Source organism: Labrus mixtus, chromosome 2 (assembly GCF_963584025.1).
Source record: "Labrus mixtus chromosome 2, fLabMix1.1, whole genome shotgun sequence".
Taxonomy (NCBI): domain Eukaryota; kingdom Metazoa; phylum Chordata; class Actinopteri; order Labriformes; family Labridae; genus Labrus; species Labrus mixtus.
The window spans coordinates 25,985,986-26,057,632 of NC_083613.1; the positions used below are offsets into that span (position 1 = coordinate 25,985,986).

The 71,647-nt window shown below is 37.6% G+C and overlaps 5 protein-coding genes across 10 annotated transcripts; 3 read left to right on the top strand and 2 right to left on the bottom strand.

Annotated features, from left to right (window-relative positions):
* Positions 1-769: 769 nt before the first annotated feature.
* On the top strand, positions 770-7,072 carry tacr3l (tachykinin receptor 3-like). Its single transcript, XM_061058769.1, has 5 exons — positions 770-1,186; positions 2,088-2,276; positions 2,478-2,628; positions 5,580-5,776; positions 5,879-7,072. Exons 1-5 carry the CDS (start codon positions 819-821, stop codon positions 6,099-6,101), a joined length of 1,128 nt encoding a protein of 375 aa, XP_060914752.1. The 5' UTR covers positions 770-818; the 3' UTR covers positions 6,102-7,072.
* A 2,008-nt stretch (positions 7,073-9,080) lies between these two features.
* On the bottom strand, positions 9,081-12,838 carry si:ch211-145b13.6 (ecto-ADP-ribosyltransferase 4). 2 transcript variants are annotated; one of them, XM_061058807.1, is made up of 4 exons: positions 12,705-12,838; positions 12,383-12,482; positions 11,537-12,267; positions 9,081-9,558 (listed from the first exon to the last, which is right to left on the bottom strand). In XM_061058807.1, the coding sequence occupies exons 2-4, from the start codon at positions 12,440-12,442 to the stop codon at positions 9,492-9,494; spliced, it is 858 nt and encodes a 285-aa protein (XP_060914790.1). In that variant the 5' UTR covers positions 12,443-12,482; positions 12,705-12,838; the 3' UTR covers positions 9,081-9,491. The 2 variants fall into 2 exon arrangements, with proteins under 2 accessions (XP_060914790.1, XP_060914780.1); XM_061058797.1 differs by lacking the exon at positions 12,705-12,838 and having other exon boundaries at positions 12,383-12,574.
* Positions 12,839-24,170: 11,332 nt separating this feature from the next.
* primpol (primase and polymerase (DNA-directed)) lies at positions 24,171-28,999 on the top strand. Its single transcript, XM_061058866.1, has 13 exons — positions 24,171-24,468; positions 24,575-24,669; positions 24,752-24,890; positions 25,588-25,735; positions 25,919-26,021; positions 26,106-26,251; positions 26,428-26,590; positions 26,670-26,767; positions 26,881-26,967; positions 27,985-28,093; positions 28,178-28,254; positions 28,388-28,434; positions 28,563-28,999. The coding sequence occupies exons 1-13, from the start codon at positions 24,295-24,297 to the stop codon at positions 28,794-28,796; spliced, it is 1,620 nt and encodes a 539-aa protein (XP_060914849.1). The 5' UTR covers positions 24,171-24,294; the 3' UTR covers positions 28,797-28,999.
* Positions 29,000-29,984: 985 nt separating this feature from the next.
* Positions 29,985-50,088, bottom strand: acsl1a (acyl-CoA synthetase long chain family member 1a). Of its 5 annotated transcripts, XM_061058835.1 has the most exons (22): positions 50,005-50,069; positions 43,797-43,915; positions 40,535-40,747; positions 39,142-39,256; positions 38,974-39,038; positions 38,785-38,886; positions 37,768-37,867; positions 37,472-37,647; positions 37,064-37,096; positions 36,861-36,912; positions 36,703-36,776; positions 35,492-35,710; positions 34,224-34,358; positions 33,737-33,871; positions 33,303-33,398; positions 33,141-33,213; positions 32,931-33,019; positions 32,459-32,575; positions 32,222-32,365; positions 31,963-32,064; positions 31,811-31,882; positions 29,985-31,264 (listed from the first exon to the last, which is right to left on the bottom strand). In XM_061058835.1, exons 3-22 carry the CDS (start codon positions 40,727-40,729, stop codon positions 31,124-31,126), a joined length of 2,235 nt encoding a protein of 744 aa, XP_060914818.1. In that variant the 5' UTR covers positions 40,730-40,747; positions 43,797-43,915; positions 50,005-50,069; the 3' UTR covers positions 29,985-31,123. The 5 variants fall into 5 exon arrangements, with proteins under 5 accessions (XP_060914818.1, XP_060914810.1, XP_060914826.1 ...); XM_061058827.1 differs by lacking the exon at positions 43,797-43,915 and having other exon boundaries at positions 50,005-50,088; XM_061058843.1 differs by lacking the exons at positions 43,797-43,915; positions 50,005-50,069 and adding an exon at positions 43,585-43,720 and having other exon boundaries at positions 35,492-35,569.
* A 9,526-nt stretch (positions 50,089-59,614) lies between these two features.
* Positions 59,615-61,561, top strand: helt (helt bHLH transcription factor). The gene is made up of 4 exons (XM_061027298.1): positions 59,615-59,756; positions 60,345-60,449; positions 60,599-60,695; positions 60,968-61,561. The coding sequence occupies exons 1-4, from the start codon at positions 59,730-59,732 to the stop codon at positions 61,441-61,443; spliced, it is 705 nt and encodes a 234-aa protein (XP_060883281.1). The 5' UTR covers positions 59,615-59,729; the 3' UTR covers positions 61,444-61,561.
* The last annotated feature ends 10,086 nt before the right edge of the window (positions 61,562-71,647 follow it).

Here is a 71,647-nt window from a genome sequence, read left to right on the forward strand (position 1 = left end):
AGACACGTTGTTTTTGGTTCATTATTTGACTTTCAGACACACAACTGTGATATACAACCAGCAGAAAGAGTGTAACACGTTTCTGTTGGGGTTGTTTCAGTCTCTTCAAGTTATTCTCTTTTAGGCTTTCAAATGTAATTTCAATGTTACAAAAACTTTTGATTGGATCCTAAGTTACTATGATTTGCTTTTTGTGTTGCTCATTTCAGTATTTAGTCTAATTGACTGGAAACAACCAGAATAAACACCTGTTGATAAAATCTGCATCAGCTTCAATACCAACGTTTTTAAATAGTGTGGAACTTTGAATTTCTGAATCTCAATGGATGTCATGCATTCATTTTTTTTTACCAAATCTTATCTTTTAAAGTTTAGCAGGACTATGTTGTTTTATTTTATTATCATATTTTGAATACATTTTCTTATTCTTAGACTACTTCAAATGTAGCAACATTTCATTCTTGTAACACATTTACTTTAACAAAGGGACCTGAGTATTGTATTAATCTCTACACATTTTTTTTATTAAGTGTTAAAAAGATAATATATATAGCCTAAATCTATGTAGGCTATACATTTTGCTTTAAATGACCTTTATGGTCACGTGTGCTCATGATAGGCCTATCTGACCAAGAAGGATATGTGCCATATAAAAAGAGAGCGAAGCTGATGAACTGATCTTTACGCAGCATCAGGACCTCTCTCTCTCTCTCTCTCTCTCTCTGTCTCTCTCTCTCTCTTGTCGCCCATCCGAAGTGCCACACTGATTTGTGCCGTGTGCCATCAGGATCAGCTCTCAGTGTTAGGACACTTGAGGAATGGCCTCTGAACGGGATGAAACCAACACCACCAGTAACCACACAAACCAGTTCGTGCAGCCCGCGTGGCGCATCGCCCTGTGGTCGGTGCTGTACAGCACTGTGCTCGCTGTGGCGGTTTTCGGAAACTTGATCGTGATTTGGATCATCCTGGCTCACAAGCGGATGAGAACTGTCACAAACTATTTCTTGCTGAACTTGGCTTTCTCCGATGCGTCCATGGCGGCGTTCAACACCCTCATCAACTTCATCTACGCTGCGCACGGAGAGTGGTACTTTGGAGAAATCTACTGCAGGTTTCACAACTTCTTCCCAGTCACCGCGGTGTTCGCAAGCATCTACTGCATGGCAGCGATAGCTATGGACAGGTATGAAGAGGAATATATAAAATCAATGTGTTTTATTGATGCTTATCTGTCTCCGTAAGTGTCTGCTGCTATGAGACTATTTGCCAACGAGAAATATCAAAGTTTATGTTCAATATACCTTTAATTCATTATCTTTTTAATTTGGCTGACTAAACATTTAGGTTATAGGCCTATACACACAAAACCTCCTGCAAATGTTGCAGGGGTCAGCATAAAAAGGATTTGTGATTTCAAGATCGCATACATTAAGTCGGTGTGATTCAAATCTTTATTGTCATTTTAGAAAACAACGAAGCATCTGCATTACCAGTGCAGGACAAGACTCAAGCAGCAGCTGAGGAATAGGACAGATAAGACAAGAACATTCAGGTAGAATACAATATGTAGGCTATCAGAAGAAGAAAAGAGGTATCGAACAATAAATTGTTGATACACTTTAACATACTGCAATGCAATCAATTATTTTTTGTGTTATTTTACTGTAAATCTTGGATTCAGATGTAAAATAGAATATTTGAAGCAAACACGTTTTTCTAAAGAATCTTATTGCCCGACTTGTTTTTGCTACTTTTTTCGACTAGGTTTGCAGGTCTTTAGTGTCAAGTTACCTCTGTAACAGCTCATAGCATTATGACTATTACAATAATCTCTCTTTAATGTACTCATCATTGTTACTCATGACTTAATAGGTCTCTTGAGTGCTTTCAGGAGGTGTGACACTTAAACCGTTGACTCATTCTTCTAACAGCTTTGAACTTCTTTACTTGATGATCATCTGAGAGTGAGATCTATTCTGCAAAATCCAGCTGAGATAAAAGCAACGTTTTGTATCGAGTTTGTTAGATTTTTCCGGCAAAGTAAAGCAATCGTTCAGGCTCATGGTGTGATGGCTGACCTGCAGGTACATGGCCATCATCCATCCCCTGAAGCCTCGTCTGTCGGCGAAGGCCACCACGGGAGTCATCGTGTGTATCTGGAGTCTGGCCGTGGTTCTGGCCTTCCCTCTCTGCTACTTCTCCACCATCCGAACGCTGCCCCGCAGGACCCTCTGCTACGTGGCCTGGCCCCGCATGGCAGACGATTCCTTCATGTGAGAACCAAGTCCCCCCCCCCCCCTTATGTCAAGCTTTATGATCATTGTCATGGCAACGCTAGGCTTTAATCTTTTTTTATGTGTGCATATTTCTCAGTTCATCTTCTAGTTGTTTAACTCCAGACGTGTCATTGTTGCTCATCCTCTCTTCATGCTACTTGTCATAGAAACAATTCAGTCCTGTGATGTGTTTTGCAGGTATCATATTATTGTGACCGTTCTGGTCTACGTGCTGCCCCTAGTGGTGATGGGCATCACTTACACCATCGTGGGAGTGACTCTGTGGGGAGGGGAGATCCCAGGAGACTCGTCTGAAAACTATCACGGACAGCTCCGGGCTAAACGGAAGGTAAACAGCACATTTCACTTCAGCACTGTTACGACCACTTTTTTACTCAAGTTTGATTTAAGGAGAAGTACACAAGCATAGTCTTTCAAATCCTAAATGAGTCAGTATGATCATTCGTTTCTACTTACCTGGTGATCTACTAAGACAAGTTTGACTTTTCAAAGGACAGCATTTGAGTCTAAGTGTAATAAAACCACTCTCTGAGTCTTACAAACGTAATTTTATGGGTTCAGACTTTAAAATAAAAATAAGAAAAATTGGAGATATTTTTTTGTCATGGTGACTTTTTTAGTTTCCATTGAAGTTCTACATTGTATTTTGTTGTTTCATTTTAAGAGTTATTTCACTTGTGGTATGATATTTTAATTTGACATGTTTGACCTCTTCTTGTGGTATTGATTCATTTTGTGTGGACCTTAGGGGAACTACTAACCACTTCATCAGTGAGTGAAAAAAAAAGATTTACCGAAAGAGATACTAAATGTTGAATCTTTGTCGGCAGATTAAGAACTCAGGGTCAACATTGGAAAGTGTCTGCACGTTGAGAGCCTGTAAAAAAAAAAAAAAAGAAACAGCACCAATTCTACAGAAAAGATCAGCCTCAATTTTTTAAAATGTTACAAAAGCTTTAAGATCCAAAGAGCGTCTGTGGTGTTGCAGAAAATGAAGACATTGTAGCCAGATTATCAAACACATTCTTACCGTGTTAATACAAAGAAACTTCTGATATCCTCTTATTAGGGAATAATCTCCTTGGAACAGTTGCACATCAGTCCACATGGTTAGTGTGATCTGTGCCAGCCGGGGAGGAAACACAACACAATACAATCAGCTTTGCAGTGTGACAGAATACTTTGGACCACTTACACTGGAAACCTGTGAAAGGTATCATGCAGAGCTGTTCAGTCCATTAGTGCTCCCTCTACGAGCTGAAACACAGAACAGATAAAGGACTGTAGTTTGTACAGGTTCTGGTAATATCTCCTTTTGTAACGTGTTATCTAATCGCAGACTGCAGCCTCAGAAGAGTAAAGTGTCCACAGAGACTTGTTCCTCTTATGTTCCATGTCATCGCTCAGACTGCTCAGTGAGCCCCACAGCAGCGACTGCGAGGGTCTCCGCGGTTAAACTGGGATTAAGGTCATCACAGATGTAATGACGAGAGTCTATCACGAACGCCGTGGATCAACGCTAAAGAATTCAGTTTATTGATAAAACATCACAAATACGGCATGTTAACGTGTCGGATTAGTCAGAGAGAGTGAAGGGGTTGAAGGTTGGAGGTATTCGGTGATAAAAAAAAAGATGTTTGGAATTAAATTTTAAAAACACATTTGGCAAATCATTTCCTAAAAAGTGATTCAATGGTCTAAATCAACAGACAGAATAATGTTTGATGCAAAATAAAAAAACTTTAAGGTTTGACTTAAATTTCCCGGTAGACTTAATATTTTTTGGTACCACAAACTCACTAATTCACACACAACGCTCACACGCTGTGCACAGAAATAGAGACTGATGCATAGGTGACAGGTGCAGGTCTGCCATATACAATCTTTTGGAGAGCTTTATTGAAAAGATTCATCAGACGCACAGATTGCTGGAAAAATTGAGCTGTGAGAGATGAAAGAGATTTCATAAATGTCAGGAAACAAAGCTACAAGACAATATCACGCTGACTAAATGCCATCTGGGCCTGAGATAAGAAGAAGTCGTTCTCATTTCCGTCCTCCAGATGAGCTTCTGTCGAGGCTTTAATACCCGGCAGCTCCTTTTAACCCCCCACAGCTCGGCATTGTGCTGATGGCTTCTGTGTCGCTCTCTCAGCCGCTTCACCTGGAACCTGCTGCGTCCGCTGCGTCCGCTGCGTCATCACTGACCTTTTCTTTCCTTCCCACGGCAGCCATTCTGGACCTGTTTAATGGAAAAACCAAAGTGAACAGAATGGGGGAAACAGGGACACGCGCTACTTCAACACAATGTGGATAAAAAGAGCTATTAGTGCTTTTAACATTCAAAATCACAGTAAAATCAAAGTAAAATATGTTTCGCCTCCCTTACTGGATGTTTGTACAGGTGAGGAGACGTCACACCGTTCAGTGAATCGTTTTGTAAAACTATTAAAACGACCAGACTTTATTTCATTTCAGTTTTTATTTGTTCCGCATAGTCAAAACACACAACATTCACAGAAAATGATCCACCATTTTATCCCAAACGTGTTTCATTGTCCACAATTGTATCCCATCCGTGTTCGAAAAAGGAGCAGGGAGAAGAATAAGTCTTATTTCGCCTGCCCCTCACTCAAAGAGAAAACAAGACAAATCCAGATGGTCTGTCCTGTTACAATCACTCGGCAACCAACATCACGGCAACATAAACAAATCTGACAATTCAAAGTCTTTGACTTCACTTCCACATAAATGACGTGGAAAAAACACATTGCTTCCAATTTCATAAATGTCCAACAATTCTCTATTTGTTCATTTTCTTAAACTAAAATATGTTCACACAGCTCTTCAAATCATTTTTTAAAGAATTTCACAGTTTGATCCCAACAACGGAAAAAGGCTACACATCTGTTTAAAGTTGTCCGTACAAACTGATGCTTAAACTTAAATATTCTCCTTTGTTCTTCATCTTCTTAACTTAAAATCATCTTTTGCAGACCTTTTGGTAAAACTCTGCTTTTTGCTCTGAACATAACCACTAGTGTCTGTAAATCAACTAAATCCAGATATCAGATATCACAATGAACCATGTCCAAACTGTGCAGTGCAAACCTATGATGTGTTTCAGAACCTCTCAGCACATTGTTCGCTCTTATAGCCTGAAAGTTGTTTACACTGTAGTCCATACCAACGTGTTCACTACATACAACATTTTCTTTAATGTGTAGTTGCACTCACACGGTCCTGTAATAATATGAGCACTTCTACTTTCTCTTGCAGGTGGTGAAGATGATGATCATCGTGGTGGTGACCTTTGCCCTCTGCTGGCTGCCCTATCACGTCTACTTCATCGTGACGGGTCTCAACAAGAGTCTGAGCAAGTGGAAGTACATCCAGCAGGTTTACCTGTCAGTGCTGTGGCTGGCCATGAGCTCCACCATGTACAACCCCATCATCTACTGCTGCCTCAACAGCAGGTGAGTACAAGCAAGCTTCCTGAACAACACAAAACATTTATGTATATTCAGGTTACACTCAGAATCAAACTCACCTTCAGAGAGGTTGATTTGTGGCTGCAGGTTCCGTGCTGGATTTAAGCGTGCGTTCCGCTGGTGTCCCTTTGTGCATGTCTCTTCCTACGATGAGCTTGAGCTTCAAAACACGAGACTTCGACCCGGGAACCAGAGCAGCATGTGCACCCTCTCCCGAGTCGACACCAGCATCCTCAGCAAAGACAAGAGTCTCTGTTCCCGTGGAAACAGGTCAAGACTCAACTCTGAGCCTAACAATAAAAACAGTTAGCTCTCAGTCCACACAACACTTTTAAAGTTTTTTTTTTTAACCATTATGAGAAATGCTGACAGGATTGTTTTTATGTACTTTAAAAAGCAGATAAATGGGTGTGGTTCAAATGTTTGAATTTGTCATATTGCCACAGAGATAATCAGACCAGGAGGGGGAGCTGGAGAGTCGGCTCGATCTTGCCCTGGGTTTTAAAAAGACGTTGATGCGTTTGTTTCAACAGGATTATTGTATTGTTTTTGCAGCTTGGCCTGTTGATGGGAGTCATGCATCAACAAATGTGACACACAGCCTACACAGGAAATACGGTGCGCTAACTCCAGCCTGAACACAAAGACATAACATGTTTTTAGAGTCTGTGATATAACTGCTTTTGACCAGCTAAACACCTGCCGAGAAATGTAAGAAAACAACGTTGCAACTGCCAAACCCACAAGATATATCTGTACATCCAATTACAACTTTTAGTCCAGCAACTCCTGAAGACTGTTTGTGGTCCAAATGTTCCTTAATGTGAAATAATAGGCTGAGTAATGAGTCCTTTTCCAATTTAGCAAAAATAGAAAAAACATATTGAAACGTAATCCAATTTGCTAAATAATAAAAGCGTTTGTCTCCCTGTTCTGTTATTAGTGACAAATGATCTGATATCTTTAGACTTTGATGCCTTTCATTTATTTATAGGGTTTATTTCAAGGTGCCATTTTTTTAAAGGAAAGACTCCTGCACAAACATACACGGCATGACCAATTTACAAAAAAAAATATCAAATGAACGTGAGAACATTTTGGTCCCTCTGAACATACTCGACAAAGGTTCAGAGAGACCGAAACGTTGTGATTCTTTCCAATAAATTGGTGATGCCGAGCAAGAAAAGTGTGCAGGAATTTCTCTTTTCAAAGTGATAGTTTGATGTAATTCGCACCTACTTCCTAGGCTAGTTGGCTGAGTTTAATGTTTTAAATGCTGTTTTTCACTTTTTGTGTCTTTAGCTGCATCCTCAGGAGGTTCGTTAGTTTCTTTAAATAGGCCGAGTTTGAGGCTAGATGTTTTTTCAAAATTCACAGAAAAGTAATTTCAGCTAATGAGACAGGTATTTGAATGATGATTGTTTTTGTATTGTAGTTTCACAGAAGAGTGTTTAGTGTTTCTTGAATGAATCGGTCATTCAAAACACAATAACTGCTTTAATGGATGTTACACGTGTGCGTGTTCTTTGCTTTCTTGGATTTGTTTCATTTTGACTGTGACGAAGTTAAAACTTGACGCTTTGGTTTTATATATAATACATTCAAGCATTTTAAATGACCTAACTATCAAATAAAATCGCTCTTCAATATATTTCTGATTTATATTAATCTAGATATTTTTGTGTCAACAGAAAAAAAAAACACAAATACTCCATGTCTGACTGAGCTCATTGTGAATCAACCACTCTTATTTATATATTTATTTATATTTTGGGACATTTCCACATGATACATGGTGGGCTAAACTAAAGACTTTAAGCTGCTTTTGACATTTTTGTTGAATATTACGTGTTGTAGTTATATAACATGATACTGTGGTCATATATTTAATGCTAGTATGATTCTCCTTATCCAGCTTTAACGTTCTTAAATCTCTTTATAGGATAGTGATAATATATTATTCTGTCTGCTGAATTTATGAGAGAATGTAATTTCACAAGTGCTTACAGTAGCTAGTTAGGGACACAAAGTGCCATGTATAACTGTCTGTTTATAAGAGTTACTGTTTACTGCTCAGTATGATCCTTTACATGTACACAGGTGAGGAAAAGTCCACACAGAGGCGCCAATCTTAAGAAATTTGAAGTCAGTAAATGTTTTATCGTTGTTTTATGATGTGAAAATACAATAAAAACTCTCTTTGTGTGATCATCCACTGTGGGATCTGTAATCTATCAGAAGACATTTACATGTGTTGCTGTGCAGGATGGCCATCAACAACACTGTTTTCAGTCCTTCTCAGAATCTGACGGGATTTATTCTTTTTCTAAATCTCGATAGGCCTGTACTCAGAAATTCAATTTTTTTATATTTTACATTTGATGCTAGATAGTGTAGAATTGACAGGATTTATAAGTGTTTTATATGCCGAGCAGCAGCACCTAAACTCATGATCTGTTGTTGCAGTGGACAGGCATCTGTAGCATTCCTGTAACCCTGTTTAAGTTTAAAAAAAAATATATATGTATATATATATATATATATATATAACTTAAACAGTTGATTCAAGAAGTGCTGGTGATCATTAATTTCCTTTTAACTCATTAATCTGCAATCTTAATTCAATCTGCACTGGTAGAGTTACAGTACAGTTTATAGTACATGCTAGAGTTCAGCTTTGGGTCTCTCCAAGCCAGCCTGCTTTTAAATGTTACCAAACTCACTGTCATCAATGGAAACATTTAAACCTAAGCCGTGGAATAATTAGAAAGCTGTTTTAAGCAGAGTGGGTGTTGACAGACATGTTTTGCACAGATGAGGCTCTTATATAAATATATATAAATATCTTATATAAATATAAATAAATATATAATCATATTTAGGATTTTGGTGTTTGCACCTTGTTAAATTCAAGGCTGTCCCCTCTCGCTAACTCATACATGCTGATGATTACTTTTTCTAATGTGCTGTCTTCACACCGTGTAGACAGGAAGCTTAACACCCACTGCCAAAAAGGTTGACTCCCAGAAATGTACTTAACACAGCAAAACAAGAAACACAGAGGGCAGACACATTTTCAATTTCCAAGGGGACTCTAGATGTTCTCGATGTTCTAGATGTGAATTTCATGTGTAAAATGATTCCAATTTACTGACATATCTCGGGGTCAGCATCTAAAAGTTAGCTGACTGGGATCAATCTTAATAGTTTGTTTGGACTTCACAGGTAGAAAACTGATAGAGTAATTAGTAATGGAGGGGGTTTAAAAGTCATGAAGCAAGAGATACAGTTACAGTTCAAGCAGTTTATTTCTTCATATATTCTTAAAGCTCAGCTCATGTGAGCTGATATGATCAGCTGAAAGTCTCATATTTCTGCAGTTAAAATACAGACAACCTTATTTAGTTACACTCATTTTCTGTCATTCTTCTGAGGTAAACTATAAGAAGAGCATACAATACCCCTTTAAGTAACCAGATTTAAAAAATGGCTGTTTTTCATATAGGACTATGTTGATATATTTTGCGTCAGCCTGTATTGAATATTGTAAAAAGTAGTTTGATTACATATGTATGCAGGAGAGAAGAGCAGGCAGCACGTTGATCTGCAGTTGTTCATTGTTGAAATGTACTAACACAGCAGTGCTTTTTATTGTAATAAGACTCAGAGCAGCCCAAGATCCTGATTGAACGGTTCTAGGCTAAAAAAGAGGAATCAAAACCACAAGCACCAACACGAGCCACTGAGCGGAAACATCAGCCGGAGACCTGGAGAGATGGACACGGAGACAGAGAGAGATTAGAGATTGAGGAAGACAGGGGGGGCGAGAGAGAGAGAGAGAGAGAGAGAGAGACATGAATATCTTAATGAATTATATAAAATCATTACACCTTGAAGTTCTTCATTCGTAACTTGCCTACAAGAAGATGATTTTTTTCTTCTTATGCTAGAAAAGTTTTATTTCACACTAGAGATTTCTGTATTTCTGGCCTCTTCTTACTAAGTGGGCGGGGCTAAACTGGAAACAGGTAGTGTCATCTACTTGGTAGCACCTTTTAGGAGTTGGCAACATGTCAATCAAAAATGTTGCAGCTGTTTGCCGTCTGATCAAACCATACTCATAATTTACACGTGTCTGCCTACAGACTACTAGGCCTACTGTACTTTGGCATTTTAAGTTTGATTCATTCCCTGAAGTGAGAGAAGGTGAACCGATCTGCATTCGTCAGCGCAGCACCTGTATGTATTTTTCTGCCTGGTCCTGGTCAACAACATCATATCCCATAGAAAGTTTCTGTTATATTTGAACTTGATGTCAAATTAACTGGACTTCTTTCCACAGATAAATAGTATAACACTTATGTTGCCTTCATACTCTATGAGGTTGTGTTTCCTGTGGTCTAGAGAAGAGACAACACCCCGCTCTTTTGGTGTTCACAACAACGTGAGTTTCATTTTTCTAAACTCTAAACTTTGTCGTCTTGTCTCTTGTTCCTCCATGTTGGGGTTTAAATACAAAGAACCAATCAAATGTTCGAAAGCCAGGAAGAAAACAAGCAATCTTTTGGCATCTGTGTTGCCTTTGCCTAGCAACAGTGCTCCCACAAGAATACCACTTGAATGCCAAGCCTTCCCTTTAGGACTTCACAGCATGATTTCAAGACTTTACAAGTTCCAGTTGAAGGCCAAGATCTGCGTCCCTAGCAACAGTCTGCTCTTCTTAGTAACGGTCTGTTATTTTAACAGCGGCCTGCTATTAAGGGACAGCAGACACTTGCTATGTGTATTTTGCCAATCAGGCAAAATACACATATTCAACACAGTAAAATAGATAATAAAGCTGGGTATGCTGTAGAGCCTGGCTGCCAGTTATAGACATTTTGCTAGTTGTAGAGACGTATCATTATTGTCCATTTGATTCAAATATGTTTCTCCAGGATGGCCAAATTGTAAGTCTTAAAATAACTTCAAACAGGGAGTAATAAACCAACGGGTCGTTGTTAATTAACATAAAAGCTGCAAATGGAGCCAAAGTTTGTTTTCATTTATACAAATCTTTTGGATACGCATCATGTGACCCATAGAGCAAACCTAGTTGTGTTTTCTAAAGATGAACATTCATTATTCCTAAGAAAAAAAAACTTTTTTTTAAGGATTTTATTAATAAGTGCTTTTGAACAGTTCCATTAAAGGGAACTCTTTCCATTGTAATCAGATGCTGAAATAGTCTTTGGGACACAATAGACCCGGAAGTTGTAACTGCAGCTTGGAATTTATTTCAAATAGCCTCAAGAGATTGACACATTTCCTGTTGGCCATTTGCAGAAGAATGCAAACCACTTTTAAGGGCCGAAAAAATGCAACTATGCTGCATTTGTACACTGAAAAAACAAACACTCTTAGATAACTTTTTTACCCAAACAAAGAGTGTTTATTGTTGCTTATTTTGTCATTGCTTATATCAATGATCTGAGACCAGGTTTTCAGGGGTTTTCGTTATGTACTGCAGGCTTGGATCTAAAAGGGCTATTGTGAGTGAAGAGCATTTCGAATTTACATGTTAAAATGAATGAACTTTGTAATGATTTTAAACATCTGGTTGCAGAGATTTCTCCTGTGGTTAAAGAAATGCTATGTTTTCCACTCCATTTAAAAAATAAAAAAATATCAACTTTAAATTTCAAGCACATAACAGTTAGTAATCCTTAAAAATAGATAATGTTAATAAGATATTCTGAGTCTTACCGTGAGAACATGTAACAGTTGTGCGAGCTGTCCAGTTTTGGTTTTTCCAGAACGATCTCAGTGTATTCGTCCTCATTGACTGGGTCATTTACTTCAGTCACATTCTGCACAATGAACACTTCAGCTGGAGATAACAGTACCATATTTGAATCCTGACCGCAAACAGTCTTGTCCAGGTTAATAGAGAAGCAAGAGGTAATGTTAAAAATGACTTGCTCGTGCCAGTCTTCCAGTTTCTTTAGCTCACTGTAGCTCTTGAAAACTGTGGTGAACTCTCCAAATCTCACCTCAGAGCCGACTTGTGCTGAGATTTTTTGTTCTGTGATTAAGTACACAGTCCTACACTGCTTCTCGTTCAGATTTTGTACAAGCTTCAATGAATCCATGAGCAGGAAGTGAAGAGACTTGAAATGGAAGGAGTTTTCATACGTGCTAGCGTTTACACCCATCGTCTTCACAGCCTCATTAAAGGTCTTTTTAAAGTCTGAGTCTCCATTGGCCATAGCTGAAAGTGCAGTAGTGTGTTCTCTAGTTCCTCCAGAGATCAGCTTTTGACACTCGTTATTTCTACCCCATGCTTTCTTGAATCCCTCATCACGCTCCAGCTCTTGTGTTAACAGCTCTGAATTGATTAACTTCTTCATTGCCTCTTCTCGGCATCCTGTGTACAGGTCATCTACAGCATCAGGGGCCCGGTCCAGTAGGCCTACTTTTTTGCTCTCTGCTGTCCCCTTTGAAAATAAATAGAGTTTGAAACTTCATTTAAAAATTCAGAGGATGTGTGCCAATCAATCTTAACACAACAACAAGTCTTGGATGAGTCTTTGTGAGAGAAATAATACTCACTTTGAAGGAGAGAACTGTGAAAATGAACGCAGCAAGAAGCAGCTTTCTTGTAGCCCACATTTTAAAAGAGTCTTCTTGTCTCTTGTCTGCACACGAATGGCTGAAAAATAAATTAATACTATGAAAAAGTTTGCAGGATCAAACTTGATTAACAGCCTATGACTCTATAGTTGAGAAATGGGATGAGCTGGCTTGTTGCTCCAATACTTTGTTTAGACAAGCCCTCTACAGTTATCAGCATGCCGCCCTTCCACACAGATAAGCACATGAGATTTAGAGTTTAACTGAAAAGCAAATGTTGAAAAAGCTTATAGGAACCTACCTTCACCAGGGATAATTACTCTCTGGGAGCAACTGAAAAATGATAGCGATATACAAAACTGCAGGGTGTGATCTTTTGCTGTCAGTAGGAAGTGGAAAACCTTATCTCAGCAAGCAAGACATTTTTGCCTTTCCTGAGGAAGCAAATAGCACTCCATCAGGCGCTCTGGTTTGTTCTCTACAAGCTTCTGTGTTACTCTAGATCGCTTCTGATTTTTCACAAAACAGATCAACTAAACTGGTTCGCACCTGGTTCAAGCGTGCAACAAACATTAATCTTTAGTTAAAACGTTTGGCTTCAAACTATGTATTTATTTAATTAAGATTCTAACATACATAAGGATAAAATAGAATGCAAATCTGTTCCGAAAGGGCCAAAATGAGGATAATCTATTATAGGAAATTTAAAGCGGGCTATTATTTAGCTTTGATTGTTAAATGACAAGAGAAATACACTTAGGCCTATATCAAAATGTTTGATTTACCATTATTAATTTGCTAGGTTACTCCCTATAGTTGATTAGTTACTGCTATGAATTAACCAGCCAAGATTTAATTCACTATAAAATAAACGATTACTTTGAAGTTTCCTGTAATTGAGAAAAAATCTCTGGTGTTAAAGAATATTAAATTTAACATTGAAAGTGTTGAAGGCAAATATGTAACATTTTCTTTGATGCCCCTCCCTACTCAAGTGAAGGAAATTATTACAAGGGCTGTATGTGTCTTCTTCTTCCTGTGCCATGTTATCATTTATGTATACCTGTGTACCAACTGTGCAAAGCTGTGACAACAAATCTCCCCCTGACGGACAATAAATTATTGTATTGAATGTAAGGGCAGCTTCAGAGACCTTCACACTAAACCCAAGTATTAAACACTGTTATATTTTAATCCTTAGCTGGTCACTTAAAAAAAAATTGGCTAATTCAAGCACTACATGCATCAATGGAGCATGAATCAAGCTGAGGAAAACCCATTCCAATGCATCTTTCAATTCAACATTGCTTAGTCTTTTTGTCCAAAACTGTACCTAATTGTCACCATATCCCGAGGGGTCTCAGTCTCTTACCTTAGATGAGCAACAATGCAAAATGCTGTCAAGTATTGTAGAGAATGAAAACAATCAAAGCTCAACACTAGAAAGACCAAGGCAGTCATTTTGACTGTTTTTTAATTTTGCAATGTAATAACTTACTTAAAATAAAACCTATGTAACTACAGGAACATGACTTTTCCTAAATGTGTCTGTATTTTATTCTAGCATTTTTATTTTAATCAAAAACACAAAACACAAAAGAGTTTTGAGTATTTCTACCTTGAAAGTCCATAGCGGTCTTATTGACTGCATGCATTATAGCCAGTGTATCATTTCAGTATTCGCTACTTTTTCCCGCTCTTGAAGGTAGAGGTGGGCGATATGGGAAAAATATCATATCACAATTTTTTTTTGGCAAAATCACGATCACGATTTTATCACAATTTTTTTCATACTGTTCTTTAGACAAATTTGTAAGTTGCTGACCAGTTCAACCAAACTCATGTTTTTAAATGCACAAAAACTGCACTGACAAGTTTAATCTATTTGAAAAACATCTTTGTAGGAGGTCTGGAGGTCTCTCACCCAAAACATCTTTAGCAACAGAAATGTCTTTCCCTCGATTTGATCAATATTTATGCACAATTTGAAGGTTTTCCTCACCACTTAGAAATTATGATTTAGTTATGTGTCCTCTTTTTATGTTCATCAGGAACATTTTCACGCAGTGATGCATTCATTTAAAAACATGTAGACTTCGAGTTCTTGTGTTTCTGTTCTATTTTAGCCCTGCAGAGTTCCTACAGCTGTAGCTTCATACAGGCTCTGCAGCCTTTGTTGTTTTTTATGACATTATTGGACTAACTTTAGTTTTGTTTATATATAATCAAACACATTACAGAATATGTTCATTCTGTGACACATGATCAAAGTGAGTTTTACTGACAGAAGAGTTTAATTCATAGAGGGGGCGGGACATTGTTGATTGACAGACAGACAGTCACCATGGTTACTCACTCTCACCTGCCTGCTGCTTTGTAACGTCGTTTAGTGTAATCCCTATAAATTCAGTTATCACAACAGGTGAGCTTCAGGTGGAGAAGCTTGATAGTAACTTTTAAAAACCGAGAGAGAGCAGAAAACACCGACAGCAACATTTTAAACATCAGGGTTATATCTCCCCTGACTGTCTGAGTATAAAAAATATCAGAACAGTTGCATATAACCGAGATGGAGTTGTTTTTGCGGACTTTACTTTTAAGTTTCGTTTTCACCGCTGCGGAGCAAAAAAGGACTCATACACATTGTCTGTGTAGGAGCATAAACTGCAGCATGATAAAATAAACACATTAGCCCGGTTCTACGATTTCTCTGCTTTGGCAGATCGTCAGCAAGTTAAAATCCTTCACGATCTAAGATCGTTATATCGCCCACCACTACTTGAAGGTGCGCATCGCTGTTGCCTAGCAACTATTGTTTATGACGCTCGAGCCAAGGAGGAAAGAAAGCTTACACGCCTAAAACCATATAGAAAGAATAGGAGACATACATTTGAATTAATCAACATTGAAAAGGCAGAGTAGAGTAAATTAGGATCTGATTTAGAACAGAATAGAAATGTCAGGAAGGAGGAGGATTGCTGCCACAGAGGCTTTAGCCATGCTCCAGAGCCTTGATGAGGCAGAGTCTGATGGAGGCGCAGGTTCGGATACGGAAAGTGATGTCTCCTGGTCTCTCGAAACTTCATCTGACACGGGCTCTGAGATTGAACTTGAGAATGATACAGAGATCATTCCTATTCGCAACAAAACGCCGGCTGCTGTTCCCGTGGTTGTCGATAAACTATTCAAATTTCAAATTCATTAGCATTGAATGTTTGTGTCCTGAAGTTTATTATACCTTTCACAACATTACAGATCCATTTATTCTTATATTTCATATTGATTATTGAAATGATATGCAAATAATTCGTAAACAGTCAAAATGACCGCTATGGCCTTTGTAGTGATAGAATGCCGGTCTTTCTAGTGTTCCAAAAGACTTAAAAACCAAAAAGGTCCAAGCCAAAAAAAAAAACATAACCTAAAACTACAACATAATCTATGTTAAGGACGTACATTAATTAATGTCCATTTGGCTAAAGCTTGGTGTACAAATAAGGGATCAGATTTGGTTGCCAATGTCCATTAATCTATATCAGGAAGTAATGTTGAGGTCAGATTTAGGGTGCAATGGGGAGTCAACAGAAATCTCTGAGGTTTCATTGACCTTAAAATCAGCATATTTGTCTGATGACTGTATACTGTGTTGTTTTCATGGAGTCAGACTGAGGGTGTAATAGGAAGTCTACAGAAACATCTGAGGTTCATTGAAATCAAAATCAGCCTACATGTCTGATGACTGTTTATTATTAATTATGATGTCCAGTTTCCTGTTAGCAGCTTACGCCAGCAAAGTTATGTTCCACTTCCTGATACCCCTCACGTCCTTACTTCCAGGTACAATGTGAGCCAGATGGAGATTCGATTTGTTGATTTTCAATGCAAGTCCATGGTAGCTGCAATTTTTTTTATTCACTATTGTTTGAGAATATCCAATCCTCTGATAGGATATAGATTCAAACTGGATGAGGCTTTAGTATAAAGTCAGTTTATTGGTAGGAATAATTAGCTAAATTGTGACTTTAATGTCAGAATTCAGATTCCTTTTTTCTTTTCTTTTTTTGCGTGCATGTGTCCGTGAAACTATTTTCAAACCAAAGCGACTGTTATAACTATTTTCTATTTTACAACTCTTCAGCTCTTCAGTAGTTTATTTTTTTTATTGTTTAAAGACAAAGACAATTACAACACAAGACACACAAACTCTACATCTATATGTACAACTATATACATAGGGGTATCAACAAACTTAACTAAAACTAAAACAGAAAAGTAGGGATGCAGTAACAATTTTTCACAGAAATCCAGGGTTTGGTTTGCCTTTTTGTCTTTCAGTCCATGTAGTGTTATAGCTCTTCAGTATTTTTTTTTATTTAAAAAAAAAAAAAAATTCTTTATTTTCCAAACATGTTTTTTTTTCAAACAGAAACAATTACTCCTCACATGATATAAAATGTTACATTTAATTAGCTCTTCAGTATTTTTTATTTTATTTGACTTTTTTTACAACTTTATTGTAAACGCAGACAATGTTACAATGTTAGATTTAAGAACAAACAAACTTACCATGGGTTGACAAAGACTAAGACAAGTAAAAACATAGCGAAGGGTAGAAATGAAAGGGTCATCAGTTTACACAATTAAAATAAATACAATATTCAAGACTCTTCAGGGACTTGGGGTTCTCAGAGTGCTGGATGGTTTTTATGTAGGCTACCGCAGCTCATTAAAATAATGTTTGAAAATAGGTTTTCTGTTCACAAATTTACTTTTATGGATATAAAATTTTGCCAAAATGATAAAAAGATTAATAATATGGCACTGTTTTAGTTCCGAGTTGAAGAAATCATAAAAACCAAAAATATAAAGTATAATAAATTAATAAAATATATATATATAATAAAAAATATATATATATAGAATAAAATATAAAGTATAATAAATTAAAGTTTTTAAGAATTTTACTTCGAATATATCCAACCAAATTTTTCCAAAAAACAACAGTTGAGGGACAGCTCCAAAACAGGTGTCTTGGTGTTTCGCTAACAAGTCCACAAAAGGAGCAGGTAACATCAATGTGTTTTTTCATTCTTTGTAAATAATGTTTTGTGGGATAGCACCGATTAATCAATTTAAAACAGACATCACAAAGTTTGTTTGTGATCAAGTATCTGGAGGATAGGGTCGAACCTTTTTCCCACTGGATATTTGGGACAAATCTTCTCCAGTAGTGGATCACATATGGAACAGTGGTAATGTCTTTCTTGAACAGTGCTTCTGCTTTTGTTAATTAAGTTGTTACTCTTAAAGTCAGATCTCTCAGAAGCCACATATTGAATCTTTTTTTTAGCTTTATCGACGATGGGGTTAAAGTTCAAACTGCAACGATCATCTTCATTTTTAGTTATTGTAATACCTAAGTATGCTACTTGGGATTTTACAGGAATGTCAAAAAGCACTGTATGTTTACACAGAGACAAGGGTAGTAGCTCACATTTATTTATATTTAAACTCAGTCCTGATGCTGCAGAAAATGTTTGAACGAGTTTAGCTGCAAAAATTAATAGGGAGAAACAGGGCAACCTTGATGAACTCCTCGAGACAACATAAAGCGAGGTGAGAAGAACTAATCTGACATTATTAGCAATATGTCTGTTTGACATAAAACCAGACTGTGATTCGTCGATTATAGAGGATAAAGATTTTTTAATCCTTTTGGCAATAATAAGAGCCAGTATCTTGTAATCATTATTTAGCAAACAGACTTTGTGTTTGTGTAGGTGGTAATATTCCCTGTTCGATACTTTCTGAGAAGACATTAAAGATAAATGGTGCCAGTTCTTTTGAGAATTTCTTATAAAATTCAGCGCTGAGTCCGTCATTGCCCGGAGATTTATTGTTTTTAAGGTTCACAATGGCATCCAACACTTCCTCAGAAGTTATATTGCTGTCACAGAGTGTTTTTAATATACAGTCTAAGAGTTCAGAGGTCTTTTCTTCTGAGAAATGTGAAGTATAGAGTTTGCTGTAAAAGTCTGAACAAAAGGAGGCAATCATTTTGCTGTCAGTGACAAGCTTACACATTATAAATAGGAAGAGCATTGCTCGCCTTCTTCCATCCACTTCATTCTTGACCTCACAAAAGCCCCTCGGGATTTCCTTCTATAGATGTCATCTAATTTGTTCTGGTATTCACTGAGTTGTAGTAGTTCTTCCTCTCTAAGATTATCACTAGCTCTGCAGTAGTCTGGTACAAGGCTGCCACTGTATGACGTTTTCAGACCGGAAAAGGTTGTACTTCCGGTTCCAGACGCGCCAAATAAGAAAACAAGACGGAAGTTTCGGTGTTTACATTTATCATCCGATATACATTCCTCAAGTACAGTAGATACTAAACGTTAGTATCGCGGTTATTTCACCTGCTGGACTTCTTTCCCAACAAGTTTGAACACCGCTGGTGAGTACTGTCAAAGCTAGCTGGTGTAAAATGTTATCTAGTTTATGAAACGTTTCCGTAAACATGAACTCATTACAGTCTAACATTATAACATTACAGTCTAACATAACAACATTACAGTCTAACATTACAACATTACAGTCTAACATTACAACATTACATTATAACATAACAACATTACAGTCTAACATTACAGTCTAACATTACAACATTACAGTCTAACATTACAGTCTAACATTATAACATTACAGTCTAACATTACAACATTACAGTCTAACATAACAACATTACAGTCTAACATTATAACATTACAGTCTAACATAACAACATTACAGTCTAACATTACAACATTACAGTCTAACATAACAACATTACAGTCTAACATTACAGTCTAACATTACAGTCTAACATTACAACATTACAGTCTAACATTACAACATTACAGTCTAACATTACAACATTACAGTCTAACATAACAACATTACAGTCTAACATTATAACATTACAGTCTAACATTACAACATTACAGTCTAACATTACAACATTACAGTCTAACATAACAACATTACAGTCTAACATTACAGTCTAACATTACAGTCTAACATTACAACATTACAGTCTAACATTACAGTCTAACATTATAACATTACAGTCTAACATTACAACATTACAGTCTAACATAACAACATTACAGTCTAACATTACAGTCTAACATTACAACATTACAGTCTAACATTACAGTCTAACATTACAACATTACAGTCTAACATTACAGTCTAACATTACAGTCTAACATTACAACATTACAGTCTAACATTACAGTCTAACATTATAACATTACAGTCTAACATTACAACATTACAGTCTAACATAACAACATTACAGTCTAACATTACAGTCTAACATTACAACATTACAGTCTAACATTACAACATTACAGTCTAACATTACAGTCTAACATTACAGTCTAACATTACAACATTACAGTCTAACATTACAGTCTAACATTACAGTCTAACATTACAGTCTAACATAACAACATTACAGTCTAACATTACAGTCTAACATTACAGTCTAACATTACAGTCTAACATTACAACATTACAGTCTAACATTACAACATTACAGTCTAACATTACAGTCTAACATAACAACATTACAGTCTAACATTACAGTCTAACATTACAACATTACAGTCTAACATTACAACATTACAGTCTAACATTACAGTCTAACATTACAGTCTAACATTACAACATTACAGTCTAACATTACAGTCTAACATTATAACATTACAGTCTAACATTACAGTCTCACATTACAGTCTAACATTATAACATTACAGTCTAACATTACAACATTACAGTCTAACATTACAGTCTAACATTATAACATTACAGTCTAACATTATAACATTACAGTCTAACATTACAACATTACAGTCTAACATTACAGTCTAACATTATAACATTACAGTCTAACATTACAGTCTAACATTACAACTTTACAGTCTAACATTACAGTCTAACATTATAACATTACAGTCTAACATTACAGTCTAACATTACAACATTACAGTCTGACATTACAGTCTAACATTATAACATTACAGTCTAACATTACAGTCTAACATTATAACATTACAGTCTAACATTATAACATTACAGTCTAACATTACAGTCTAACATTACAACATTACAGTCTAACATTACAGTCTAACATTATAACATTACAGTCTAACATTACAGTCTAACATTACAACATTACAGTCTAACATTATAACATTACAGTCTAACATTACAGTCTAACATTACAACATTACAGTCTAACATTACAGTCTAACATTATAACATTACAGTCTAACATTACAACATTACAGTCTAACATTACAGTCTAACATTACAACATTACAGTCTAACATTATAACATTACAGTCTAACATTACAGTCTAACATTACAGTCTAACATTATAACATTACAGTCTAACATTATAACATTACAGTCTAACATTATAACATTACAGTCTAACATTACAACATTACAGTCTAACATTACAGTCTAACATTATAACATTACAGTCTAACATTACAACATTACAGTCTAACATTATAACATTACAGTCTAACATTATAACATTACAGTCTAACATTACAGTCTAACATTATAACATTACAGTCTAACATTATAACATTACAGTCTAACATTACAACATTACAGTCTAACATTACAGTCTAACATTATAACATTACAGTCTAACATTATAACATTACAGTCTAACATTACAGTCTAACATTATAACATTACAGTCTAACATTATAACATTACAGTCTAACATTACAGTCTAACATTATAACATTACAGTCTAACATTATAACATTACAGTCTAACATTACAGTCTAACATTATAACATTACAGTCTAACATTATAACATTACAGTCTAACATAACAACATTACATTATAACATAACAACATTACAGTCTAACATTACAGTCTAACATTATAACATTACAGTCTAACATAACAACATTACATTATAACATAACAACATTACAGTCTAACATTACAACATTACAGTCTAACATTACAGTCTAACATTACAGTCTAACATTATAACATTACAGTCTAACATTACAACATTACAGTCTAACATTACAGTCTAACATTATAACATTACAGTCTAACATTACAACATTACAGTCTAACATTACAGTCTAACATTACAACATTACAGTCTAACATTACAGTCTAACATTATAACATTACAGTCTAACATTACAACATTACAGTCTAACATTACAACATTACAGTCTAACATTACAGTCTAACATTATAACATTACAGTCTAACATTACAACATTACAGTCTAACATTACAGTCTAACATTATAACATTACAGTCTAACATTACAACATTACAGTCTAACATTACAGTCTAACATTACAACATTACAGTCTAACATTACAGTCTAACATTATAACATTACAGTCTAACATTACAACATTACAGTCTAACATTACAACATTACAGTCTAACATTACAGTCTAACATTATAACATTACAGTCTAACATTACAACATTACAGTCTAACATTACAGTCTAACATTATAACATTACAGTCTAACATTACAACATTACAGTCTAACATTACAACATTACAGTCTAACATTACAGTCTAACATTATAACATTACAGTCTAACATTACAACATTACAGTCTAACATTACAACATTACAGTCTAACATTACAGTCTAACATTATAACATTACAGTCTAACATTACAACATTACAGTCTAACATTACAGTCTAACATTATAACATTACAGTCTAACATTACAACATTACAGTCTAACATTACAGTCTAACATTACAACATTACAGTCTAACATTACAGTCTAACATTATAACATTACAGTCTAACATTACAACATTACAGTCTAACATTACAGTCTAACATTATAACATTACAGTCTAACATTACAACATTACAGTCTAACATTATAACATTACAGTCTAACATTATAACATTACAGTCTAACATTACAGTCTAACATTATAACATTACAGTCTAACATTATAACATTACAGTCTAACATTACAGTCTAACATTACAACATTACAGTCTAACATTATAACATTACAGTCTAACATTACAGTCTAACATTATAACATTACAGTCTAACATTATAACATTACAGTCTAACATTACAGTCTAACATTACAGTCTAACATTATAACATTACAGTCTAACATTACAACATTACAGTCTAACATTATAACATTACAGTCTAACATTATAACATTACAGTCTAACATTACAGTCTAACATTATAACATTACAGTCTAACATTATAACATTACAGTCTAACATTACAGTCTAACATTATAACATTACAGTCTAACATTATAACATTACAGTCTAACATAACAACATTACATTATAACATTACAGTCTAACATTACAACATTACAGTCTAACATTACAGTCTAACATTACAGTCTAACATTACAACATTACAGTCTAACATTACAGTCTAACATTATAACATTACAGTCTAACATTACAACATTACAGTCTAACATTACAGTCTAACATTACAACATTACAGTCTAACATTACAGTCTAACATTATAACATTACAGTCTAACATTACAACATTACAGTCTAACATTACAACATTACAGTCTAACATTACAACATTACAGTCTATGCCCATAACACAGTACTCATGCCATATTTTATATTGAGTTATCATTTACCTATAATAGTTACTCGATCTTTACTCTTTCTTTTGAAAGCTCATGTCATCATTCACATTAAAGTTATTGCTTGTATGCAATATAAAATAACTCATTACATTGTGTGTAATAAAAATAAAAATCACATTTTCAAAAACAAGGGTTTACAATGTGCTTTGACACATGCAGAGGCATACACAACAACAACAACACATAATAACACAAACATCAGAATTCAGGCAACAAAATCACCCATAATAACTAATATTAGATTGTATAAAAGCAGAAACTGATCGTGTTAATCATTTTCCATGCATTATCGTTTAATGTTTTCATTCATTGCCTCTCTAATGTAATGGCATCCTGCTCACTTTAAAAAAAAAAAAAAGAAAGCTAAATCATTTTAAATTCTGATCTTTTTGTTAACAAAATGATCTAACTCCATCCTTTGTCAAATAACTGATTAAAAATCAAATGAAGCTCCAAATCAGTAAAATACTCCATCGATAAAACACTATGACATTTTAATTATTCATTGTTTAATTACTTTGTCATGATTAAACTGACATATGTCCTCTCAATGCATGATCTGCACTTTTAATGGAGTATTTTTAAAGTGCAGTTTTAGTAGATGGACAAAGGTAAAATGTTTGAATAGTTACTCTACAAATAGAAAACATTTTAAAACTTTGGCTGCAGTATTATACTTCAATAACATGACGGAGGCAACAGCATTTAATTAACATTCATACTATTCTAATGTGTTTCTAAATAATCTAGTTATTTTATATGCTTACTTCAGGATTTGCAGGATTACACTCTTCACTGACCAAAAATTAAAGTTGACCCATGTACATGATGTAGGAGTCTTTTCATGTCAATTCATGTGCATTGTCCCTTATTTTATAAAAAGAAGAAGGTTTTGGAGGATATTGGTTGTGGTGCTGTTGGATTGTGGTGTCTTATCCCTAGAGATGTTTCTGTAATGTTTCTAACTCAGTTATATAAATGAGTGTGAGGTAACATCTCACAGTATAATGTTATGTTGTGTTTTTTTTTCATTTAAGGCCTGACAGGAGGACCAGCGTTCAAGAATCCATCTTCTTGAAGTGTTTGCGAGCAATGTTGAACACAATGCATTAAAGGTGTATTACATGTTCATATATAACACAAGAGGTTAAAATAGGGACCTAACGATGAGGAGGTGGGGGTACCGCATGAAGAAGGTTGAGCAGCTTGCTCAATCATTCCAGCTCAATCCTCTGGCTTCACGCTACAAACCTCGACTGTGGCCATGCCAGCCTTCCTCCGTCTGGAAGCTCTTTCCCCGTCAGAGCATGGCCATCGGCTTCGCTCAGACCTGCAAAGAGGTGACACAAGAGAGATTCTGGACTCCCTGAACGTCCTGTACTATCTTTATTTGAATTCCTGTGCACGAATTAAAGAAAGCTGACACTTGTGCCTTGCATTCTCTAGGCTGTGCATATGTTTGCACTTGAAAAGGAAAATACACCCCAGGGTCAAAGGATCTACCTGGTTACCAGTTACACTGAGCTCTGGCATTACTACAGGTAAATGTCTCAGTGCAAAATGAGATGCATCTTCTCTTTTTATGTTCAGAAAAGGGCAGTAATCTTTATTTTATTATTTCAGGACTTACACACAGTCCTTGATGCACTGCTATGAAGTGATACCAGAGGGTGCTGTCTGTAAGCTTTACTTTGACCTGGAGTTCCACAAGCCCTCAAACAAAGGAGCCGATGGGAAAGCTATGGTGTCTTCACTCATCAAGGTAGAGTACTCTTCACATCTTTAGTGGCATTGTGTTCTCCTGCAGGCAGCTCAAAACTATTAGTAAAGAGCAGCTTGCTTCAATTAAAAAACAACATATGGGCGCAGTAATGAAACATATAGACACAGTGGGGAAAAGTCCCATCGGTATTAGAGAGCTCGGTTTTTGAAGTGTATCATCTTTTCCAAATGTGAGGTATCAATGAAGTCTTTGGGCCACATTGAATGGATGGGACTGGAGTTATCTCTCGGTGTGTGAGCATATCTTTAAGACTGTGACTGACTAATAATGTTGAAATTCAAATGCTTTGAATTTCATTCCTTGTCCCCGCTTATTGCTGTCAGCCTTACACATCTCCACCCTCCAACATAAGTCTCATGTTTTATTATACTCAGTCTTATAATTAACCTGCTAGACTCCTCTTTAATGTCTGTCTCTGTCATCGGTGATTTGAAAATCTAACATTTCCACAAAGCCAGAGAAAGTAAACATGTGCCTCCTACTAATATCGTGTTGTAAAAGCCCACCAGTAAGTGTCTCTCCTGCCGGGCTGTGCACAGCCTGCTCCCTTGAAAAATCTAGTTCATCTCATTGCTTGTCCTTATTTTCTTGTGTTTACCAACCTCGAGTTACTGAACCTGTGTCCTGCGTGTTGTCCTTCAATCAAACCCCTAGTCAGTGTTTCGTGTGTTGACAGTACGTTTGTGACAAGCTAATGGAAGTCTATGGGATCGAATGCTCCACAAAAAATGTGCTCAATCTGGACTCCAGCACAGGAGACAAGTTCAGCCGCCATCTTATCTTCAATCTGGAAAATGCAGCCTTCAAAGACAACATACATGTGGGTATGTTCCATGTTGTTCACAGTAAACAAGCTGTTTTGTTCATGTGTTATTAAAGTCCTATGGACGCATAAAGCTGTCATTATTATTAATAAATAGTTAAATAGATGAAATAATAAGAAATAAATATGCTATATGCTATGCTATATCTTATAGTTATATATATTCTGTCTGCTCTTTTTCTAGGTTGGTTTATTCATGCAATTCTGCAGCCAATCCTGTGCACACCTAAGAGTGGTTGTTTCATGAATGTTGGAATGAATTCAGAAGCCCCCAGCAGCAAAACTCGGTTTGTTTTTCAGACCTGAAAAAATCAATCTTATTATATTTGTTCATTGAGCATTTTAAATATTTTTCAACAATGCCCTGACAGAGGAGGACATGCTGTGTCATTGGAGGAAGAAGAAGACGAGCTGGCTGAGAATCAGAAGGCTAAGAGGTGCAAGAAAGAAGAGACTGACCTCCGGTTCCTTCAAGTGAAAAACAAGGATGCTCAAGACTGCCTCTTTGTGGATCTTGGTAGGAAAAACAAGCATGTGTCTTTTCCTTTTATTACCCCTAGTATCTTACCCGTATTTGAGTTAGATTATTCTCTTCATTCATTCAGCGCTCCTGTGTGTGTCATTTTGTAAAAAACTTGCCATCATGCACATGTGGAGATAAAAAAAACGATGGTTATACTTTTACAACAACAGGTGTTTATACCAGGAACAGAAATTTCCGCCTTTACAAGTCGTCAAAAGTTGGAAAGAACGCAGCATTCAACGTGGCAGATGATAACACGTTTACTGCTAAACCTGAGAAAGGAGTTTCTGTGGAGGAAAGTGTGTTCTTGGCATCCTTAGTCTGCAATGTCAGGTACAGTTAACACATTTTTACTTGATTTTCAGTACACAGAAAGTATCTCCATACAGCTACAGCATTAGATTATTTTTAGTTTCACAGGTCAGAGAATTCTTACATGGGACATCCCAGAAATGAAGGAATCGAAAACCTCAGGATGTCAAAACCAGCCGGGATCAGCCTCAAATTCAGGTAACACAAGATGCTTCTTATTCTAAAGTGCTTAAACAAACAATGCACTACATTGTAAGTGTATCAATAGTTTGGGTTGTATAAAGTTTGTTTTTTTAATACATCACTGGCAGACCCGATTTCTGGCTACCTGTCGTCCCCTCATCAAGAAGTGGACAACTTTGTTTTGACTGTGGTTAAAAAGAATGGCATTCATGGAGGTAAGTGTTTGGTGTGATATCAAAACATTTGCATGTTGAGTTTGGGACCTAGGGAATATTTCTCGGGTAATAAATGTATCATATTATACCGGGAAACTCCAAATAAAAGCCCATCCCCATTTTAAGGCCCGGTACCTTTTATTAGCCTGGTGTTGCTGCACGTGTTTATGAATAAAGGCAGATCTCAATAAGAGGCTTCTCGTCTTTTAAGTGTTGAAATAGTTTGTGGATCAAAAATGAGCAAGATGGGAAAGAGTAAAGATGAACTTCAACATCTGTCCAAGAAAGACAGATTATTGCGAGTACAAGACAGTACAAGAGAGAAGGTTGAAGATGAATATTCTTTCTGGTGCAAATTAACATTTTTACATAATTATAATAATATTTACATCATTATATTGCTGTGCCTGAGTTTTCTTTGAACATAATTCAAGCCTGTGTCATGTTGACACCTGCCCCAAATAAAGGAGTTGCTGTTTATGTAGAGCTGGTAAACTTAACCATATAATCCTGAGATCTATATGTGACAGCAGATATCATGTGAGGATTGGTTAGTGTTGACAGCATCAAGTAACCATTGGCATATAGCTTGAACTCGAGTTTCCAATGTTTTAAATGATACGAGATACATGTCAGAGCTCATTCTGTTGTTGCCAACTGGTCAACTATCTTTGTAGTTTATTACAGTGCAACTTCACAGCACAACAAAGTGCAGCTTCCAATATTGCCGTGCAGATCAATCAATATATCTCTAATACAATCCTCAACAAAAACCAACCTTTATAACCTTCTTAGCAGAAGGACTTCTTTTTTATTATCATGCATTCCTAAACAACCTGGTAACTGATGCTACATAGTCAAACTGGTGAGTTATTTTTATGTTCTATATGACTGGAAATCGCATCAGAATACAATCTGCTAATTCAATATTTGATGAGCGGAAATGTTTGGGCTTTAATTCCTTCATTGTCTCGTGTATTATGTAAAGAAAAATGACTGTTCTGTCCCCTTCAACAGGCATCAGACGATGGAACTACTTTGCTGCTGAGCAATTGCTTGTGTACGACATCTCAAAATACCGCTGGTGTGAAAATGTGGACCGGTTTCATAAAAGCAACAACATCATGTACGTAGTTTTCCTGTTTTGTTGGATGCGTGTGTCTTAAGAGTGCGCTTCACTCCTCTGATTGGGTCTCATCCCTCTCTGCAGGATTGTTGTGGATCTCAAAGAGGAAGTGTGGTACCAGAAGTGCCACGATCCCCAGTGCAGGAACTTCAGATCCTCAAGTATGTATTGACCAGAATAACTCATGGTTTACATTTAAATGTTAACTTAAGATCACAACATGAACTGTCTGTTAGTTCATAATATTTTACAATGGTGGTAAAAGAACCTCTCTGACAAAAACTTGTGTCTCAGGTTACCCACTGCCACAGGAGATCTGCGTCAGCTACATGCTGACTCTGGTTTGTTTACTTCACTTTAAGTAGCGTCTGCACCTACCAAGCTATATTTTCAAGGAAGCCATGTTTAAAGACATTGTGTTCGTCAAAGCATGAAGCGGTGCATAATCAAGTTTTCTGTTCACTGACAGGATGAAGAAGACCAGGCTTACTTAATGGACGATGCTGGCAACATTGAACCCAGCCAGGCACCGAAGCAGACCCCGCAGAGCACGGTGCGGCCAGAGGGGGGCTCTGCTGATGCGTGGGGAGACGGACAGGATGACCAGGACTATTTAGAAAGCCTGGACAACTTTGAACAGAACAATGAGGAAATTTCTGACCAGCTTCTGCTCACATGTATGGCAGATTTTGATTCCAAGTAGAGGTGAAGGTTTGGCTGTACAGGATCAAAGACACTGTCAAGTCTTTTAAGTGCTCCTATTCAGTATTAATAGGCAGCATAACAAAAGAAAAATGTTTTATTGATGCGCTATGTGTAATTGTAAACAGATATATAGTATATTAAAGGCAGAATGTGCACATACATTTTACACATAAATACAGCAGAAATCAAGTATATCCTCTGTGAATGTCTTTCTGAGTCTTGACTGTCTACAATGAGTGAGAAGTGTGAGTCTCGCCAGCTGTACTGTTGTTAGAGCCATGTTTACATCATGTTTACATCATGGACGGCACGGCACTGCTTATAAAGCAGTTTTAGTCGAGGACTAGAGAGAAGTAGAATAACATACTTACTGCTTATTTGGATGTCACACAAGTGTCTTTGGATCACGGTCATTCTGTGTCAATTAATGTGCAATATGAAGCTATGAGTTAACCAAAGTGTGCTAACATTAGCCTGCTAACAACAATGCAGGCCACAGGCAATTGCAGCTCGAGCAAAGGTCCAGTTTGTCCTCCACTTGTGCTTAACGGTGTTTAATTATGGTGCGTTCAGTTTGGTAACTCCTTCATTCGAATGCGAGTGGAGAGGGGTTTGGAGGTGTGCCGCTGGAGGAGAGCCGAGGCTTCAGTGTGGTGGAGGTGTGAAACAGCAGTTTGTTTTGGCTGATGCTCAAGGGTGACATCTACAGGATCAAAAAGTCACACACTCTCTTTAATCAACATTTGTCTGGAACAATAATCCCTTCCGAGGCTGCTATAGAATCCGAGTGTAAATGAAAATGTAATTAAAGTCATGAAAGCAAATAGGTCATCATGGGTAAAGTTATATAATAAGCAAATACTGCAAAATGCCTAAATTTAATTTTATATTGACATGAACTTCTCAGCAACAATTTCTTGAGAAAACATTTTATCATTTCAATCTCATGCAAATTTAATTGAAAAAGCCCCAAAGCTTTTTTCAGTTGCTTACAGCTCTATTATAGTCTCTTCACAAAGCAACTGTTTCAAGTCTTAGAAATACTACTCACTCAAAAGTGTTTAAGATGCAAACATTTCTGCACCCTACTGGCACGAAAACTACAAAAACATGTAATATTTACAGATGGCCTCTGAGAGATCCATCAGAGGATGTTTCCTTATAATAATACCAGACGTCATACCGGTTTAGTTTAACACGTTTTATTTGATACAGTAGACAAATAAAGATACTGTTCTCGTCTTTTCATCTAAGTGTTTAAAAAAACCCAGTATGGATTGAAATGTCAATGAAGCTTTGACGTGATGAGCTGTTTCTGATGTTTAGAATTCACTCAAAACATCTACATTTACAACAACAAAAACGTTTCCTTGTTAAACATCCGAAATGTTGCACCATATCCCATGAGATATTCCGAGGACCCTGCGTGAAACGTTAATGTGAAATGGAAAAAAAAATCTTGAAAACTTCACGTTAACTCTGACACCATTGTTCCAATAATATTTACCCTGACTACTTGTGTTGTGCGTTACAGAAATGACAATGTGCAGCTTTCACCTGCAAACACTGTGGCACTGAAATGGGAAACCCTAAAGTTGTCAGACCTGCTTCAAGAGTAACATTCAATATTCTTCATGCAGTGTTCAAAGAAAACAGACAACCCAAAAAAAAAGGCACCAAACAGCCCGCCAAGCAACAAGACTCCCATAAAGATATCACTTCAATTGTGCACCCAAACAGGTTGATCAGTCCCTCAGCCAATAGCACTTATAAACATGGAAATGGGCACAATACTCTGCATACAAATAGACTTTTTTTAAGCAGATACATTATGTACAGGTTCAATTATTACATTAAATATCAACTTAAATACATGGCCAAAACATTAAATAGTATGGTATATAAATACTCATTTGTCAAAGCAGGCTTATAGGATTTTTCTCTCTGCAGCAACCAAGAATAAAAACTTGGAAGAAAAGTTTCATTAGACTTTTCTGACTGCAGTAATCAGTCATACTCAGAGTTAAGGCAGTTTAGGCACGACTTTTTATTTTTTAGCAGTTACCTTGAATAATTTATACCAGTTATAAAGATGACAGGAATTTGAATCAACGAGTCAGTGCTAGCAGGAAAAAATATAGTGGCACAATTTCTATATGAATCAGGGAATACATACTTCAAATGTGGGTCATTATCCATTTAGTTACAAGAAACCCCCCCCCCATATCCTCTGGCAGAATAATTGCAGGAGAGCCCCTGCTTCTCACTTCTGGCTGTGTGCTCTAAATGATTGTCTCTTTCTAAACAGCGGTCCTCATTTCCAGTTTACATCTTTATGTTGGCATAAAGTTCATCAATCATGTCTCTGAAGCGGCTCTGAAGCTCCGCCCTCTTGGCCTTCAAAGTGGGTGTGAGCAGGCCGTTCTGGATGGAAAACAATTCGGTATGTAACACAATATCTCTCACCTGCAGAGAGGAAAAGAAAGGGCAAAAGAAAAGAAGTCAGCTTATAGCTCACAATTTGTTTTTTATGATGGAATTTCAGAGTTTGACTAACTTTATGAACAAACGAGAAAGTTAATTTCACATTGACTTTTGTACATTTAAAAGCAAAAGTAGATTTCTTTTAACTGCTTTTGACCAACCTACTGCTCAAATCTGTAAAATCTAAAATATAGTGCTACAAAGAAATTAAACAACAAACAGTTATCAAATATAACTTTGATATTTGAGCTTTTGATTTTGCCTTTTTTTCCAAGCAAAAATTCCAAAGATGTTTTTGATTTTTTTTAGGGTTAGGATATTTATTTATCATAGCAGCTTCTTTTTTTTTAGAAGGAAAGGTTTAATTAAAAAACTTGACTACATGCAGTGCACAAATAATCCACAATGGGGCATAAAGCATGGGACATTTATATAGTATCAAAAAAGTCAATCACTGACACAAAAGGGATTCTTTATCTTTTCACAATTAAAAAAAAATGTGATGCTGTCAAACGGATCAATAATCACCTGCTCAAAGGACTTGAGTCCGGCTTCTTTTCCCAACCTCAGAAGGTCCTCCAGTATGGCATTCTTCACATCCTACAAACCATCAGAAATATGTTAGCACACAATGCACATGGTGAAGTGTGATTTTTACTGCTGATATTTAAACACCTCACCTGGTTTTGGCACAGTTCAGAGTAGGATCCTTCAATCCCTTTTTTCTTGAGCCAAAGTGGTAAAAAGTCAGGATCAGGTACCACGATCCCCACCAGGCAAGCCTGACAATTACAACATGGAGAAAAAAAAAAAAAGATCAGCACCACACAAATAGTACACAACTAGAACCAACAGATAAAACAAAACCGGTCTGTTTTTTCTAATGAGCATCTTTTTTTTTTTTTTTTTTTTTTATTGTCAGCGCTTTCTGATGAATACCTGTAAACTGTCACCATGAACAAATATCTGAGCCACAGGATCACTGAGGCTATAGACGGTTTCGATTTTCTCAGGGGCGATGTATTCTCCTTGTGCCAGCTTGAAAATGTGCTTCTTTCTGTCGGTAATCTTCAGAGTACCATTCTGCAACAAAACAGGAGAAAAACAACTTCAAGTTAAGCTGCAATTAATACGAACACAATGGACATACTAAAGCTATAATAAAGCTCCACTTACAGGAAGCCATTTCCCGATGTCTCCAGTGTGCAGCCACCCGTCCTGGTCGATCGCCTCTTCTGTTTTCTCCGGATCCTTTAGGTATCCCTTGAAAACATTTGGTCCTTTGACACATATCTAGAGAGAAAAGATGATGAATGTGAAAAAGCAGATTTCCAGACATTCTTACCTGCGGGAATATTTGAATTGGTCAAACTTTTAAACCTGCTAGTGGCACATGTTGACCAAATATTGGATAGACATCCATAAAGTAGAAACCTCAGCAGGTCAAAGTTTTAGACTTTCCTATGAAATAACTCGATGTCTACTAAATATACTAATGTGCCACAATAATCAGCTGCTGTCTTGTTTTTATAACAATCAGTGTAATACTGGAATCATCCCTTTAGCACTGCTCAAATATATCTTCACAAATGCAATGTAAATCAATTCACTGAATGTGTTTGATGGAAACTGAAGCAGCATTGCTCACTTCTCCTTCTCCATTGGCTGCCAAATAATTCATTTCTGCCACGTCCACCAGTTTGATAGCATTGCAGGGCAGAGGAGGGCCAACATGACCTGCAGACACAAGACACAATGTTAGGGTTTTTTTACCCTCCAAAGACAGAAAAGAGTCGATTTTTTATACATACACCTAACAAAGACAAAAGCCACATGTAGTGGAGGTTTAAGGCTTTACCTGCAGACCAGTCCCCGGGCACTGACATGGAGCAGCCAGCTGTACATTCAGTCTGACCGTAGCCTTCATAAAACTGAAGTGCAAAGTATGTTTTTAGAAACATTCATGGAGGCAAAAACAATCAGTCATTGTTCAGTGAGATGGGACGTGCATATGGCTCACCTGACAGCCCAGTGCAGCTCGTAGAAATGTCAGGATGGTAGGAGAAACTGGTGCTGCTCCTGTGATCATGAGTCTGACACGGCCGCCCAAACTTGCCTGCAAAATGTGAAATAAATGTAAAAGTAAGACTCAAAAATAAGAAACTGAAATACACTGGGGCCAGGGTTTCTTTGAATTAAAACATTACTGTAATACTCCTGTCACTAGTGAAAGGTGTTTGCCCAACTTAAAAATGAAGGAAGACGTTTTGTGTAGTTATTAATATCAAATAAGGAGTACAAACATAGAATCTAAAACTTAATTTTATTTTCAAATACCAAATATGATTTATCTCTGAATACCAGGTTCAGTTGTAGTTTTTTAAGCTAGTGCGAGAGGTTAATTAAGGTTATAGAACAGCATTTAAATGGCTTGAAGGAGTCGGCTGTGTTCACCTGGACTTTTTTGAAGATGAGTGTGTCCCACATACTATCTTTTCTGACCACACCACTTTTAAGGTCTGCCTCCTTCCTCCTGAAGGCAAAATCGAGCAGCCATTTCTTCAACGGTGTGTTCGCTTGACTGAATACCTGTGGAGGATTAAGGCAAAAAACAAACAAACAAAATATATATATATATATATATATATATATATATATATGAGCGTTTGCCATAGAGAGCCAGATTAATATTCAAGATTTTAGGAGACACCACAAGATTTTTAAATTTCAGATGGACAAATTAGTAAATTAATGGTGTAATTTTATAATACACACAGGCAAAGATCTCTTTTATATTTGTAATACAGAATAACTTAGAATTACAGATCAAATGTTCATAAAAAAATTAGTAGACAAAAAGAGAGAAGACTCACTCCATAGCTATGACTTTTGTAGATATTTACATCAACATTTCATAAACTTTCAAAAAACTTTGTCTGACCTTATCAAACATGCGGTTGAGGAGGCGTGGGACCACAGGGAAAACTGTCGGCTCCAGCGTTTTCAAATCATCCATCAGAAGTCGAATGTCTCCTTGGAAATAGCCGATTCGAGCCCCATGAATGAGAATGACACCCTGATGAGAAGAGAGCTGCTTAGTCCTACTGTGAGTTTAATGTCCCCCACAAGGGGGCAGTGTTTGATCTCCACTTTTTACTACATATTCAACATTTCCCAGTAAAGCCTGCTGCTTAATGTTTTGCACTTGTAGGATGTTACTGATCATGCTGCTTAGAATCAATCAATCAATCAATTTTTATTTGCACAGCGTCAACTCATAACAAGTGTTATCTCGAGACACTTTACAAGAAGCAGGTAAAATACCTTACTCATTGTTATGTTACAAAAAGCAGGTAAAAGACCTTACTCATTGCTATGTTACAAAAAGCAGGTAAAAGACCTTACTCATTGCTATGTTACAAAGATCCGGCCTATCCATCATGAGCACTTTAGCAAAGCAGCAAAAGTTACAGTGGTTAGAAAAAAAGAAGATAGCTTGAAGGTCACAGGCTATTTAGATATTTGCAAATGAAAGATCAAATCATTCAACAACTATTAAGGACATTAGGTTGAAGTGCATGGTTTCTTTAGTTTCACATAAAAACAGTTGTCATTTGAAGTTTCAGATGGTTTGGTGTAACTTAACATCATTTTTGGCACATGTGCCAATTTAACACATAACTTTTAGTTTTTGTAGTAAAATCATAAATAGTATAATATTTTAATTATTGTTAAGGTACCATATTTTTAGGGCAATAAACATGTAACTTAAATTAACCTCTCCTGCATCATTATTACATTTGGTTTTAAGAAAAGCAGCAATAAAACTGTCAACATAGTTAAATTAAAAAAATATTTAAATATCTGCACTAAGACTAAGTAAACAGTATAATTAATTTTGAATCCATTAGGTGTAAACTTAGTTAAGATCCTGAACTCTAGGGACACATTTTATTTGTAAACAAAGAAGTATTTCATTCCCATCTCTTAACCCGACTGACTAAATGAACTCAAAGGGTCATTACAATAAGAAAAAGTAAAGCTGATGCTATCTGTATTTCTAAGAAAAAATTACTTTAAACGATAGCTTAATAAGAGAGAAGAAAACATATAACACGATCAAATGACCTTGGATAATAGTCTGACACACTTCCTGAGACTCATTTAACTCCACCTAAAATGAAATAGTAAAATAAGTCCAACACATACCTGTACAACCCTCTCAAACATGTGAGCTAGGGGGAGATAGGATACATGAATGTCATGGAGGTCCAGCATGCAGTGTACCTGCAGAAGACACAAAAAAACAAAACACGTGCATGTTTGCAGGTCAAGCGCCGTGTACTGTACCTCCACCACCCTCTCAAACATGTGGGCCAAGGGGAGGTAGGAGATGACCACATCTTTAGTGCTTGGCATCAGTGTGTCCTGGACAACACCAAACACAGGCGGAGGCGGAGACGGCGGAGGAACAGACACAGGCGAAGGTACAGAGTGAAGTAAGACAGGGAAAATAAAGGAGGTCATAAAGGATCAGACAGGATCCGTCAAACAGAAAAAACACCCAAACAGCTCCATTTTCAGTTTCCTTTTTTCTTATTCCCAGAAGTCCAAACAGTTAAAAAAAAGGCACACATTTATCTGCAATTTGAATCTCTATAATTAGATTTATGTAAATAAAATTTAAACATGCTCTTTTAAGGAAGAATGTGTGACATTTTAAACTAATACAGCAGAAATCAAGTAAATCCTCTGTAAATGTCTGAGTCATGACTGTCTACAATGAGTTAGCAGCTCGAGTCACGCCAGCTGTATTTTTGTTAGAGCTGTGTTTACTTCATGTTTACATGGACAGGGCGGCCTTGCGTATAAAGCTGTTTTAGTCAAGGACTAGAGAGAAGAAGAAGAACATACTCACTGCTTATTTGGATATCACGTGTGCTAACATTAGCCTGCTAATGCAACAATGCAGGACACAATTACAGCTGTGTTAACATAAAGAGTAGCATCATTTACTTCCTTATATTTGATGGACAGTTGCAGATTATTTTGTATAATATGTGCTATTAGCGTTTTTTGTTCCCTGAATAATTAAAAAAATGTGGATAGTATCAACTGTGACTCAAATATAAGGAGCAAGAACATGGTAGAGCTTATTTGTTGCAAAGTTTACAGCAAAAAAAAGAAGAATAATTTAAGAGTGAATAAGATGATGTGCATTCACTTAAAAAAAAAAAAATCATATACTGTACACATGCAGCTGTACAGTCAGAGGACACTGCCAAGAGAGAGTTGGTGAGTAAAGCAGAGAAAACCCTCCAACCTATAACAAGGGGGAGTATCATCAAAACTACACGATTAAAAAATATCATTGATATTGCGATTCATTTCTTTGAAGTCTGGCTGTTGTGTTTGTTTACCTCTGTTATTTTAATGAAAGCTGCAGTGTTGGAGATGACATTCCCGTGAGTGAGCATGGCACCTTTTGGATTTCCTGAAAGGGAAAATGATGGTCATGAATAGGTTAAACAAAATAACAGCAGTAAAAGGTTAAAGATGTCACAGGTTGTGTATTTACCTGTGGTTCCTGATGTAAAGCAGACAAGTGCCAGGTCTTCTGGTTCAGGAGGCTGTAATGAAATCACAGATCTATACTGACGCATAAAGAGTAAATGGCAATCGTGCAGGATGCTTTATATTAAATTATACTCTCTGGTAACTGAGGAAGGTTTAGAAGCTGTCTTTCCGCATGTGATCAAATGAAGTGTTCCTCGTACTCACCACTGGTTTTTGATGGTGTGCTTCACCAAAGGCCTGTAAAAATAAACACAACCTAAAATGAGATCTCCAGGAAGGGCTGATAATAATCAGGTGTTTAACAAACAGCACACCGGGGCCTTATTTCCATTTGGTTCTATCAAGAGCATGGCTGAACAACAGTGTACCGCAAATAGAAACAGCAAGAGTCAAATCTAATTTTCTTTTCACATGTTGTAATACTGTACAGAAAGATTATGATGTAGGAGGGTGGAGACAGCTTTTGAATGAAAGATGAGGAGATTATGATGTATCTCTATTCTATTTGGATGCATGGCAGCTCGTTGTTGTCTCTGTTCATTGTGCTGCTGCCCGTCTTGGCTAGGACAAGTTTTTTTCCTGGTTAAATAAATAATAATAATAAAATCTCACCTCTAACTCCTTCAAACTCAGGATCTCGATACCACTCTCCTTTCCACGGGTCACCAGGTCACTGTCGAACTCCTCAACGAGCACAATCGTCTTCACCGTTCGTCCCTTTCCATCGACACAGTCCAGAATCATCCGTGCTTTATCGGGTACGTCACAGATCACGGTTGCGATTGAAGCTGAAGAAACCAGACGGAACAAAATCAGTTTGTGTCAATATCTGTGTCCTCGATGTAAGGCGCTGTGATGGCACCAAAGGTGGTGCGTGGCTAGCATATGAAGGCGCCTCTCTGACGTACCTTTGTCGATAACGTAGCTGATGGCCTCTGTGCCGAGGGTGTCGTACAAGGGAACTGCCACCATGGAGTATGTGTAACAGGCCAGCTCAGATATGGTCCACTGAGAGACAAACACAGGAAGAAGGGATACAATAAAGACACTGAGAACCTGTGAAATCAAAGGCCTCCTAATGTGAGTTGAGTCAAACAATATCAAATGAAGTCATGCATGCAGTGTGACAGTGCGTGAGTCTGGGAGGGCTGGAGATGGTTATTAAAAAATCACCATCGCCAAGGTGATGAACTATAAGTTGTCTCTTGGTGACACTTATTGGTGTCATTTTTACTGTCACGTCCAACCTCTGCTTTGCGTACATTTCGATTTTTACTTTATTACTTTACCAAAACGTCCTTCATGTCTAAAAGTTCACGATGAACTCTGGGTGAGTCACCAAAGTAAAGTCTAAAAAAAAAGGGCAGACTCACAGAAAAATAATGTAACTTAATAGGTGTTGTCAACTCCACGTCACAGCCATAATGGACTTGATGAATTGACAGTGTGACAGCACCAAGCACTCACACACTTACTGGGAACATGCCTCAAAGGTGGTGGTTCATAAACACAGAAACAGATTGACCCTGCCAAGCTGTGCTTTTGTTTGGGTAGTACTCGTATGCTTTGCTGGGCTAAAACTTGTGTGAACTTTTTAAATAATTAAGGAGAAAATAAAATTTTGGTTAATATATTGACTATTTGATATTAGGTTGCAGAGAATTAGATATGATCTTGCACAGTTTCTGTCAAGACTTCCAGCTAATTATTGTATTTTTTTAATTTCTCTCAATTATTTAAATCTTCAGAATTTGTTTTCATGGCATTTAGCTTTGTTAACTGACCAATGATTGCAGACATTTTCACACTGGGGGGGATTAACCCACATTACAAAATGACGTACACATTACAGACAGGGCTTCGAGGACAACAGTTAATGTTTTTAGAAACTTGTGCAAACAAAGCCTAAAGGACATTTTTCATACCTCTGGTCTGTTCTGGGAAAAGATGCCGATGTATTTGTCTCCTGTGGGAGAGTGTCCTCTTTGGAGGAGAGCAGAACCGATGTTCTCAGCTCTGTCTGCCACCTGCGCAAGACAAAAATAAGGACTTTTTTTTCTCGTCTCGTATCATAGACAAAAATGATGATGCAGCAGATTTTCAGGTCATCTCACCTCTCTATAGGACTGCCACTCGTACGGCTGGTTGGGTTTCCTGGACCCTAGACAAGGTCCATCATCTGCAAAATCAAAGTTAATCTCACTTTAATTCACATTTAATGAAGCAACTGTTTTCATAAATCAGGGAGCCTCATATGCAGCTGATATAAGAGATGCTCTTACTTGATACTCTGAGCCCTCGGAGAAACACCTCGTATATCGTACGTGCATCGCTGTAGAAGTGCGTCATCAGCTCGTGGCTGTCATTAAGTGCTGACCTCCTTGCACGTTCTCCCCCCTTCAAGGAAAATACTAAGTTAAGACGAGTACTGACTGAACCTGTGGAAAGATTTTTTTTTCATTTTGTTTGAACTTTATTACAGCTTTGTGATATTTTGATTTACACTCAGACCTGGATCCCCTGTCATATGTGATGTAGCAGGCCATGAATTACAAAGGTTGTTTGAGCTATTCAGACCAGAGAGGGAGATCTTCAAAATTAACTGAGAGACTCGGTTTGGTTCTGTCACATTAGTTGGAAGACCAGAGTAATGTAAAAATAGAAGATAAAACACCTAATTAATAAAAATATTATATCTTGATTTCCCCCCCTGGAAACTCCAGATATTTATTTGAAGGAGTTCGTATAGAAGTTTAACATCTGCAGACTTCACCCTGAAACCCAAGTGACAGATCTACAAAACAGACATTTTCCTCTCTGGCTTCTCTGACTTACTTAACGCCACTGGATTTCAAATCTTTTGCTGTAAAAAAAAAAAAAATCAGGATTTCCATTGAGTATATCTTGTCTCTGTTTGTAATAAGGCCTTGGCGGAAGGTTAAACCTAATGGCTTCACTCAAATCTAATCTTCTCTTTTTAATCTGGGAACATTTGAGCTATAAATGTCACTAACCATGACTAACATTTGTCACTTTATGATAAGCCATTTATTGAGCAGTTGACGTTAATAATTCAACAATAAAGGATTTATGTAGGTCTGCACTCATGAACGTAAGAACTGTAACTAAAAAGTAGAGGAAGGATTAATAATCTAATTTTTTCCACCTGGCCACCCCAAAGTTTTCTGTACTATAATAATCTTAAATCAAGATTTTATTCATGATACATCAACCGTCCATTTAAAAAATCATCAACAGATGTACCATTGTAAAGTATACCTTATTAGAAAGTGTTACTGGAATGATAAAAGAGAAATATCACTTTTCAAGCACAGCTAAACGGAACTTTCTTAGGTTCACTTTCACTATTACATGACCTTTTAGCTCTCATTATGTGAGAAAGTACGAAAGTGAAAGCTTTTACAGTAATTCTAAGAACTTTCCCAGCATCCGCTCAGACTGGAGAGACTGGAGAGGATCCAGTTAACATTCCTGCTGAATGAGATCTGCTGACTAATTTCCTTTTTGTGTTCCAGCAGTTGCATCACGTTTCAGTTATTCCTCCAAAACAGACGGATATATCATCTTTTTCCGTATCGTATGATCCACATTGCAGAGATTTCATTCGGGATATTTGATATCACCATAGTTACGAGGAAAAAATAAGTCACTTACCGGCATTTCTACTGACTGCATCTCAAGGTCACATGGTGGTTTGAGCGCTTTCGGCTGGGTGGCAAACCAGTATGTGGTGATGGCAGCCAAGGCCCCCACGCCCATGAGAGCGTTGGTGGGCAAGCTGCGGATATACTGCCGAAGATCATCCAGCTCGGGCATCCGCAGCTGTCTCAGGACTTCCTGAGTCTGCATCGTGGTTTAACACTGACCCTGCAGAGGGATGCAGACAGAAACTCGCTTTACATTTTCAGCATGTTTGTCTCAGATCTCAGTCAGACTTACATTTCATAAACAATCAGCAATGTTGTCCCCACTTTCTGCCTTACGGATGTGGTGATGCAGCAGGATGTAGTCATTTTATCTTTTTATCAATGGGCCTCTTATTTCAGAGCATTACACAGCAAAATGAGAGCAGCCATTAATGTGAAGAATAAAGGTCTCATTCATTCAGAGTCTGTTACAAGATGTTCACAAATACATGAAGTATTGGAAACAACCAATACAAGATCATCGTCTTTATTTAAAAAAAACCTGCTCTCCTTTTGACTTTTTCATATTGAAAGTGTGTGTTTGTCTCTTATGCATAGTTTTCAGCTTTAATGAATTAAAAGTTAAAAGTTAAAAACATTCTCGTTTCATGCTCTGTGTTCTCTTATTTGAATATAAATTGATCATTAGCAGGGTTTGGACAGCTGGTGAAATAAAACCAGACGTTTCATTTCCTGTGATGGGCCTTTTAAAAGTTTTAAGAAACAGCTCAAATGATGTATCAAATAATGGAGTCATTTTTTTAATTCATCAAGTAATACTCTGCAGGAAAGATGAATAAAACAGAACATTTCAGCCCCAGTGTTGCCTGATGTACGAGAACTATCGTATATTTGTGCCATCATTTTGCCCTCTTCACGATGTACGATCAATAATTGCAGAAAAGGCCAAGTGTATGATCATTTTGCAATTTCAATGTCACCTCCACCAAACATTGTTTGGGATTTGAGAGCAACCAATCACATCAGCACCATTCAGCGCCTGACCAACACACCCTCTGCTCTGCTGCCAGGCTCTACCTGCCAATCAAATCATCACCTGATGCCAGGCTCTACCTGCCAATCAAATCATCACCGGATGCCAGGCTCTACCTGCCAATCAAATCATCACCTGATGCCCTGCTCACGCCTACGGCTCGTTTCCCAGACTGTAGGAAAACACACTTCACAACAACTTAAGATGCTACTAGCTTAGCTTCATGTGAAGCAGAACAATTTACACTTAAACGTTTTGTTCCTTTGTTCATTTATCTCTTCTTCTTTTTAATATGCAAGATAGTTTTGAGTAAAATAGGATAATTTTGAAGCTGCAGTACGATATTGCTGTATTTTCCGACTAGCAGCACAGTTCAGCCCAAATTATCAACAAATTGACGTAATGGATGGTTAACTGCGTCTTTTATCATTCAGGTATCAAAAATATCTTTTATCAGCATTTACCCCAATTTCTTAACTAATCAGAACAGAGAGCAAAGTCTTAAGAGTACACAGTACATGTATGCGTACCTTTTTTATAAACACACTACTTGAACTTTAATAACACAGCACAGTCTGGTACAAGTAGTTCTTTCTGACACAATAATAACAAAAACAGGACAAACAGTGGGAAACCTAAATGAAACTTAAATGGATACTGAATCAGTGTCCTGCCCTTTGGTTCAGAGATGATGAGCATTAAAAGTAGTCGCTCATTTGAGTTGGGTCATTTTAAAGACAGGATGAGAGCTTTTCTCACAAACCTTCCTTACATCACACAAAACGTCACAAAGTTTCAGAGAGCCTCCTAAAAGCAGAAACATAGCTATCTAATCTTTGTGTCATTCTTCAATAGAAAGCCAAGAATCTATCCAGCTTTGATCTTGTACAATAAAACAAATCTTCATTTTGATAAGAATCATTTATATATTTGTATGTTCTCTCACCATGTTCTTGTTTTATTTCTGCCTTTAAAAAACTATAAACTGCGGACCGTTAGAAAAGAGATGCGTGCAACATTTAGAGCCCTCATAATAAAACAAGTATGAAAGAATTACTGGAAAGAGCCAGACATCTGAATGACCTTTGTCTGGACTGCTTTCTGTTTTATAAGACTGAAAATAGGCTTTGTTTGAGAAATCCATTCAGCTAAATATTAAGATTTATTGCAAAGACTAACCTTAATTTCAACAGTTTGAAAATAAATTTCTGTACATCTTCGATTTGTGTTTGGGTTTGTTCTGCGCTTCAACAAATGCTATACACAAAAGGAAGATGTGCTATCCTTTACAGCAGCCGTGCACTTGGACACCAAGAACAGGACGGAAATTTGACTCCAGTGTACACGGTGATATGAGGACACGACCACTGACACAATGGATGAGACACTTCTCGTTTCTGAAGGGAAGCGATGCTTTCTGGCCTTTAAAGACATACACTGAATATATGGCAGTTTCACTACATCAGTGGTTTTCAAAGGATGTCTGGATTCAAAGCTAAAGACTTTATGAGAGGAGCAAGTGGCATGAATAACAGTGTATAACCCAGCAGGTAAATGAACAAATGACCAACCAACGCAGGGGTAACAATTGACTTCTCACCTACTTCTATTATGACTGACGGGACCAGTGCCAACTGGGACAAAGTATTGCAGAAGGATGCAGAACAGGTTGCTAGCTCAAAAACTGACTATTAATGATGAGATGTGCAGTCACTCTAAAGTGAGCTGAAAGATAAATAGAAGACCAATGATACTGGAAGATTTTTCATCAACAATACAGACACAAACATTCATTTAGGCCTTTTCACTCTATTTGTCCTTAAAATTATGAAAATAAAATAATGAAAAACTGCCCAATAAACCTAAAAACCTCCCAAAGTCTTTCCAGGTATTGCTATAAGCCGCTCCAACAGACAGGGTAATCCCTTCTGTGTTGGCTTCAGGAAAAACGTATACACAGAGAAATGTTTTAGCATTGATTATTATTATTCACAAGTGGAGACATAATAAATCTTTGTACTCACAGTCCCAAAGTGTGTATACGAAAAAAAAAAAGTTAAAGACTGTCCAGAGGCGGAGAGGTGTAGTTATCTGAAGGCCCTGTGCTGCTGCAGCTGCTATTAGAGGGACTCACACTGACCTCTAATAGACCTCTGAGGTTCTCACCACTATGAATAGCAGAAACACGCCCCTCCAAACAGAAACACAGACGTGCGAGGCAGAGCCAGCCACTCACTGGAGCACAGTTCAACCAGCAGGTAGATTTCCAAACCCTAGAGGTTATCTGCTGTCATGAAGGTTGTTTTTCTTTTGTTGTTCTGGATTACAACAACTGGCTGTCAGGTGTGCTCATGTCTGTTTAAAAAAAAAAAAAACAGTGGCAACAAATTCAATCAGAGTTATATGACCCAGAATAAAGTGAGTGCTTATCTGAGTTGTTGGAACATCTTTCAGTGGATGAGCAGTATCTCATCCTACATGATATTATGAACACAATGCTATCAAAAAGTCCACATTTCCTCGTAGTTGAACACAGGTTAAATGAGATTCCGTTTCCTGCATTTTCAACAACTGAGACATTACTTCGATGGTAACAGTTTGCACATTCACTGTACATGCATACTTTTCTCCTCTGCTGAAAACAGAGGAAGAGGCAGAGAGCCTGGGAGAAAACTCTGTGTAATCAGCTGTGACTGTAGAAAAATACAAATAGACGTGTGACAGACACGAGTATGATGCTGAATCATGCTGAGTGCAAATGATGAATTCCCCCATTATGTTCAACATAATTTGACATAACTATATTGAGTATGTAATATACACCGATATAGCTCATTTCTTGATATTATCTGTAGTTTAAGGATGCTATAACGTTAGGTAATGTCAGTTCTGGATTTTATTTCATCACACTTTAACTTTCCATTACTTATAATCATACAGCTCACGCGTCATGAAATCAACAGTTTGAACTTTATTTTCCCATATATCATCTAAGTAATCTACCAACTTACAAACAAGTTCCCTGCAATTTTAGAAACATCTAGATTTGCGTTTGATAATCAAAAACTGAAAGCTGCCACAAACTTTTACATTCATCACTTGACAAAACTGCAAAAATGTCCTCAGATTTGTTAAGATTATAAAAATTAGCTCATAGTTCACAGTTCTTCACAGTCATGCCAAGATGTTCTTAAATGTCTTATTTTCTTTTTACAAGTAGCCCAAAAACCCAAAAGATCTTCAGTCTGCTGTCATCTGTGACACAGAGAAGAAACAGACATTTGAGCAAGTAGCACTTTTGCATTGATGGTCAGGATTTCTACATCCACTTAAAAATTAACTTATTGTTGCAGCAAGAGAAGATTTCATCAAGTGCTAATGGGGTAAAGGTTAAGTTGCATCTCTGAGCCATTACAGTGTGTCTCAATAGTGTGCGTTTTAACGTCAGATGGCCAACAGCGGGCACATGTCACAATGTCCTGCTTAGCTGAGGGGTTTTTGAAGGCGAAAGGTACTCGAACAAACCCTCCCCCACCTCCCACCACTCTCCATACTTGGCCTGTGAGAATGACAGGCCAATGGCAGAGCCAGCTCACCAGTCACCCCACACCCAGGCACACACAAGACATTGGGGGAAAAAAAATTGGGGGAGAGGGGAGGGAGGTCAGCTTGGTCAATCGACATATTACAGAGACGGAAGCTTGAGAGCAAGACTGTAGCAACTGTAGTTTTCAAAAGAGACACCCCAAAGCCCAACCAGAAAGGAAACACGCGCTTTGTCAGTCACACTTCCTCTTTATGTAAAGAAAAGTGACACATTTGGAAACCAAAAGCAGCGTGATAGCATGCCGCTAGTCAGCTCTGGTCCTTAGACGCAGGTCAAGTTGTTTAAGCTCATTATATAGCCATCTTATCACCCGAGGATTAACACATGGAGACTTTAAACAAATCTTATTTTAACAAGATAGTCCCTTTCAAATCTCAGAGACGGCCTTTTCTTAGCTGCTACAATAAATCAGCCTACACAATGTGTGACTCAGCTTGAACAGTGTTTGGTCGATTAGTCGATTTCCTGAGCTAAAATGAGAAAGATGCTACAATGATTCATATGATATACCAACTTAAACAACAAAACAAGTATAGAAACCTTTAGTAGTTTGTTTGTAGTGCACGATGCATTCGTTAGCATCTTCCGTTACCTTACTTTAAGGCAAAGTAGCACATCAGGTCTGCAACAGCTTGATTTCTCAACTTTTCTCCTCATTCTTAGATCTTAAAAGCTCATTTTAACACAAGAACAATGTTTCTTTATTTAGCATTTCTCTACGTTGTACGCTAACATCAACTGTAAATATGATAACTTATTGTCACATGGCTACAGTACAGTATATATGGAGGCTATAGTCTTCCAAGCGGTCGGCCCAGGTTCGAATCCAGCCTGTGGCTCCTTTCCTGCACGTCATTCCCCACTCTCTCTCTCCCTGATTTCCGACTCTATCCACTGTCCTATCTCTACATTAAATGCCCAAAAATAAATCTTAAAAAAAATGATAATAATAATGGAAACATTAATAAAGAGTCGGTCAGAAGCAGCTTTTTTCAACTAGCGGTAATTCTTAATTCAGCACACAAACTGCACCAGCCTCTAAAGTTAAGTTTAAGCTAACATGGGATGAGGCTTAGCAAGCATCGATAGTCTCTGCAAAGCTTTAATTGTCCAAAGTATTTAACAAAGTATCTTTTGGTTTTGGGCAAAAAAAATGAAATGAAAGGTAAACAATCAATATGCATCAGTAGGTGTAACCACGTGGGCTGCAGTGTATTCAATCCATGCATGAACTTGACAATGTTCTTCCTCATATAGAGGGAGAAATGTAATGTTAAACATATATTGTCTGAGATTCTGAAGAACAAACATCAAATTTGAGGTATAAAAATTCCTATAAATTGAAAAAGTCGGCTCAAGTAAATGCGATAATAATGTTTAAAAAAGTTCTGTAGTTCACTGAGGACATTTTTTTCCATTCTGAAACTGAACTTTTTGAGACCACTATGATGAAACAGGCGGGGGGGGTGGGGGGGGGGGGAACCAGACACATTACAACAAGCTGCTGTAGTCTGAACTTTCAAATTCCTGGTACGACCATCTCTGAACTTGATGAACCTGCTGATATGAAGTCAAATATGAGCACAAACATGGGTTCAGTATCAATCTGCTTAAAATGCTTTATGTTGATGTTTGAAAATCACCTTTTAATGACTTATCAAATCCTGTTGTTGGATCAGTCCAACTGCCAATATCTCATTAATTATTCAATACTTTACTTTTAGTACAGGCCACACTGAGGGAAAATAGTGTTTATAGAAGGACGAGTCAATATATTGTATATTGTGTAGGTTTACAGGGACACAACACGAGGAGACTCCAAAGCAAGACTTAGACCATGTTGAATTGATCAGAGCTGAGAATGAGTTACACCCTGAAGGCAAGTTGTAACAGCATGAGCAGGAAGAGACAACCTTAACTCTCTCAACGCACATGTGCTGAGTGACACGTAGCAACAAGTCAATTAAATATATACAGTATGGTTACAGCTGCATCGTCACTGTGACGGCTAGAGCCTGGATGGCTGTTTTAGTTCACACGTCTTCGTCTGCCCTTCTGTCCATCCTCTCCTCTGGCCACATTCACCCCTGGTTTGGGACACTAAGACTAACCTTGCACAAGACAACCACACTCCAGTGTGCAGGTCCTGACCACCCCCCCCCCCGATGAAACCGCACACCCCAGTCACATGGTGACTCAGTGGAGAAATGCACATGGCAAGGGAGGGTGGAGGATGGGATTTGTGGAACAAAGGTCATGCACCCTTCAACAGCCACCAAACACCAGGACGAACAAACTGTACAATGCAGGCCAAGGGGGACATACTGTCATTTCATAACTCCACACAAAGTTGAATCTGAAGGTAACCTAAAGGTGACAGCTGGCTAACTGACAAAGTTTTGTTTCAATTCCTTTAGTCACAAAAAAACACTAACTTTCCCTCTGGATCAAAACTGCTTACTCTCCAATTCTTGAAATTGAGGATGGAATTATTTTGTGCTGATTACCCGGGCTAAGCAGGCAGAAATAATTGAGCAATAAATTAGCACCTCTAACTAAAACATGTCTAAACACGAAGTGGGATGACTACAGTGTATTTTTGTAATATCTTATTTGTAATGGTATCTTGGTACACTTTAACCTTAACATCGACATAGGGAAAACCATCTTCAATCATCCCTGCAATCGTAGATGTATATTTATTATCCCATCAACACAAACAGTTGGCAGTATAACTTTTCTACTGAGCTGAAATCCCTGCCTTCAAAAGGCCCCCGCCTAAAAGATGGTGCTCTTCACTGTTTTGTAAACATCAGCTAGCACAGTCCCAGCTAGCACAATCCCAAAACAGGCAGATGGGCTGATATAGTGGCATTCCCATGTGATGACTCCTTCATTATGAACCCAAAGTTGCCATAATGAAAGCTTCTCCTGTACTCAATGGCAGGGAAATATATATATCATTGAGTGGACAAAGGTGCTGTATTATTATAGTCCATGCCTGTAACTGCCCTTGTGAGTGCACAGCATGGGTTTAAGGACATTACCTAGTGTTTTTTAAAAAAAAATCTGCAGGAGAGGAAAATGACTCCCACTCAAACAGCATTCCACAGATTCCTGTCAGAGGAAGCACGCCACTGAGCTTGAACGCCTTTCTTGAAGAGAACCACACACCTCTGCCACTCAAGGTTTTCATTTATCGACGCTGGCAACAAAAACTAAAAATAAAAAATTCAAATGTCCGGTCATGATTTACTTCACGTCACTTTACGTCAACCTTACTTCATTTCAGAGAAGGCTGGGGCTCCTCCCCTTCATAACCCCAAAAAAATATCTGAACACGTCACTAACTGTCTGTCCCTGCACGTCTGCTTGTTTCTGTTATGACAATAAACGACATTCCCACTTCCATTAGAACAACGCCTATCACTCTAAAGTACACTGCAACGTATAAAGTCATACAAGTGTTTCCCACTTTTGATCTTTGAAGTTTAGTTTCCATTCCTTCATGATAAGCTTTTTTTTTTTATTAAGCACAAACAGAAAATAGGGCAGAGGATCTGTCATCACCAAATTATCTCGCTGTGTTTGCATGCTCCACTTTGATACCAACGACATTTTGAGGCAATCCAACGATGGCATTGTGATAAAAGGGGGAAACATGATGGGACAGGAATTTACATTGTGACAAATCATGCGAGGAAAGTTGAAAATGAGGCTAATACCCTAAGACACAACGACAAAACCATGCTGTTGCTGGCAAGCTAGATAATTAATGAACCCGAGGTCTGTTTGTGCTAAAAGCTGGAAATGTATTTTACCTTAATTTGAGGCTATTGGTTGAGCCAAGTTGGTTCAAGCATGGTTGTAATGTTTGGTGACTGTCATTTCTATAACCTGAACCATGAGTAAATATTTTGTTTATAATTTCTTTAAAAGCTAATCCTCATCAAACAATAGGCTTTTTTTTTCTGGTTGTGCTGTCTGCATAAGGACTGAAAAATATATAAGCTATGCTGCAATACCTCGCAATTATAATGTACCAGGAATAAGAAGTAAATCTAAACTTCAGGCTCGCAACGATGTCATATTCAACTCAAACAAGTGTCAAACGCATGTTACAATAACACTGTATACGGAAATGAATAAAACTGGATCTGGCTAAATCCTGCAAAAACAAGCTCGTGCGTCGTCTCCTAGTAACCGCCTAGTTTGAGGTTAGCAGGTCAGACGCACATCCTGAAACAAGTTGGTATGCCACGACATGCGCAAGATAATGGTCGCATTGTTCCTCTTTTCCACTCCTTGTCATCTCATTTCACTAACACAGTTACAGGGGAAAGTACTGTGTGGGTGAAGTGGAGATTAAGCAACACGTAATGTTTCAAAACAAGATGTATTCTGACACACACACACACACACACACACACACACACACACACACACACACACATATCAGCCTTGTTGCTACGTGTCCGTATCTTTTAAATGTCAGAGAATCACATTCATACAAACAATCATTTCCCCCCCGCCCCGTCGAAAACGACTGATATCGGGGATGAACACGATGTCCCAGTTTACAGACTAAACCCATAGTCAATGTGAACGTGAGCAAGCTACACGGAAATGAAGATGAGATGTCGAGAAAAGGCATTAACGTGGCTAGACTCTCGTCAATTTAAAGCCACGATAAAAGAAGAGCAGCCCCTCTTCTTTTTTTTTTTTCCTGGGGGTTCGTTAACACATCACCCTTTCAAAAAATCAATAGTTTAGAAGGTATTCGACGTTAATGGACGATTGTTTACATGTGGTAGTAGATGGGTATGTTTCCACTAACCTGTGTGCAGCGACAGATCCGGAGATTTAGACCTGATTCTTGAACCAACAGCAGCAGCAGCGCACTACGCTTTGTTCAGCTGCTGCCGCAACAGCCAATCAGAGGCCGACGCACATGTTGCTTCGCATAAAGTATGAAAGGCCCGTTGTAATTGGCTAATCAGTGATGTCAATTAAGGTTGTGAAGACCGATTGAGATAACGACATTAGCAGATTGATTTTTATCAGAACTAAATTTCATTCCCTACTTTTCCTCTGTATATGCTTAATGAGTACATTCGCACAAATTGATGATCCAAAAGAGAGCCAAAATATTAGAAACCTAGGACAATTCATTAAAAGAGCATGACTGCATTAAAAAAAAGTTCATAATAAAACAAAATAAGTAAATAATGACAAAAAAAAGTAAAAACTCTAAGATTATTAATTCCAGAACAACAATCTCTGAGTAAAGCACAGCAGCAGCAAAATCAAATGGAGAAAAAAAAAGACGGATCAACTTGTTGTCTTCTGGTTGTATGGGTGTTTATTACCTGAGCCTACTAATGTGAAAGCTTCCAAAATGCAAAGTAAATATTATCACATTTACTCAAGTACTCTAATAAAGGAATGTGACCCTTTAATTAACATTGACCCTTTGGAAGACACTTACTCAATTGGGAAAAAATGGACTAAGATTTTTATTTACTTTGTAAAAGTAGCAAAGTCTCAATATTAATCAACTCTGTAACAAGTAAAAGTCCTCTAATAAACATTTTGCCTTTGCAAAAGTAGAAATTGTAAGAATCAAAATTGAAATTACTCATGAAGCAGAAACTCTGAGTGATGTTGAATATAACAGCTTGTCAAGGCTTTAGAGTTATACTGCTGCATCGTGTGAACGTCCGCGATAAGAACGCATACAACATTTTATTTTTTGAAATAAGTTAATTTAATTACATTATTTTTGATTTACTGATAGGTCCCTCAACACTGTACTAAAGCTCATTATGTGAGTCAGTGTATGGCTAGTAATATAAAACCAGATACATCCTTACCAGCTGCAGAGGTAAAATCACTCTCAAATAGCCTGTATCAACTAATAAAGTTAAATCTAAAAATAAAAGAGCAACATAGCCCATTTGAATATAATTTATTTCTTTATATTTCCATTTGAAGATATTTTCATATGAACTTTACTACATCTCTAACTATATGCATAGAGAGGTTATTATCAAGGTTTGATTACTATATTGACTGGCTCTCTCACACAACACAACCTGAAAATCTGTCTCAGTCTGTCTCAGCTGATCACCGAGTCGGCAAGACCTAATCTAACATCCTTTGAACTGAGCATTTATTGATCGGATTCTCTCTAGCCCAAGTGATCAAATAATCCCGACAGGTGTTTTTTATTATTATTATTTTGGAGTTAGTAATCACTGTGGCCTGTACCAGGAGTACACATTTAAAGAAATTACAATCCTAATTTATTTTGAACTCACACCTGAGAAATGTTAATGAACAAGCATTTTCAGAAGTGATATCTTCATCTAATGTCCAACACAGAGTTGGCCTTGGATAATTTCACCAAGACCTTTATCTCTGTTATAAACAAACATGCTCTGTTAAAAAAAAAAAAAAAAACACCGGGTAAAAATAGAGCAAATCCTTGGTTTACCAGAGATCTATCAGATTTAAATCACCTATAGAAAATCAGGGAACAATTCCCATTGGTTTAGAATCAGAGAGCTGAGAGATCGATGTATATGCAGAGGTGCTGATTGCCAACAGGCAAAGCAGGCAACTGCTTGGGGCCCCAGGCCAGTGGGGGGCCTCAAGGGCTGACAAACTTTACACCACAGCAGTGGCTCAAAATGTGCAAATTTTCCAATGACAGTAGGAACCTCCCTAAGGGGGCCCCATCTGACAGCACTCCCTCCTGTTGCCCTGCTAAGCATAGCATGCATTGCTGTTTTGAAAATCAAAGACCAAAGGAAAAGGATTTTTTTGCCTAGGGCCCCAATAGACTGTGGAGTTGCCACTGTGTATATGGTGAGGAAAGCCAAATCAGAATATTTCCTTGACTTGGTTTATAACTCTTACTCAAATCCTGCAAACCTCTGGAAAGCTTTAACACAAATAAAAATAACAATTAATCCTCCATCCCCACTCAGATTAGTGTTTAAGATTGTGTACTCTCTGACCACAAAGAGATAGATGCAGCTGGTCACCTTTTTAAGAATGAGGTATTACATGCCTCTACATGTGATAACAATTTGTTAACATCCAGTCTCTCCAAGCATGGTATGGGATGCTCCTCTTGCATTTGATCCAAAGAAATCTATCAGAGATGATAATTAGGTTCCCTTTTTTTTTCCCAAAGTTCTCAGGTCCAATTATCTCAGAGCAAATACATTTTTAATTATTCCATCACATCTTGTAAAGTTCCCAAACTTAAGAAATTACACATTTCATTCCCCCTACATGAGGGATGTTTCCAGAAAACCCCGTAACAACAGGTCAATTTCCAAACTGCCTTGTTTGGCAAAGCTCTGGAGTTTGTTAATAAATAATCAATGAAAAGTCTTTCTATCCAGAGCTTACATCCTGAGCCCTCATACCTGTCAAGTTTTAGAGCTGGGAACATTACTGATGTCACTAAAGTTGTTCATGACATCACATCAGCTTTTGAATAAAAAAACACTTCCATAGCACTTTTATCTAAAGCATTTGACATTTGATTGAGATTTTTTGATTTTACGTACTTTATTAATCCCTGAGGGAAATTCTGGTTTACAGTCTGTTATTGAGATACAAGCTCCTCACACACATAGACCTGAATCACACACATGCACAAACAGGACCTGTGGACATGCGTTAGAGGAGAGATGTCAGAGTGGGGCTGCTACGCAGGGAGCGCACCAGAGCGGTCCGGGGTTCGGAGCTGTGCTTTAAGGGTACCTCTGCAGTACTCAGGAAGTGCCCTGACACCTCTCAAGCTACCAGAACAACTTCTGTAGTTTAGTCTTGACTTGAACCGGTGACCCTCCGGTTCCCAATCTAAGTCCCTACAGACTGACCTACTGCCGACAGTGACCATTGACTGCGTTATCAGAGGCTATAATATTGGTTATGATAACAAAGCATGTAATAAGTTCAGGAGCTAGACAGCAACCTACTCTTTTAACTGTAAAGGTGGACCACAAGGTTCAGCTTTTGTTCACTTTATTGTCAAACTGTCACGCACATCTGCATGCTGATGACACAATGCTGTATTCTGTGGCTGACACGTATATCTTGTAGTTAACATGTGACAACAGTAATTTAATAATGACAGAATATTTTGTATGATTTAAGACTGTACCTAATGCTGATAAAACTAAACGGATGCTCTTCAGAGTAAAAAAACAACGGACCAGAATGAGATCAATATATGAACTAAAAAAAGACTTGAGAATAAGAGAGTGACAGATGATAAGTATTTAGTCAGATCGATGAAAAATGAGCATTTAACTTTCACATCAATAGTCTTTCAGAATTGGAGAGTCAAGTCAATCCAGGATTATTGCATCAAAGTCTACAGACCTGCATCCTCCAAAACATTAAACGTCATGACATTTATTACTGGTGATGCCACAACGTCATTGTATTTTGTATATTAAGGTTGGACGGTCTTCTCTCCAGGTGAGATGTGATTCTCATTGGCATCTTTTTATATATAAAGCCCTTCTCCTTATATAAAAATTACCTTCTCACCTCACATAACCTTTTCATTTGTCAGTCAGAGTTTATCAGACACGCTCCTCGAAACCAGGGACTTTGACATGTTCCACAAGTCACATCAGAACTTGGAAAGACTGGTTTTTCTTATTCTGACTCCTGGAACAAGTTCCAGCAGCTACTTATTGTTAACGAACGTTTACCCTTTGGGCATTTTACATATTTGATTTTGAACCTCCCACCTTCTAGATGTATTTATTTGACACAAGTGTACCCTTTTTGATTTATAGGCCTACATTTTCCCATCTCAATCATTTAATCTTTTATAATTATTTAAATCTTATCTTAAACACAGATTTGTATTCTACCTTTCAATCATTCGAACCTCATGTTCAGAATATATCTACAGTTTAACTCTTATTTTGTAACTTACTTGAAATCATGAGGTTTACGCCCTCAGTGATCTCTCAAGAATAAAAAAAGGTTGATTGATGGATTGACATTCACTTGACAGATATATTCACTCTTTATTTATTTTGATCCTTTAAGACGAGATGTGTTGTCCATGGATTTAACAGCCCAGCGGAGGGATAGCTTTATATGAGGATACTGAGGCCATGTCCTATTTCTGGGAAATAAGGCTTTCAGAATCTTAAATTGTAAAACTTGTTGTTACTACAGTTTTTAGGCTGTTTCTATTTTTTTTTATGACTTAACACTTTTCAAGTTGATTATTTTTGTAATTAAAAATTGTATTATTGGTTGCCCAGAGTGGCTTTTCAATTACACAAAAATAATTCCTGGAAAGAACATGATCTGAAGTATGGAGGTAAAGTAGTGAGGCAGCTGTTAAAGCTGGAGTTTAGTCTGCTGTTCTTTTGTTGATTTCCAACTGGCTTTAACTGATAAGAAAAGATTCAAATATAACAGAGTAAATCAAAATATAAAACTAGGACTATCTCTTTGGCCTCATGGGCCTCAGGGCTTTGACTCATGACCTTATATTTCTATCAATCAATCAATCTTTATTTGTATAGCACCAATTAATAACAAATGTTATATAAAGATGTCATGATAAATCCATTAATAGACACTAGACATAACACTAGAACAACTTTAACTTTGTTGAAAGCAGTTTACATTAATAGTTTAATTTGTGCCAAAAGTCAGATCTAAAACTAAACTAAACTTACAGAGGCATCATGTTTGCAAAATGAAGTTAAAACGGTATTAACTGTCCTTATTGTGTCTCTTTAAGAACAGCCAGTGGGATAAAGCTGTCAGAATAAAATGTTTTTGTTTCTGTTTCTGAAGTGGTGACCTCTTCAGACTGTTCCCTTTACTGTGTATTATAAGCAGCTCTACTTTATTTTTCTGAGGTTTAAAATGGAAGATTAGAAAATTCAGCTGAGAACTTGTATCTTTCTTTACACTACAATGAGAGCTGTAAAACTGATTTCAAAGTGGGGGTTCAGACCAGGTTGCCAAGGGGCACTAGGGGGGTCACAAAAACTTGGAGGGAATAGGGGGGGAATTGAACAATAATTTAGATCGACTTGTAACAAGAAAATCATTTTGATACATGTGGTTTTAGATGTTATCCATCAAGGCATATTGAAATCTCTGTGTTCTTTTTTTCTTTGCCAATCTAACCATTAAAGACAATAACACTCAGCACTTTAGCCAATCAGACCGCTAGACTGAACATGACCCAGATGCAAAAGGGCCCAACCCATGGAGCACCATCTGTGCATGTAAAACGTGTCAGTATGAGCCAGCATGCAAAAACAATTGCTCTGATAAGAGCTTGTTGTTGTTGTTTTTTATTTGAGATTGTAATGTAAAAGGAATTTAAGAAATTTGAAATTTGAGGGGGTGTCCCTGCCAGAGGCTCATTATATATGTAGGGGTCCTTGGCAAAGTTTTTAAACCCCTGGCCTAGCATGTGACATCCTACAGTCAGTCTGTACGTTTACATGCAGTTAAAACAAAAAGGCAATTTATGGTGTAAGTTCGACTGAGAGTGGATTTTTAAAATGCATGTTAACATGTTAGTCTGGCTGAAATTGGTCTCTCTTCTGTGAGATTGAGCTTCTGCCCTCAGCCAGGAGATACAGATTACCAAAGTCCCAAAAATGTTAAGATTTTATCACTCAGGCCATCAAACTACTGAATTCTAATAATGGCACTGGTGACTGTTAACTGACCACTGACGTCTCCAAAGTGTACCACAAGTGGGCGCAGTTTCTCACCGTAAAGGAGATGACATCAGAGCTTTATTAATCCGTCCAATTATTAATGAGCACTTTAAATGTATCGTTTCAAACGAAAGCAGATATTGTCAATACTCTGATAAACATCTGACTGGATGGTGAATTTGAGATTTTAATAACGGAAATGATCATTTCAGGGTTTGGGAACAAGTTTATATTGTTTAGTTTAAAATCCTCCAACATATAAAAACATGTCGTTCCTGATATGTATGAAGAAGTAAAGAGTGATTCATACTAATTCTACGTTTTAAAAAAAAAACACTGATGCTGTAATATTACCATGTTACCCTAATGTTTGAAACTTTTGCTTCTTGTTTATCAGCCTTAACTAAAACCTCCGTAAAACCTCTGCCTGTTTTCACGCTGCGTGTTTCAAAGCGTCTGCGGTGTGAACTCAGCTCAGTTCATGTTAACACACTGAGTGGGGACCGTGTGAACTGCTGCACTTCAGGCTGAGGGGGGCGCGCCAAGCCAGAGGATTGTGTCCGGGACCCTCAGAGGTCACCACGGGTCAGAGCGCAGCGCCTGACAACACACACACACACACACACACACACACACACACACACACACACACACACACACACACACACACATACACACACACACACACACACACACACACACACACACACACACACACACACACACACACATTATGATGTGTAGAAAGAGACATGTAACCAATTCAATATGAAGACAAGTTATTAGACTAGTCAAATTCATTACAAATATTTTTCCATCAGAAAATTCTACTACAACTAAAAATAAGCAAAAATAAAAGGTAGATCATAATATATATATATATATATATATATATATATATCATATATATTTTTTCTAAAATGTCAAAGCTTTTGGCTATACCGTATATTTTGTGAAATGTTTGAAATAAGGGAGACACTTATATTCTGTCTACAACATACTTGTTTTATGTTTTTACAGATCTAATTTTTACTTTCGTCTGTTTGCCTCCAATTCATTTACAATCCTCCTGTAACAGATCAGAGTGGTTTTAATACTTTGTCTTCTTGCTTTGTGCTGCATGGGAGTAAAGCTAACATTGATCAATTCAACTTCAGTTGTGTTAGGTTTTTATAGACCTGAGTGGCATCATTCACTGATAACAGGATCAGTGTTGTTGAATGTGTAGTCAGGTGTCATACAGAGAGAGGGTGCCAGAAAAACATCAAAATCTACACTCAAATAAATCTATATACCAGGTACAGCCACTCTGACACTTAGGGACAAAGATCTATCGACAGGAACAAAAAAAATTAATAACAACAATAATATTAATAATAATAATGGCTCTGCTAGCTTTGGATTAATACAAAGGACGCCTAATTGGGCTTGTTATTTATATATATTTTTTAATTTTCTGTTTCCTCATACTGTTGCGAAAGTAGTTTGTGTTATAGGATTTCTCTTTTTTCATTTAAAAAACTATTCATTACTGCAGTTCTCTCCCCTTTTTTAGCACTAGATTACAGCAGTGACTTAATATTAGTATTATTATTAATAAATCATATACTGTTCCATGTTACACATGAGAGCCCGTAAGAGTCAATGATGTCTAATAAAACTAATATATCCAAAAACAAAACGTTTACACTGAAATGCACATTTGTAATGTTTGCAGCCCATTTAAAAAGAATCGTCCTCAAGTTGAGGTTAGATATATATTTTTTTAATCATGTCTATAAGGAATATTATTACTCATTAAACAACTGGTCCAAATCAACCTGCAGTGTTCAAACCACAGGCTCAATGTCACCACCATTAGTCCCACAAATATGAGTAGAAAATAATAATAATGAAAAACATCCGTGGTGAATACGCATATATTTTATTGAAATTAAACATATCAGACGCTACGTGATGAAATAAGGTTGTCAGACACTTTGACAAAATATTTATCACGCAAATACAGTTTTCACATCACAATAGTACAATAAATCCCGACGCATCCTTTTGCCATGTACTGACGTAACACTGGGCGTTAAAAAGTCGGCTAGAAAAACTTCCATTACTTAATTCAGTTTTTGTTAAAACCACAAGCACACAAGTCCCCACACATTTCAAAGGACAAACACATAAAAAGTGTTTAAAACTGCACAGTCAAGTAATTGGATTTTATGCCCCCGTCCCTCTCGCTCGCGCTTTTCTCTCCATGGTGCTCTAAAAACTCTCCAAACTCTTCAGATGTCTTGTGAGCCTTTCTTTCTCGATCTCCGCTGCTTTTTATTCTTCGACATCGCTCACAGGATCAAATATATCCCAGAGAAAGAGAAAGTTTCCAGATTAAAACGTTCTCAGTGACAAAAAAAAAAGAAAGCAGAAGAATTGGAGCAAACTGTTTTGGCGCATGAGAGCAGTTTGAGTCTGCGAGGGGCGCACACAATAAACCTGTTGTTAACCTTGCTGTGAAAATATGTTTGAAGAAAACAGCCAATTGTTGTATGAAATGTATTCAAGTATAAAATAATGCCCTTTGTTTGGGGGTAAAAACTTGAGCAATGTGAGGGTACAAAAGTCCCCTGTGGCATTTACTAGCAGCCTTTGTGCAGTGTGCGCTTTGGCGTCTCCACTTGGCGCATTACCCAGGCCCCTTTAAACGCGATTGTTTCTTTCTTTCTAATGACATTTACCGGATCAAAACATGCTGTTAATTCGATCAGAAAGCTTCACCCTTCATAACAATGGCAGTATAATTTCTCCCAAAGTTTGTTAAGTTGACCGAAATTAGGCAAATGAATAGGGGTCTCCAGGCTACCCATCTTGCAGGTGACGGGGAATAATGCGCGTTCACACCAGCTGCATTCTTCTTTATTTCTCCCTTTCTTTCACAGCATTATTAAAATTTAGGCCAATGAAACTATTCATTCGACTGAATAGACATTTTCTTATAGGATAATAGGATACAAATTGAGCCTCTCCAAAGAGTCTCCAGTGGTGGGTAACCCTCGTGTGCCAGAGGCTGCTGGAGACGCTGGCCCTGACGCAGACGACGCTCGTGTGCCAGGGCTAATCACACACCTGCCGAGGAGTCCAACAAAATAAAGAATGTAAACAAAAAGCTTGCCATCTCTCATAAAAGATGGACGTGTCAGCAAGTCGTGTGAGAAACGCCGAGAACAAACGGGGGGACTCCGTCTCCAAAAGATCTCCCCTGAACTTGGCGGAACAGCCTATTAAAGGCTTACTTAATTACTCTAATGACACTGGACAGGCCTTAAAACTCGGACCCGGCTTGGACGAGAGTTAAGATAGCTTGCTGGGATTTGTAAACAGGCGATCGTGTGAGAAACGCGAGTTGGAAGAAAGAGGGTTTCTTTTTTCGCCGGCTTTGTTTTCAGTGCGCACTGTGCGCCCCGCCGGATCAGGCGATCCCAACGCTCACTTCTTATTTCCCGCCTGGGTTGTTACTATGCAAATAATATTCCAAAAGTAATCACGTGTCTTTTGAAAAGCCACGTGGATTAACAAAGCAGGTTTGCCCCCCTGCTAGCCCATGGCTTTAGATTTTTACTATTTCTTTAACTGATCCTAAATGCACACATTTACCCAATGCATGGCTCTAATCCCATGGAATAATTTACACCATGAATGCCACAGTCTCCTGGATGATCCCTTTATAAGGACCTGCTCTCCCCTCAAACCTTAGTCTGCTACATCTCCTGCCAGAGCGACACATCCACTCAACGTCCAGCTCAACTGATTTTACTAGAAGTTTGACAGGATTCCGTCAATGGCATCAAAAATGAAAGACAGGAAGGTACGCGCTCCACGTGCGCTCTGCACTACGAGGACTGAACTTTTTTGGCATCTCTGCACTTTTGACACGTTTTAGTTACTTTATGGAATAATGTTTTTGATGTTTTATAGTTTAACTACACCTTGGAGTCATTTTCACGCGAGTTCAGGGGGGATCTTTTGTCTACCAGCTCAGTGTGCACGGTTACAGAATAACTACAGCGCGCTTCTGATTCAAACTAGCCAATCTAACATTACAGTATACCGTTTACTCATGATGCCAAAAATTGGGTTATAGACCCACATTTTGGGCTAAATCTTACTTAAAGAGGATTCATTGGATACCAACAGGACTTCAACAGGAGATAAACTTCTCAGAGCGCTGATATCTGCCGCGCGCTCCGGAGCGCCAAAGCGCGCAGCGCGCAAAACTCTCAGGGAGATTTAGATATTGAATTTCTATATATTTCGCAGCTGCAGGCGATTTAGTTACATTCATGCCTTTATTAATGGTTTAATTTTTCGATTTTCTACTTGAAAAATAACTGTGAATGAGGTTTCGAATGTTGGACTTGTGTGCTCATGTTTCTTTCTCTCCGCGTTTTCACAGAGGACTCCCATCTCTCATAAAGTCATTGAGAAACGAAGACGGGACCGCATTAACCGCTGCCTCAATGAACTAGGAAAAACAGTACCAATGGCGCTGGCGAAACAGGTAAAGTCAAACTTTAACTAAGTGTAGATCTACTGTTCCATGTGGATAATTCTGCAAGAAAGCGTTTAGAAGATGGTCATCAAATATTGTTCATGTTGTCTTTGCAAACATTTTTTTAAAGTTTCTTTTTTATGACTGTATTTTGGCAGAATTCTGGAAAACTGGAGAAAGCAGAAATCTTGGAGATGACAGTTCAGTATCTGCGCGCGCTCCACTCAGCGGATTTCCCCCGAGGGAGAGAAAAGGGTGCGTAAAGTTTTCATAGACGCTTTACGCATCTCAACCACACATTACTACCACTGATCTCTGCGGACTTTGCTTTGGAACTGATTTAGTAGAAATATGAATTATTAGTGTATTTATGTATATTTGGGTTAAGTATCCATACATTGTGTTGCTTGTCCAGTTTTGCGCAGCAGGATAGGGTCACAAAAACTACGATGCTGCAGACTTTGTCTTTTTCTTTGAATCATTACATGGACAGGGTTGTAATCGCTGCTTTCTTTAATTCATTGCAGGTGAACTTTTGGCTGAGTTTGCAAACTACTTCCACTACGGATACCACGAGTGTATGAAGAACCTGGTCCACTACCTGACCACCGAGGACAGGGCTGAAACCAAAGACATAAAGTACGCACGGATCCTCGCCTTCTTACAGTCCAAGTCCCGCGTTGTCACTGATCCCGTGTTCGGCTCCGTGGGCTCTATGCCAGAACCCTGTGACTATCTCGGCCAGCTGCACTCCTCCCCGGAGCACCAAAGCCACAGCCCCTCTGAGTCCGTGTACCAGCAGAGTCCACCGGGACACTTCTCCTGGCACGGCTCTGCACGCAGTCCGGGCATCTCGTACCCAACAGTGCCACTCTCTGCGCACACACAGCAGCACGCGGGATACTTGTCACCCGTGCAGGGACTAGATCACCACTATTTCAACTTTATCGGTCACACGCACGCGAACACGTTCAGTTTGCACAGTGCGCAGCACGCCATGTAAATAGCCTACTGTTCACTGTTTTAATGCGTTTTTAATTTATATTTCTGTGAATGATGTAAAGATATCCTGTACATTTTGTGAATAAATATTTCTGACTAAAACTCAACTTATATTGTCATCAATGACTCAGTTTTAAGTTGTTGGATGAAGCTCTATGTGCGTACATTCTCACTTAACCAAAGGCACCAATAATCCCTTTGCTCTCCTAAGATTCAAATATTTAGATGAGCAATTCAACTAAATGAGAAGGGATGGAAAACATCTCCATTTGAAACTATGTAAAAAAAAAATATGTATGTTTTATCTATGTAATGTTTACCAAATGATAGTGATTTTTTCTTACACATAGTGCACAGCTGCGTTGTGTTTTTATGACATAAATAAAACAGTTAACCATGACAGTGGGATTTTTTTTTACTTTTCACAAGTTAGTCTGGGCTTTAACTTGAACAAAAACTCTAAAAATTGTCACATAGTGTCATTCATTTCCAGTATTTTCCTCAGTCCTATTATCTGTGTGTTTGATTGGTGTCACAGCGGGTACCAGGGGGCAGACATGAACCTTCCACTGGACCCCATGCTCCTGACTTAAACAAACCTGCAGTTAACAAAGCTGTTAATCACCAAACAACCCCCCTCCCCCCTCAAAATACAAGTCTGTTATTGAACACAAAACCGTTTTGCGACCAAATAAGAAAAGTACGATTTTTGTGCAGATATTACTGAAAAGAAAATTGAAAAAGTTTCATATTAAAGGTGCACTATGGAGTTTTGGTAGTGAAATTTGAAAATTGGAAAAGTGAAACAATGAAATGCTTTATATATATTATATATATATATATATATATATATATACATATATATGTGTATATATATATATATATATATATATATATATACATATATATATATATATATAATACACAAACTTTATTCTAACAAAAAGATTGCTGCTAACGAAGTTTTGTTGTGTCCTTGTATACAATGATAATAAAGATTCTATCTAAAATGGGTCCCTAGAACACTGTTTGGAGCTAAAAAGCTATCAGGGGAGTTACGGTTTCTCTATCACGGGCCCCCCATCATAACTTCTCGTGTAGCATTTTATCTTCAAACAGCTTTCCAGAGACCAAATTTTCCTCTGAGGACAGTTTGTGTAGAGTTTGAACATATACCACATTATCTGTACATTTCTCTACCTAAACTCCACAGTGCACCTTTAAGGATCTCAAAGAAGTACAGAAGAAAGTGTAAAAGCAATCAAAGTCAGCTTCTTTGTGAGCTTAAGACACGTTTAGGGAAATGAGGTTGACTATTCAGGAGTAAAGAGGGATCTCAAGCAGAAAAGTAAAAGTTGATGCTTATTTAGATGTAAAAATTGTCTTTTCTTCATTCATTCAAACATAAAAGAGCTGCAGAAATGTCACAAACATTCTACTCAACAGGGAAACAGATCTCTGTGAGCTTGTGAGCCTTTTAAACCTTCTAAAGAAAAAGCCATATTGGGAAAAGTTAGCCTTTTAAAAAAAGCTTTTTGCCTCCCACAGAAAGGGGAATTACTGTGATCAAAAGAGGATTGTTTTTGCCAAGCTTGTGTCTAATATATGTGACCACAGAGTCTCAATAAATGCATTAGTCTGCTTCCAGGCTCCTTCTGTGTTCCTTTAAGTAAGTTGTATTTGTTAGATTGTAAAAAGAGAAGTTAAAAAAAAAAAAAAGGAGAGAAAGGGGGAAGAACTCCTTGTTGTTTTCTTAACCAGGCAGGCCCATTGTGGAGCATCTGAAAGGAGAACAATCTCTGCCTCCTTCTGCTTAATCCTTGAGTGATTACGAAGAAAAATAATCATCAGCATGAAATCAAAGTTTCTCTGAAAGGATTTCAAGGAAACAGACTTTTCTCCACTGTTTTCTCTTAAATTATCAAAGCAGAATATCATTACGTATTTCTCTCCTGTGACATATTATGGCTGGAATACCTGGCTGGTCTGATGAAAGACAACATGCAAGGTGTTGATGGTATCCTCTTAAATTAGTCTACATGTGTGTCCATATTTAATGGATTGAAGAGTTGATTCTGGATGGATGGATTGATGAAGGAGGCATGAATAAGTCCACATTAATCGCCTGGATGGTTGGATAAACCCCCATTACCAGCTCCTGACCGAAAAAAAAAAAAAAAAAGGCATGCAGCAAGAAAGCAAATCAAAGAAATGAAAGACAAAGTGCATGCAGACAGAAAAAAAGAGACAAATGATGAAAGAAGGACTGCTTTGAATAGTTGGATCCCTATAGGACCCAGTATTGGTTTAAAAGGTGACTCTGAGCAGCGGGAGAAATGATTCATGTTCAGCCACATGAGAGAGATTTAGCTGCAGCACATCACATGAATAATAATAAAATGAGCAGGGATAAAAAAAAAAAAAGAATCAGGTCATGTTTTGTCATGTAAACTGAGTCACAGTGATAGAGCTTCAGTTTGAGAATGTTTGTCTTTCACATTAATATCACATGCTGAACATGAACAATCCGCTCTTTTCAAAAAATTATTCATCACTGGAACGTCATAAGAGTTTTTTTTTTATTTACACACTGATGAGCACGACGTCCGGAAAGTACAAAGAAGTTTCAGTGTTGTGCGAGGAACAATAAAGGGACCACTGGGACTTATTGATGTCTTATATGACTTGTTAAAAAAAATTAAATATATTTGAAGAAATCTGTCACACTTTTTGATTCTTCTACTGCTGTAACTTTTCAACAGCCAAAGGAAAAATCCGACATCTTTTCTCATCTCGGATAACGTTTTTAAAGTGTTTTAAAGAACGGAATAAAATTGATAATATCTAGATGAAGTGGAACCTTTTATTGCCTCTATGAAAAAAAAATGCTCTCAGGCTTTAATCATTTTATTAATATTTTATAGAATTAATTTTCTGGTTCCATGTATTGTGAAATAAATCAAACATGTTTGTTTTCATTAAAGGTTTCATGTGTTAAAGGATACAAAGTACATTTATTAATTTTCTGGTATTTATTTATTTTTTGTGTCAGGCAAAGCATAAAATGTGTTTAACTGATTCTAAGATTATTATGAATAACAGATACAGTATATTGTTTAGTTTTTCTTAAATGTCGACTTTGGTCAGATGCTTTTTTTTTTTCTGGAACTGCAGCATGCACTTAAGCACATGTATGATCAAACATTTCACTTGTAAATATTACTAATCTTAGAATTAATGTCTGAAAAACTTAACTCACAAGTGCATTCTTTAAGAAGTTTCTGGATTGTTATTCTTGAAGCAATCTGCCCATATTTTAAAAAAAAAAAGATATTTACTGAGATCTGACTGAAATTCAAACAGTTCCTGCAAATTCCTTCCTGTGTTAAATTTTCAGTTTTCTTACAGATTAAATAGCTGGGATGTGACATGTTCATTAATCACAATTTATATTACAGGTAGATATGATACTTTTTAAAAGAGCTAAGCTGTCTGTTTCTCATTTCACCTTGTTTTTCAGTTCAGTTCAGTTCAGACCTTATTGGAAGAGACATTTGATTTACAGCAGTGGACAAAAACAGGATGAATAAAAAGACAAAGGACAGTGCAACACCACCTGATACAACCAAGAAAAAGAAAAATGTAACTGTTCGTTAACAATCACACTGGAATGTTAGCAATATAAATAAAGTGCCATAGTGCAGAAAGCCTTTATGCTAAGCTAAGCTAACCACCTGTTAGCTGAACCCCAACGGACAATAAGCTGAATCAGTCTTTTCTTCTTTCTCTTTGCAAGACAGTGAATCCAGAAAAATCCTAAAAAGTTCAAATCTTTGTAGAAAGGGTCGCACGGGAAAAAGACAGAGTGCTGAAGCACACAGAGGGACAAACAAGTGTCACCTGTTTTGATCTCTGCACCCATGGGATCACAGAAGTCAGGCTCAGGCAGTTAGCTAAGCTTCGGACAAACTGTGTTTGTGTGTGTCTGTGTGTGTGTTTACACGTCTATACAGTGGAGCTTTGGAAGCGAAGCCAAAGCAGTTTACAAGCTGTGAGAAATCCAACAGTCAGTGGTGGTTGCTAATCAAAAGTCCTGCAGTGGCATCAGCTCACCTCAGGACGGTTGTCTGATCTCCTGCATGAAAAGACAGAGACAGAGAGGAGAGGGAGGGGGAGAGGAGAGGGAGGGGGAGAGGCAGAGGAGAGTCGGAAAACAGAAACAGTTTGAGATAGAGGGAGTGTTAAGAAAAAAAAGGGGGGAATAGAAAGGGATGAAGATCATTCCCACCACAGATAGCACTATCTCACAGGGTTGAAAGGGCCCCCTCTCTGTACTCCCTCCTTCTCCTTCCCCTCCTCCTCCTCCCCCCTCTAACCAATAATGCCAAAACTTGGCAGCAAACCCAGCGCATGAGCAACAGTTTCCCATCAGACAGGGAGAAGCAGCCATGGCCTTGGCACCAGCAGAGTCTGAAGAAAGACAGGCACTGTAAGAAGAAGAGGAGAGCAGACATGAATGGAGTCTGTGAGGAGGGGAAGAAAACAAACGGCACATATCAAGGCCTTTTGATTGTGTGGGAGTGTGAGAAGTGACACTTCTTGATCTGATGACGAGTTTCATCCATGGAGAAATGTGATTTTTTTTTTTCTAGACATAAGCAGAAATTAAGTAAATTAATCATAATTCTCAGCTCAAAATGTTCTCTCTTTTTTGCTCCTGCAGATTAAAAAAAGACGCTGGGCCGAAGGATATCAGCAACAAAATCTGCCGGAGTAGCCTCCCCTGCCCCCTGCTAAGAGATGAGGCCTTCACCTTTCTGCACTTGGCACAACCTCTCTATGTGCTCACCAGCGATGCCATCAGATTATGCAAATCCACAAAGATGTCCCATTCAACACAACCTCCATTTAGAACTGAGATATTTGAGCCAAAAATGAATAGAGTGATAAAAGAGGCAGTGTTTTGAAGGAGCGAGAGCAGGGAAGGGTCAAAGACATCTCCGATATAAATGAAGACATAATGAATACTGTACAGAGTATCCCACTGTGGAACAGCGTCTCAGTCGCACCCTCTTTTTGCCCGCTTTTTGTTTTCTTTTGCTGTTTTGTTCATTTTTTTCTCGTGTGCAGAAATATGGTGGCAGAGAACAGCATGGGAACGCTCCAACAAGCATGCAACAACACACTAAAGAAAAGGGCTAAAGAGAGTCAAAGAAACAAAAAACAACAAACAAAAAGAAACAAACGGGGACCAAACTCTTTGTTATTCATGGGAAAAAAAGTGCAAGCTTGTTAACTTGCACAATTAAGGCATCATTTGCCAAGAGAAAGTGCAGGGCTTTGTTTTTAGGGGGACAAAAGGTTGAGAGAGCGTGTTTTCAGATGGAGCACCGTGAGCCCGTTTGGTTATCTGGTGGGCAACAACAAGGGGTACTTTTGTCACGAGCACAGACAGTGTGACATTGGAAGTGCTGCAGATAAATCAGGTGATTTTGCATGGTAGTAAGACAAAGAGTGCCATACATTCAAGTTCCTGTGGTGTGTTTGGAGAGAGAGAGTTTGTGTAATGAGGAGGCCAATGATAACACCATGTGAGTAATTTCACAAGACGTCTCCAATAGAGAAGCATAATTTATGATTTAAGGCCTTTTTGTTCAAGACTAATGGAATTAAGATGGACAACATCAATAAATTATTCAGATTTAGAAGAATTTGTTAAATTAAAGGAACCGCTGATAAAGATGTTTGCTTAATTCTGCTCTACTTTACACTCAGTTGATCTCACATTTGTAGCTAGAATTCAGCATTTTTCTTGCAAAGTTTTGTTTCATTTCTCACCGGCTAACTTTTACCAGCCGTTATAGCAGCTCCCTGCCTTCATCAGGGGGACGTGTACCTACTGATCATACTGTCCGTTATCAGTGATAAGACTTACTGATCTGCATAGAACGATACAAAATGTGATTGTGCAGACGGCTGAATGAAGGAATGAGATGAGAATAAAATAGACATTTAAGGACAGATTTGAATGAGACAAAATTGTAAATAAAAGATTGATGCTTTGTGGAAACAATAAAAGTTCAATGAATACAACTTTGCTTTTTCCAAAAAGTTCCCTACGAGTTTGATGTTTCGTTTTATTAACATTACACTGATGGTGTGTTCATATTTTTCGTTACAAAGCTGCAAATTCTCAAAGCGTACTTCTTCATTTCTGAAAACAAACATTTTTTTTTTCTATCCTTATTTCTGTGTATGATCACACAAGATGACTCAGTCGTTACAAATCAACTCAATCAATTAATAGTGAACTTATTTGAATCTCAATAAAAATGTGTTTAGCCATTCTTGAGTAATCGTTCTCTGATTGAGACGGCCTCAAAGCTTCCACACAGCCCTTACCACTATATCAAAACTATTTTGATTTTATTGAAATTCTGCAAATTTGACAAGAAGAAAAGATGTAATCTTTGATTGCACCTGAAAGTAACTGGGTTATCCTTCCTGTTGATACTGCTTGATCTTATTTCCTCGCATTGCACAGCTTATCTCCTGTTGTTCTACCAGTGAAGACCTCCAGCAGTACCGGAGTTCCCGTCTTGGGATTGAATGAGGAGAATCATCCTTTCAGCTTCAATCACTCTCGTGCCTGTGAGGCTGCATTCACGTGTGAAGGTTTTCTTTGACAGAGCCTTTAGGTTGTTCTGAGGCTGCTTGATTCCAGCTAGAAATCTTTCTTCAACATAACGCTTCAGTGGCAAGGGGAGAATATGGAAACCGACAACGTGAATCAGGAGAAAGTGATCTGAAAGCCTCTGTGTGTGTGTGTGTGTGTGTGTGTGTGTGTGTGTGTGTGTGATGTGGTCAGACCGTCAAAGTGTCTGAGGCACCTGACAAACTTGACGCCCAGTCGACTCTTTGCAGGCCTTAAAGAAAAGCGTAAATAAAACCCAGAGGTCCTAATGTGCTCTCTGTGCGCTTGGCTGGACTCATGAGGGGCCATCGTGCTACGTTCAACCTTTTGTCCGGCGAGGTTGACGGACGCTCCTCTGGAATTAGCTGCGTCCGGGGCCAGCGTAGGGCCAGCTGAGGGGGACCCCGGGGCTCCTGGGGTCGCCCTCTGAGGTCACGTTGTGGGTAACCAATCCAGAGAAAGAAAAAAAAAAAAAAGCAGGATTGAGAACGGCAGCCAGTGAGGAGGGAAGACTTCATCTCAAATAAGTGCATGAATGAGATCTCGCAGGCAGATTTTCTCGTGTGAATGTTGATAGTGTGGCTGAATGCTTTCAATCGAACTCAAAGAGGGTTATTGTTTGTGAGGGCAGCTTCAGGATGAACGAGGAAAAAGCAGAAACACAGAGAGTCATTTACACACTGAGAGGCAATGCAAAAAAAAAACATAACCTCATCTTTAAAATCTAAGAGCTCTTTTAGTTCAGTGTTTGTGCACTTTCAGCCGGCGATATCAGTGGTCATCGGGGTGGTGGGCCAAGCGGTCACTCTCACTGACCTCAACATGACCTTCACAGCAGGGCGCCCGTGTCTGACACAGAGAACACGATGCAGCACCACACAGACTGTGTAACTACAACCTCATAAAGCAGAAAATCTGTCTTAATAAAGACACTCATCGATTGAGACGGTGACAGCTGCCAGAAAACCACTTGATTGATTACCAAACCTTTAAAGTAAATTTAATCAAATTTCTGTTTGTTTTATGTTACACAAGTGATCTTTTTAAGGCAGAAAGCAAAAGAGCCAAAAGCATGAGAGAATTTGAGTGCACTGAAAGGCATTACTGCATGATTCTGAAATGTTTGTAGGTGTTTCTTTGACTTTTTAAAACATTGCTTCTTATATAGACAAATGTTTGAGGAATAAAAAGACAGAGTGGAAGATGCTGCAAATGTTCTCACCGGCCACCAGACTCAGACTGAAGACAGACTGAGGGACTAATTGGGTTGTTAAAACCTTCGCCACTAGGGTGCACTCACGATTCTAATAATGTGGAGAGACATTGACTGTTCCCTACTCTGGTCAAAGTAAGTTTCTTAAACGCTGAATAACACAAACATACGTTGAATTAAAGCATCCAGACTAAATAAGTTGCTGATATCCTTACATCACATCACAAATGAGCAGACAGCACAATGCCAACAGAGAGAATGTCATCACATGACTGGTGCTGAACAAACAGAAAACAAACATGCGTATTGTTTCTTTCATTTATTGAACCTACATGAGAAAACACGGCGTGTAGACTTCACACAAGACGTCAAAAACATGAAAAAACATTTAGAATAGAAAATTTAAAAAATCAATAAAACAAACAATTCACAGTCACAGAGAAGATTCAATCTGAAAATATGCTCAAATAAAAGAAATCCTTCAAATGAAATTAATTCAAATTAAGAAAACAAAGCAGAAAAAAACAGAAGATACAATATTTAAAGAGTTATATAAAAAATGAACGAAATATATTTTTAAATTAAAACTTCACATGAAAGTAATTTTCTTTAGTATCATGGTGCACAACAATAAACAGAGTAAATAAGAAGAGAATATAAAGACCTGATAAAGTAAATACTACAGGTTAAAAATCTAAATTAAAAATGTATTAAACTTAAACTTAATTTGGAATTCTTATAGACTTATGTCTGTAGTTCATATTCAACACTGGTTAAAAAAAACAGGTCTAAAACTTTATTCAAACACAAACCTGTTTAACAAACAGCTGATAATAAAACTAAATTAATTACAAAAGCTAATGCAGGTTTGAATTAATAAAGCTAAAGCATAAATCAATTATTTTATGAATAAAATGTTTTGTATAAATATTCCTCAAAATCAAAGTCACACCACTTAATGCAGATTTGAGGTTTGTGATGTTGGGCTAAAAGAGATCAATGCACAAAAAAAGTATTTGCAGATGGACGTGAATTAATTCAGTTTGAGTTGAAATGTTTATGTGTGACATTGTGGAGAACTGTATGCCAATATAATGCTGAACAGTAGCACATGTCATACAAACAAGCATCAACAAGCACATCAAATATTACAGTTTGAACACGATCACTGAGACTCTGTGTGTCATTATTAAATGAAACTTGAATTCAAATGAGAAAGTAAAACAGCTTTACATATTTTATTCCCTCCACGTTGATCTGATTTCACTGCAGAATAGAATATAAGCAGCCATGCACCCGACAGGCACACAAAGGAGTGTTGTTTTAAACTGAGCGTTAACACCGTTTAGGAAAACAAACAGGGGCTTTAAAGTGCAGCATTCAGAGAAATCTGCTGCTCTCAGAGCTGGCAGCGCTCCCTGCCAACATGCCAACACCACGGCGGGGCTGCCCTCCATTTAAAAATGAACTGCTACTGTTATACTTAGAGGGTAAAAATTCAGATTTACACTGTTAATGATCAATGACATCAATGTTGATGAATAACATAAGATAGAGTAACATTTGAGGGGAAATATTTCATATCAAAAGTGGTATAATCTTAAAACAACAATGCAGACACTATCATGTCTAATATCTTAAATCTAAAGAGGCCGTATCAGTATTACCCTGAGTATCAGTCTCAGTGGTTTGTAAAATAAATTATTGAAGCGGCTGCTGCAAGTTCTGTCTTCACCAGTGGACAAAAAGCTACACATGAAGTGACCTTTCTTTAATAAATCGTTCTAATGAGTTCCTCCTGAAGACAATTAGTATTCATCTGTATTCTGACAAAACTTTTTTGCTAAAAAAATTAAAAAGTTTAAGTTTCTCGAGAACAGGAGAATTCCAAGAGCTTTTTCTTTCCCTCCGTATAAAGTTGGCAAAGATATTATAATGACACATCCATTTCAAACGTTATATCTGCTGGTTGTTTCTATGGAAACCTCACTCTATAGGTTTTGGGTTGTGTTAAGTCTGAAATCCAGCATCAGACTGAAAAACGGGAGGATTAAAAAAACAGCCACGGCCCAAGCCATCGCTTGTGGAGGAGAAGACACCCACAGATAACTTTGTGAATGGCCGCTTACGCTCCTGCTTTTCTCTCCCCATCATCAGATTGCGGGGCAGAGAAAGACGACTAACAAGACGCACATTTTACATTGAAAACTGTTTTTGTTCCCTCTCCTAATCTGGCCCACCATCTGAGAGAGGAGGGCCGCGCTAAAGAGCGGGGGACGAGAGCCAACTCAGGGACAG

Excerpts from the sequence above, each read along its gene's own strand:
- tacr3l (XM_061058769.1), top strand. The coding sequence starts at position 819 with ATGGCCTCTGAACGGGATGAAACCAACACCACCAGTAACCACACAAAC. Across the intron at positions 2,277-2,477 it reads ATGGCAGACGATTCCTTCAT|GTATCATATTATTGTGACCG; the intron begins GTGAGAACCAAG and ends TGTGTTTTGCAG. Across the intron at positions 2,629-5,579 it reads AGCTCCGGGCTAAACGGAAG|GTGGTGAAGATGATGATCAT; the intron begins GTAAACAGCACA and ends TTTCTCTTGCAG.
- primpol (XM_061058866.1), top strand. The coding sequence starts at position 24,295 with ATGAGGAGGTGGGGGTACCGCATGAAGAAGGTTGAGCAGCTTGCTCAA. Across the intron at positions 26,768-26,880 it reads GGGATCAGCCTCAAATTCAG|ACCCGATTTCTGGCTACCTG; the intron begins GTAACACAAGAT and ends CATCACTGGCAG. Across the intron at positions 26,968-27,984 it reads AAAGAATGGCATTCATGGAG|GCATCAGACGATGGAACTAC; the intron begins GTAAGTGTTTGG and ends CCCCTTCAACAG.
- si:ch211-145b13.6 (XM_061058807.1), bottom strand. The coding sequence starts at position 12,442 with ATGTGGGCTACAAGAAAGCTGCTTCTTGCTGCGTTCATTTTCACAGTT. Across the intron at positions 12,268-12,382 it reads TCACAGTTCTCTCCTTCAAA|GGGACAGCAGAGAGCAAAAA; the intron begins GTGAGTATTATT and ends TTATTTTCAAAG. Across the intron at positions 9,559-11,536 it reads AACTGTTACATGTTCTCACG|GTCTCCGGCTGATGTTTCCG; the intron begins GTAAGACTCAGA and ends CCATCTCTCCAG.
- acsl1a (XM_061058827.1), bottom strand. The coding sequence starts at position 40,729 with ATGCAGACTCAGGAAGTCCTGAGACAGCTGCGGATGCCCGAGCTGGAT. Across the intron at positions 35,711-36,702 it reads CTTTCATTAAAATAACAGAG|GACACACTGATGCCAAGCAC; the intron begins GTAAACAAACAC and ends GGTGTTGTCCAG. Across the intron at positions 33,399-33,736 it reads TCATCTTCAAAAAAGTCCAG|GCAAGTTTGGGCGGCCGTGT; the intron begins GTGAACACAGCC and ends CACATTTTGCAG.
- helt (XM_061027298.1), top strand. The coding sequence starts at position 59,730 with ATGGCATCAAAAATGAAAGACAGGAAG. Across the intron at positions 59,757-60,344 it reads CAAAAATGAAAGACAGGAAG|AGGACTCCCATCTCTCATAA; the intron begins GTACGCGCTCCA and ends GCGTTTTCACAG. Across the intron at positions 60,450-60,598 it reads CAATGGCGCTGGCGAAACAG|AATTCTGGAAAACTGGAGAA; the intron begins GTAAAGTCAAAC and ends GTATTTTGGCAG.